This window comes from Neolamprologus brichardi, unplaced genomic scaffold (assembly GCF_056152115.1).
Source record: "Neolamprologus brichardi isolate AB-2024 unplaced genomic scaffold, ASM5615211v1 NODE_ptg000041l+_length_62621_cov_1, whole genome shotgun sequence".
NCBI classification, from domain to species: domain Eukaryota; kingdom Metazoa; phylum Chordata; class Actinopteri; order Cichliformes; family Cichlidae; genus Neolamprologus; species Neolamprologus brichardi.
Window position 1 is genome coordinate 1 of NW_028270042.1, and position 62,621 is coordinate 62,621.

The 62,621-nt window shown below is 42.3% G+C and overlaps 1 protein-coding gene across 1 annotated transcript; it reads left to right on the forward strand.

Moving 5' to 3' along the window:
- Positions 1-17,733: 17,733 nt before the first annotated feature.
- LOC148095925 (sterile alpha motif domain-containing protein 3-like) lies at positions 17,734-26,367 on the forward strand. The gene is made up of 10 exons (XM_087837029.1): positions 17,734-17,805; positions 18,092-18,101; positions 19,328-19,442; positions 19,780-19,968; positions 20,053-20,140; positions 21,059-21,223; positions 21,331-21,540; positions 22,012-22,177; positions 25,743-25,822; positions 25,970-26,367. Exons 1-10 carry the CDS (start codon positions 17,734-17,736, stop codon positions 26,270-26,272), a joined length of 1,398 nt encoding a protein of 465 aa, XP_087693155.1. The 3' UTR covers positions 26,273-26,367.
- Positions 26,368-62,621: the final 36,254 nt, after the last annotated feature.

Sequence of the window (62,621 nt, forward strand, 5' to 3'; positions counted from 1 at the left end):
TCAAATTCTAAAAATTATGATTTTAGACAAATTTCTGGACGAAGACTATATACAAAGCGCAAACAATCTAAAAAAATTTCTATAATTAGACTGAGGAAAATAACTGGCATTAAATGGTAGCCCCATTTTTAGTGTTAATTACTCACCTTTCCATTTTATTGTTGGTGGGTAAACCGAAAATTTTTGTCCACGTAGGCCTCGATGAAAAGTTCAGTGTACTAATGTGTAATGACAGCGTAACCACATATAAACGTTTCCCGTCGCAATGAAAGCTACGCTATCTGTCCGTGCGACGCAACGACTCAATAAATACCGAAAGATCAAAAGTGGGTTGGCTCTATGTCATGTGACTCTTGTCCCACACATCAGTTTGCATTGAATTAACCAATAATACTAATTTAATTCTAATAATGAAGCAAAAACTAAAAAATGTTAAGGCAATGTGCGACCTTGTTATTTCATGTATAAAATATAATCAAAATAGTATTGGCAGAAATATTTCTACGAGTTACAGTCTGAAATTTTTTTTATGAAACTTGTAATCAAAAGGCAAGATATTGTATAGGTAATTTAGAATATTAATGTTAAAGACAATGCGTGTCAGAGAAAAAGACAAAAGCATATTGCTTAAAATATATTGTAAAAGATGTGATTAAAGACTTTCATATAAATTATGAGAATTGAAAATTGTTTTTATACTTCTAAGACTACTATTACTTAGAGTAACTTGAAAATTAATGAACAAGAAGGAAAATATTATTTTCTATTGAACAAGTGAGTTGAATTAGATTTTCAATGTTTTTGCAGTTAACATATTTACTGAGACAATCAAAAATGAGCATGGAACAACATCTGTTACATGCCCTGGTACCCAGCTCTTTGTTTTCTCTTACTCTTGTCTTTCAGGTGTCAAGCCTCATTCAATACTCAATACACTCAATACAAAGGTAATTGGCACGTCTCTATTGGCTGATCTGGGGAACAGTAGACCAATCGCTTGCCTGGGATAATTTCAAAAAACCAGCTCCCAGGCCAGCAGGTTGGCTTCAGACTGTCTTTGAACTTTTGTTAGTAGGTGTCTGTGTATGTGAATAGAGTGTTTGGGTGTGAGGCTGGACAGATAAGATCGGGGTACCCCAAACACATCAACTGAGCTTTAAGTGTTAAAAACACTAGGTTATGCAGATGATGACACTTTTGTATCCTGTGACTGACCTTATGTGTCAAGCAGGTACACAGGCCTTTTGTTTTGCATATTATTTTATTTCCACTTTAGGGAAGCTGTTGGCGTCTTTTTGTTTTAGTAATGTCTTTGATCTGGCTCAGCCGCTCGGTTCTCGTCCCCAGCCTTTTTCTTATGTTAAGCTTACCGTTATCAAGGCATGGTAAATGAACAGTAAACCTTGCCTGATGACTAATCTTCCCTTTTCCCTATCATTGATTTATTTGGGTTGTCATGGAAGAAGTATTAAACAATGCCTTTTATTAGAACATAAGCATTTAAATGCAGTAACTGTATTTGAATTAGTTAAATATGAGTGGGCAACTCTGACCATGACAAGAATGCATTTGATCTAAGAAATTAATAAAAAATTTAGACATATTGTTGTCATTATTTTTACTCTTCAATTTGATGTGTTTTTTCTTTAAGATAGTATCAGAAGTTGCTCCTCCACCATGAAAAAAAAACAACTGCATGTATTATTTTACTACATTCATGATTCTCCACTGTGGTCTTTCTCATTCATCCTGTTTGGAGCTTAATGTTCAACATCCTTTATCTATTAAAATTACAGAAGTAGAAGGAAGTAATCATCAGAGCAGGAATCATGATAAATGATAAATACATTACCAGTACATAAAAACATAACATTTGCATAATTTCTCTGATAACCCTGCATTGGATGGGTTTATTAACGGTGGGCTGAAATTGTACTACAGTCTGCTGATGAGGAACTTCTTTGAGTGTTGAATTAAATGTCCTCCACAATCTGTATATGAATTGTCATTAAAACCATAGAGATTCTTACTTATAAAGGAAAGAAAAGTGTGACAATGCCCATCAACAAATAGTGTATATTCTTTGAAACATTACAAAGATACATGTAATTCTGGGTTCACCTGAATTACAGATTAGACTGGTGGACAAACAGAGATGTTGTGTACAACTGGTGACAGCATCGGTGACAGGGATGCCAAAAGGAAGAACAAATTAACCAGCAAGGCTGGAAGCAGAATTAGGAGGCGTCATAGTCAGCGAGGGTCAGAGATCAATGAACAAATTGCCCACCTTCATGAATAATGCATCACCCTCAAAAGGATTCAAAATTTGGGCCATGAAGAACAGTTCAGGAAACCTATTTTTTTTTTCATCTGTGAAACTGTATAAATGAAATGTAAATTATGTTAAAGGCAAACACAATTGTAAGCCAAAAGAAACAAACAAATTATGCCTTTAAACATCTGTATAGACTTGATACAATATTTATTAACTGAATTTGCTAACATGTCTTACATAGTGAGAGTATTTCTTTTACTGATGATATTTCAATGATATGTATTTTCTATGACTAAATAATGCTCTATCTAACACATGGCAATAACAGCAGATGTGGCAATTTTGTAATTTGTTGTATAAATTTGATATTATTTTAGGCAGTATATATTCTTAGCCTTTGACATACTCTGTTAACACAGCAATCTCAAAAACCATACAGTAACTTTTGCTGTGGATCACAGGGTGCAGAGTGGGGGTCACCCAGAGTCAGAATCCAGTGAGATATCTGCGTCACCTCTTATAGTTTTCCTGTAACCTGAGGTCAAAGATGAGAATATATAGAGTACAGTAAATTGTGTTAAGTTTACTATCAATTTTCTGGAAAACCGTACAGTAATTTCTGCTGTGGATCACAGGGTGCAGAGTGGAGATGGCCTAGATTCAGAATCCAGTGAAATATCTGCGTCACCTCTTACAGTTTTCCTGTAATCTGAGGCCAAAGATGAGGAGATTAAAAGTACAGTAGAGTAAATTGTGCAAAGTTTACTATCACTTTTCTCAAAAACCGTACAGTAATTTTGGCTGTGGATGACAGGGTGAAGAGTGGGGGTCACCCAGAGTTAGAATCCAGTGAGATATCTGCGTCACCTCTTACAGTTTTCCTGTAATCTGAGGTCAAAGATGAGGAGATTAAAAGTACAGTAGAGTAAATTGTGCAAAGTTTACTATCACTTTTCTCAAAAACCGTACAGTAATTTTTGCTGTGGATCACAGGGTGAAGAGTGGAGATGGCCTAGGTTCAGAATCCAGTGAAATATCTGCGTCACCTCTTACAGTTTTCCTGTAATCTGAGGTCAAAGATGTCAATATGTAGAGTACAGTACAGTAAAATGGGAAGATTTTACTATCAATTTTCTCAAAAACCGTACAGTAATTTTTGCTGTGAATCACAGGGTGAAGAGTGGAGATGGCCTAGATTCAGAATCCAGTGAGATATCTGCGTCACCTCTTACAGTTTTCCTGTAATTTGAGGCCAAAGATGAGGACATTAAAAGTACAGTAGAGTAAATTGTGCAAAGTTTACTATCACTTTTCTCAAAAACCGTACAGTAATTTTTGCTGTGGATCACAGGGTGCAGAGTGGAGATGGCCTAGGTTCAGAATCCAGTGAAATATCTGCGTCACCTCTTATAGTTTTCCTGTAATCTGAGCTCAAAGATGTCAATATTTAGAGTACAGTACAGTAAAATGGGAAGATTTTACTATCAATTTTCTGGAAAACCGTACAGTAACTTTTGCTGTGGATCACAGGGTGCAGAGTGGAGATGGCCTAGATTCAGAATCCAGTGAGATATCTGCGTCACCTCTTACAGTTTTCCTGTAATCTGAGGCCAAAGATGAGGAGATTAAAAGTACAGTAGAGTAAATTGTGCAAAGTTTACTATCACTTTTCTCAAAAACCGTACAGTAATTTTTGCTGTGGATCACAGGGTGCAGAGTGGAGATGGCCTAGGTTCAGAATCCAGTGAAATATCTGCGTCACCTCTTATAGTTTTCCTGTAATCTGAGCTCAAAGATGTCAATATTTAGAGTACAGTACAGTAAAATGGGAAGATTTTACTATCAATTTTCTGGAAAACCGTACAGTAACTTTTGCTGTGGATCACAGGGTGCAGAGTGGAATTGGCCTAGGTTCAGAATCCAGTGAAATATCTGCGTCACCTCTTACAGTTTTCCTGTAATCTGAGCTCAAAGATGTCAATATGTAGAGTACAGTACAGTAAAATGGGAAGATTTTACTATCAATTTTCTGGAAAACCGTACAGTAACTTTTGCTGTGGATCACAGGGTGAAGAGTGGGGGTCACCCAGAGTCAGAATCCAGTGAAATATCTGCGTCACCTCTTATAGTTTTCCTGTAATCTGAGCTCAAAAATGTCAATATGTAGAGTACAGTACAGTAAAATGGGAAGATTTTACTATCAATTTTCTCAAAAACCGTACAGTAATTTTTGCTGTGGATGACAGGGTGAAGAGTGGGGGTCACCCAGAGTCAGAATCCAGTGAAATATCTGCGTCACCTCTTATAGTTTTCCTGTAATCTGAGCTCAAAAATGTCAATATGTAGAGTACAGTACAGTAAAATGGGAAGATTTTACTATCAATTTTCTCAAAAACCGTACAGTAATTTTTGCTGTGGATCACAGGGTGAAGAGTGGGGGTCACCCAGAGTTAGAATCCAGTGAGATATCTGCGTCACCTCTTACAGTTTTCCTGTAATCTGAGGTCAAAGATGAGAATATATAGAGTACAGTACAGTAAAATGTGTTAAGTTTACTATCAATTTTCTCAAAAACCGTACAGTAATTTTTGCTGTGGATCACAGGGTGAAGAGTGGGGGTCACCCAGAGTTAGAATCCAGTGAGATATCTGCGTCACCTCTTACAGTTTTCCTGTAATCTGAGGTCAAAGATGAGAATATATAGAGTACAGTACAGTGAAATGTGTTAAGTTTACTATCAATTTTCTGGAAAACCGTACAGTAACTTTTGCTGTGGATCACAGGGTGCAGAGTGGAGATGGCCTAGGTTCAGAATCCAGTGAAATATCTGCGTCACCTCTTACAGTTTTCCTGTAATCTGAGGTCAAAGATGTCAATATGTAGAGTACAGTACAGTAAAATGGGAAGATTTTACTATCAATTTTCTCAAAAACCGTACAGTAATTTTTGCTGTGGATGACAGGGTGAAGAGTGGGGGTCACCCAGAGTCAGAATCCAGTGAGATATCTGCGTCACCTCTTATAGTTTTCCTGTAATCTGAGGTCAAAGATGAGAATATATAGAGTACAGTACAGTAAAATGGGAAGATTTTACTATCAATTTTCTCAAAAACCGTACAGTAATTTTTGCTGTGGATCACAGGGTGAAGAGTGGGGGTCACCCAGAGTCAGAATCCAGTGAAATATCTGCGTCACCTCTTACAGTTTTCCTGTAATTTGAGGCCAAAGATGAGGAGATTAAAAGTACAGTAGAGTAAATTGTGCAAAGTTTACTATCACTTTTCTCAAAAACCGTACAGTAATTTTTGCTGTGGATGACAGGGTGAAGAGTGGGGGTCACCCAGAGTTAGAATCCAATGAAATATCTGCGTCACCTCTTACAGTTTTCCTGTAATCTGAGGTCAAAGATGAGAATATATAGAGTACAGTACAGTAAAATGTGTTAAGTTTACTATCAATTTTCTCAAAAACCGTACAGTAATTTTGGCTGTGGATGACAGGGTGAAGAGTGGGGGTCACCCAGAGTTAGAATCCAGTGAGATATCTGCGTCACCTCTTACAGTTTTCCTGTAATCTGAGGTCAAAGATGAGAATATGTAGAGTACAGTAAAGAAAAATAGGAAGATTTTACTATCAATTTTCTCAAAAACCGTACAGTAATTTTTGCTGTGGATGACAGGGTGCAGAGTGGAAATGGCCTGTATTCAGAATCCAGTGAAATATCTGTGTCACCTCTTATAGTTTTCCTGTAATCTGAGGTCAAAAATGAGGAGATTAAAAGTACAGTAGAGTAAATTGTGTAAATTTTATTGTTAAATTTCTCTGAATCATACAGTAATTTGGGCTGTGGATCACAGGGGGAAAAGTGGAGATAAACCAAAACTGGGAGTGGATTGTGAAGCAAAATAGTCCCAGGACACAAAAGACTGCGTTTCTAAGCCAGTCGGCACCGATACCGTAATATGCGTAATAGTAGCGCAACAACATTTTCGGTGCGGCTGGCGGTGCGGCTAGCTTGACTGTGACTTCGTAAGTGAGGGCTCACTTGACCGCAGTTATAATCTTCAAGTTGTTTAACGATAAACAGATTTTGAATGAAAGCCACGGAACTTCGGTAGCACAAAAAAAGTCTATATTCTTTGTGTCCATATGGATCAGTCATATTACCATTATTTCCCCCTAAGGTTGCCAAAAGCACCAAGTTAATACTTGAAAAAACTGCAGCAATACACCAAAATAGAATCAATATTCTGTTTACTTGGTGACAACGCTGCTTTTAGCCTTCAATCAGAAAGCTTGAGTTGGCTAGTTTAGCATCGGGCTAACGTTTAAAGCTTTCACTTTGGGGAAGTAACTCGCATTACTGCTACTGCTGTGTAATCTTGGTTAAATTCACAGCATATTCCAGAAATTACCCTGCAATAACTAACTGTTAGAATAGCGGCACCGTATTGCATCACACTGAGTGCATTTCAATCATTTATCCCGCGAGTTTGCTAGCTAGCAAAATAATAAAAACGATTTTAAAAATTAGCATGTGTAACGTCCACACTGAAGAAAATGATTTACTAGGACTTACGCAAACTCCTCCACAGTGAAAACGTACAAATCCTTCTTGCAGACTCCTTGTATTTTTCGTTTTCCAGCAAACACTCATTAAAACGGCCTCCAGGCACGTTAGTGCGCTCACCCCCGACTGTTCGGGGAGGGGGTGGGGGGTCACACATTGAAACAGACTGACGTGCAGAGGTACAAGGCAGCCCAGGCAGAGAAATGTTGCTTTTAGACTTTGCCATTTTATTTCTCTATCTGATAAGAAAACTATTCAATCAGATAGTTATTTGTGGTGAATGAAATACAGTTTCAAGACGTTTTAAGCACCAAATCCGAAATAGAAGCACTACAATATATCCAAGATTTTTCAAGGATTTCAAGCACCCGTACGAAACCTGCATATGCAGTTGATGATTGTTAAAATAAAATAGAACATTTTCATCAATTTCTTGTTTGCTTCGGAATCTACGACATGGCTATATACAGAAAAGCTCGACATGTTATGCAAAAGAAAAAAAAATACACGAACAAAAATTCTCGTAATTGTCATTTTCGTAATTTCAAAATTCTCCAAAACTAACATTTTCTTTGATTGACTCATATTAAATTGCCTACGGTCAAATTTAGTGTGAACAATATTACACAAACAAACATGTGTGTGCGCGCCTGCGCATACATTAGAATCACTTTGATCCCTTGTGACGCGGTAGCTTTGCTTCGATCCTTCATGACGTGGTAGCTTTGCTTTGATCCCAAAACCCATAATACGAGCGCTCACCCATTATACTTTATGGCATAACGGACGTTGACCTGACACCAACCCAAACCCTTTCCAGATGTTTTCAGAGTATTTTACAAAAGAAACCAAAACAAGTTCAGTTTTGTTTCTAACCAATTCACAGAGCAAACAGACAGATCGTGGCTATTAAAGTCAACAAGAGCGACCCTGAAATTCTGCAACAGGCAAAACTGACCAAAGAACAATTTCAATACGAGACAGATTATCAATCCAAGGAAACTGGATATATAAAACCTAAGCGTTTCAATGACCTCGAACAACTACTGAAGGTTAGGCGAGCACCTGAAAATGGTCAACCATTATTTGTTAGTCTAATCAAACAGATGTTGGCCATGTTTCTGAGGTCGGTTTTCTCCTTTTTTATGTTGTTCTTTCAGTTTTTCTCCTGAGATGAGGTATGAAGTGTCTGTGGTGCAGCTGATCTGGTCTGTCTCGAGACAGTCCAGGCTGCACTCACCTGCAACAGGTGGAGACTCACCAGAACATTCAGACCTCACAAATTGTGTCTTTCTCAACTCTTCTATAAAGGGTTTCTCTCAGGAGGGGAAGGCAGTGAGGCCTGGAGGAGGTCCACCCCATCACGAGGGCTGGCTAGACTTTCTCAGCCTGTGTGAGTGTATGTGTCTGCACGACCGTGTTTATTGTTTTATATATTTCAAAAAGACGCATGTCCTCACATCTGCAGTTTCTTTGGTGGATCTGGTCTCGTCTGTCTTGAGACAGTCCAGGTTGCATCCACCTGTAACAGGTGGAGACTCACCAGTGCGTTATGAACTCTGAATGTGTGTGCAGTGTGCGCAAAAGTTTCCATGTTCGGATTTCTTTGGGGGAGTTTATCTCTGGATGTGTGTAAATGTATGTGCATTCATATGTGCCTGCATGGAGATCTGAGGTTGGCTGGTAGGATGGACCTCTGCGCATAATCACATGTGTGTGCAAGCATTTCCGTGTTTGGATTTCTTTGGGGCGGTCCATTAATGTAAAGAGCGGTGAGGCGGCCCGCTCCCGGTTTTTCCTGCTTTCTTTCCCGCACCTGGAGGGCGTCACAACCTCCTCATGAGGGCTGGCTAGTTTTTGGGAGTGTGTGTGTGTCTGTACAACTGTGCTTATTGTTTTGTGTATTCCAAACTAACAGGATTATGACATCACATATATTTAGAATCTTACCACCAATTTGATCCTTTGATCCTTGAATCCATAAATAGGGGTGAGAAGCGATGACTTTTAGTCCATTAATCACAGCATTTATGTTCGCAGAACTGAAACGTTCGCCAGAGAAGTATTTTGAAACATCTGGATCCTTTTCGGAGTAACTGTTTGCAGATTCCAACATGTCTCAGAGAAAACAACCCTACAGATTTTTAAGGTAAGTTTTCTTTCTTTTTTCTTTTTTTCTGTTGTTCACTAAAAGAAAACGGACTCACACAGGCTCACCTCTACATGGCTGCCGTCTCCTCTAACCCTGCATGTTTCTAAGGCAAGTTTTCTAATTGTTTATGTTGTTCTTTTAGTTTTTGTCCTGAGATGAGGTTTGAAGTGTTTGTGGTGCACCTGGTCTGGTCTGTCTTGAGACAGTCCAGGCAGCACCCACCTGTAACAGGTGGAGACTCACCAGGACATTCAGATCTCACAAGTTTTGTGTTTCTCAACTCTTCTGTTGAGGGTTTCTCTGAGAAGAGGAGTGCAGTGAGGCCTGGTGGAGGTCCACCGATATAAAGGGTGGCCATGTGTGTGTATCTGTTAATGTCTGGATGTGTGCAGACTTATGTGCCTTAGTTTGTGTATGCGTGGAGATCTGAGGTTGGCTGGTAGGGTGGACCTCTGCACATAATGACAACTGTGTGCAAACATTTCCGTTATTGGATTTCTAGGAATTTGGTTTCTTTGGGGGACAACTGCTTAGTGCGTGTCAGAGTATGTCAACTGCTCAGCGCGTGTGAGAGTATGTCAACTGCTCAGTGCGTTTGAGAGTATGTCAACTGCTCAATGCATGTCAGAGTATGACAACTGCTTAATGCGTGTCAGAGTATGTCAACTGCTCAGCGCGTGTGAGAGTATGTCAACTGCTCAGCGCGTGTGAGAGTATGTCAACTGCTCAATGCGTGTCAGAGTATGTCAAATGCTCAGCGCGTGTGAGAGTATGACAACTTCTCAGTGCATGTGAGAGTATGACAACTGCTCAGTGCATGTGAGAGTATGACAACTGCTTAATGCGTGTCAGAGTTTGTCAACTGCTCAGTGCGTTTGAGAGTATGTCAACTGCTCAGTGCGTTTGAGAGTATGTCAACTGCTCAATGCGTGTCAGAGTATGTCAACTGCTCAGCGCGTGTGAGAGTATGACAACTGCTCAGTGCGTGTCAGAGTATGACAACTGCTCAGTGCGTTTGAGAGTATGACAACTGCTCAGTGCGTTTGAGAGTATGTCAACTGCTCAGTGCGTGTCAGAGTATGACAACTACTCAGTGCGTTTGAGAGTATGACAACTGCTCAGTGCGTTTGAGAGTATGACAACTGCTCAGTGCGTGTGAGAGTATGACAACTGCTTAGTGCGTGTCAGAGTATGTCAACTGCTCAGCGCGTGTGAGAGTATGACAACTGCTTAGTGCGTGTCAGAGTATGACAACTGCTCAGTGCATGTGAGAGTATGACAATTGCTTAATGTGTGTCAGAGTATGTCAACTGCTCAGTGCGTGTGAGAGTATGACAATTGCTTAATGCGTGTCAGAGTATGTCAACTGCTCAGTGCATGTGAGAGTATGACAACTGCTCAGTGCGTGTCAGAGTATGTCAACTGCTCAGTGCATGTGAGAGTATGACAACTGCTTAGTGCGTGTCAGAGTATGTCAACTGCTCAGCGCGTGTGAGAGTATGACAACTGCTTAGTGCGTGTCAGAGTATGACAACTGCTCAGTGCATGTGAGAGTATGACAATTGCTTAATGCGTGTCAGAGTATGTCAACTGCTCAGTGCGTGTGAGAGTATGACAATTGCTTAATGCGTGTCAGAGTATGACAACTGTTCAGTGCGTGTCAGAGTATGTCAACTGCTCAGTGCATGTGAGAGTATGACAACTGCTTAATGCGTGTCAGAGTATGACAACTGTTCAGTGCGTGTCCGAGTATGTCAACTGCTCAGTGCATGTGAGAGTATGTCAACTGCTCAGTGCATGTGAGAGTATGACAACTGTTCAGTGCATGTGAGAGTATGTCAACTGCTCAGTGCATGTGAGAGTATGTCAACTGCTCAGTGCATGTGAGAGTATGACAACTGTTCAGTGCGTGTCCGAGTATGTCAACTGCTTAGTGCTTGTGAGAGTATGTAAACTTGTCGCGGGGTCCTCTCCGAAACTTCTCCCGAACAAATGCAGGCGTAGTCAGGAAGCATTCAGTGTGGATAGTTTATTCTGCCGGCCTCCCAGGTGCACAAAAGATTTTTTACAAAAAAAATAGAAAACTGACTTAAGTCAACACAAAACAAACATCTATATAAAAAACACAGTCTGCATGTTACCCTCTCTGTAACATCTCACCGAAAAAACCCAGGTAGGCCCTGACAGCCTTCTTTTATACCCCATGGCCCCTCCCACTAGGCATAATCGTCATCTCTTTATTATTTCTTCTCCTCAGCTTATTTCCAGCTGTATTCCTACAATACATATATAAGTAAATACAGACATTTATGGCCAATTCCAGGCAGCCTACAGTGTTTCACAATAACCAAAAAAACAAACAAAAATAATGCAGTTCACGTGACCTTTCAAGCGCGCCCGAACCCACTATTTGAACCCCGGAACACCATACCATCGGCTTGCATAACCACTCGTACAATCGGCGATCACAGCGAGTCTACGCGACCGACTTTATTAAAGGTAAGTGGGAAAAATATGTTGGCCACCCTCTGCGCCGCTCAAAATATACCTCTCACCCCTTTTTGTTTATCTGCCCGGTCGACGAAAAGACACGCAGCCACCGTAATTGTAGAAACTAATGGTGGTGGTGCGTGTATGCGCCCAGATCAGCTGTCTGTGGCCCGGGACGGTGTAACTCCGTTACATCATCCCCTTCCACCTGAAGGTTGGCGTTGTGCGGCAACCTGGAGAGATAATCTGCCACTACAGTGAGCTTGCCTGGTCTTTGACGGATGGTGAATCTGAACGGCTGCAGTGAAAGGTACCAGCATGTCAGTCGGCTGTTATGGTCCTTCATGGAATTGATCCAGGTGAGCGCTCGGTGATCAGTTTCCAACTCAAACTCCCTTCCAAGTAAATAATTCCTGAGTTTCTCCAGTGCCCACTTAATGGCCAAGGCCTCCTTCTCCACAGTTGAGTAGTTGGTCTCTCGTGGCAGCAGCTTTTGGCTTAGGTATAGGACCGGAAGCTCTTCTCCAGGGTCCCCTTGGGCCAGCACTGCTCCCAGGCCGCTTTTGGAGGCATCCACCTGGACCAGAAATTTCTTCCTGAAGTCTGGGCTCCTGAGAACTGGGGTCGTACACAGGCAGGTTTTCAGCCTTTTGAAAGCTTGTTCACATTCCGCTGTCCATGTGACAGGATTCCGTTGGTCCTTGCTGGTCATAGCAGTAAGAGGGGCCGCAATAGTTGCAAACTGGGGCACAAATCTTTGGTACCAGCCAACCAGCCCCAGGAAGGGGCTGGTGCGAGGCCGAGGGCAGTTCTGGATAAAATCCACTTTATCCATCTGCGGGCGCACCACACCTCTGCCCACTTGGTAGCCAAGGTAGCGGGTCTCCTGCCGTGCCCACTCACATTTAGAGGGGTTGAGGGTCAACCCTGCCTTATGGATTCTTCCCAGGACTTCGGACAGGTGCTGCTGATGCTCTTCCCAGGTGTTGCTGAAGATCACTACATCATCCAGGTAGGCGGCACTATAGGGGTCACACCCCTGTAGTAATTTGTCCATCAGCCTTTGGAAGGTGGCCGGAGCCCCATGTAGCCCAAATGGCATCACCGTGAACTGGAACAGGCCGGCAGGTGTCCTGAAGGCGTTGTACGGTCGAGAAGACTCCTCCAGTGGCACTTGCCAGTAACCTTTGCACAGATCCAGGGTGGTGATGTACCTGGCCGCTCCAATCTTCTCCAGCAAACCCTCGATTCGAGGCATGGGGTAGGCATCAAACTCTGAAATGGAATTAAGCTTCCGGAAATCAATGCAGATGCGTAGGGAGCCATCTTTCTTGAAGATGATGACCACCGGGCTACACCACTCTGAGCAGGACGGCTCTATCACCCCAAGACCAGCATCTTCTCCTGTCGCAATTTATCCACTAAGTGTTGTGGAACCTGGTATGGACGTTGGGATGTCCATCCTTTAGGCATATCACATGTTCGACAAGGGTGGTCCTGCCGGGGTTAACTGAACACAGAGATGGAGTCTACCGAAGGATTTGGAGTAGCTCAGCAGCCTGCTGTGGGGTAAGATGAGTCAGCACCGGAGACATTGGATCGGCTCCCTGCTCGGGTTCTGTCTTCCCTTCTCTTGGCACTTCTCTTGCCATCAGAGCTTTCGCAGGGGCCTGGTGGGCACGCTCTTCCCATTCTTTCAGGAGATTCACATGGTAAGTCTGCTTCGGTTTCCTCTTTTCAGGAAGATGAATCTCATAGGTCACTGGCCCCATTCTGCGAAGAACCTTGTATGGCCCTTGCCATTTCGCCAGAAGTTTACTGTTGGCTGAGGGGAGAAGTAACAACACCTTTTGACCAGATTGAAATTCACGTTGCCGGGCCTATTGGTCATACCAGGTCTTCTGGCTTCGTTGAGCGTCTCGCAGGTTGACCTCGGCCTCTTCATGGTATCTCCCCAACCGATCTCTCATTTCCAGCACAAATTGCACCACTCCTTTATCATTTGGAGCAGAAGCAGGAGACTCCCGACCCTTCCGGAGGAGATCCAACGGCCCCTGCACATCCCAACCATAGAGTAGCTCGAATGGTGAGAAACCAGTGGAAGCCTGGGGAACTTCTCTGTACGCAAACAGCAGGAAGGGTAGCCACTGGTCCCAGTCTTTCCCAGTGTCTGACACAAACTTCTGCAGCATCCTCTTCAGAGTTTGGTTGAACCTCTCCACCAACCCATCTGTCTGTGGATGGTAGGGTGACGTCCTGATGGCAGAGATGCCTAGCTGGTTGTGGAAGAGCTGCATCAACCTAGAGGTAAAGTTAGTCCCTTGGTCGGTCAAAATCTCATCTGGTATCCCCACCCGGGAGAACAGCTGTACCAGTGCACGCAGAGCATTGGGTGCCGTGAGCGCACGCAGAGGGAAAGCTTCTGGGAAACGAGTCGCATAATCACACACCACCAAAATGTACTGATGACCCCGACTATTTTTTACCAGACGACCCACAATGTCCATAGCTATCTTACGGAAGGGGGTGGAGATGACCGGAAGTGGCTGTAGCAGGGCCCTGTCAGACTTGCGAGCTGGACAGGTTTTCTGGCAGGTAGGGCATGTACGGCAATATTTTTGTATGTCTGTGTACATTGACGGCCAAAAGAAACGTGAGCTAACTCGCATATAGGTTTTTTGGCGACCCAGATGACCTGCCCAGGGGAGGGTATGTGCTAGGTGCATAATGAGGGGTCTACAACTAGAAGGTATCACAAGCTGTTGGTGGTCACCGTCAACAGCATACAACACATTTTTGTCAACAATGAACTTCTCTTTCCCTCCCCATTTTCCAGTTTCCCCTTCAGTCACATTAGCAAACAAAACTTTCAACGTTTCATCCTCCCTTTGCAACAAAGGGATATTTTCTGGTACATCGCATTTCATGCTCTTTGTGTCCGGCCCCTTTGACCATAGCTGCTTCTCAAAGCGGCGTTGGCAGCGGGATTTTCTTGGCCCATTAGTGCCACCCTCACACAGACTACTGTCAAAGTCTGGCAAGGGTTGGCATCCAGCCTTCGCCTGGGCTCTAGTGACCACTGGGCCAGACACATTTAATTTAGCATTCCCCTTATCCCCCACATCAGTCTCTGTCCACTGTTCTTCTTTTTCTTGCAGCAAGTCTATGAGTACAGGCAAGTCCATCCCCAGAATAACCTCTACAGGCAAGTTCTTTACCACCCCAACTGACAACAGGTAGGGCTGTTCATTAATAGTCACTGTTACCTCCACTTTTGGGTATGGATGTTTATCACCATGCGCACATAAAACTTCTTCCTGTCTGCTATAGTCCACACTGTTCACTGGTACCAAACTATGCTTAATTAAAGACATAAAACTACCAGTGTCCAGCAAAGCAGTAGCCTGCTGACCATTGACCTTTACTTTTTTATAGCGTTGCACATCCACTGGCTGGACCCTTGTGGGCTCCATCTCCAGCCGGGGTGCATAGCAGGCACCAGTGACTTTAGCCTTCCGGATAGGGCATACCGAGGCTTTATGACCTGGCTGCTGGCAATAATAACAAAGACAGTCCTTACCCGCTGCTCGTAAGTTTGATGCCTTGGGGTTTTCTGGTGGCTTTGGGTTGCTCTCCCTCTTCAGAAGACCCGATGATGGGAGTGGTGGTCGCTGTGGCGTCCCAGATGAGCATGCAGGTGGTGCTCCTTTACGCGCATTGAAGTACTGTGACACCAGCTTAGCAGCAGTCAGTCCATCTGCTGGCTCATGCTCCCTCACCCTGGTCCTCACCTCCCCTGGAAGTACCCGGATTAACTGCTCCAAGATGATAGCTTCTCCCATCTCTTCTTTAATATGCTGCTCTGGTCGGATCCAGCGCCGATAGAGGCCCTTCAGGCGATAATAGGTCTCAGTGGGGCTCTCACCAGGTGGAACTGTATTGGACCTTAACTTCTGCCGATACGTCTCAGAGGAAATGTCAAATTTGGTTAGCAACGCAGCTTTTAAATCTTCATAACGATTGGCTCTTTCTTCATCCATTGCAGTGTAGGCCTCCAACGCCTTCCCCGATAGCAGTGGAACCAGATGACCGGCTCATTCACTCTCTGGCCATTTCCAGGTTTTGGCAACTCGCTCAAAACTCCACAAATAGTTCTCAATGTCTTCCCCCATCTGAAAGGGTGGAATTTTCGGCCCAGCAGATCGCATCCACTTTGAGACTGACTGGATGAGGCTGTTGGTCACTGCTTTTGACTGAAGAGAGGGAACCTCCTCTGGGGGATCCCGGTATCCTCTTTGGTGTGCAGGTGTAGGCAGTACCATTCTGGGGCTGCTTGCTGTTGCGGTGCTTGGCGTGGCCGTTGCTGCTGTGGTGCTTGCTCCGGCTGGTGCTTGGGCTGGGCTTTCCTGACCAGCAAAATCTGAATGCAGCTGAGCGTTGGGAGGGGAAACAGTCCTCAGCCCCCTGAGTTCTGCCAACAAAACCTCCTCTCTCCTTTGCTGTCCCGCCAGGAAGTCCCTCATCATCGCATTTCAGCTCTCCGTTTGGGTCACGTGCTGAGGTTGAAGCTGTAGGCAATGCTGGACCAATCCTGCCAGAAACCTCCTCCTCCTCCTCTGCTGAAGAAGACGACGCCGGTACTGTGTCCCATGCCAGGTCCTCTGCTGTCTTCTCCACTGGAAGCTCATGCTGCTGGGACCGCAGCCCTGTGCGCTTAACTGGGAGGCGCGTTTTCCTCTTCCGACTAGCCATCCCACTCCTGACACCATATGTCGCGGGGTCCTCTCTGAAACTTCTCCCGAACAAATGCAGGCATAGTCAGGAAGCATTCAGTGTGGATAGTTTATTCTGCCGGCCTCCCAGGTGCACAAAAGATTATTTACAAAGAAAATAGAAAACTAACTTAAGTCAACACAAAACAAACATCTATATACAAAACACAGTCTGCATGTTACCCTCTCTGTAACATCTCACCGAAAAACAGCCTTCTTTTTTACCCCATGGCCCCTCCCACTAGGCATAATCGTCATCTCTTTATTATTTCTTTTACCAAACACTCTTTTCTCCTCAGCTTATTTCCAGCTGTATTCCTACAATACATATATATGTAAATACAGACATTTATGGCCAATTCCAGGCAGCCTACAGTGTTTCACAATAACAAAAAAAACCAAACAAAAATAATGCAGTTCTCGTGACCTTTCAAGCGTGCCCGAACCCACTATTTGAACCCCGGAACACCATACCATCGGCTTGCATAACCACTCGTACAATCGGTGATCACAGCGAGTCTACGCGACCGACTTTATTAAAGGTAAGTGGGAAAAATATGTTGGCCACCCTCTGCGCCGCTCAAAATATACCTCTCACCCCTTTTTGTTTATCTGCCTGGTCGACGAAAAGACACGCAGCCACCGTAATTGTAGAAACTAATGGTGGTGGTGTGTGTATGCGCCCAAATCAGCTGTCTGTGGCCCGGGACGGTGTAACTCCGTCACTTACGCTTAGTGTGTGTGAGAGTATGACAACTGCTTAGTGCGTGTCAGAGTATGACAACTGCTTACTGCGTTTGAGAGTTTGACAACTGCTTAGTGCGTGTGAGAGGCAAAGAAGCCCCCCAGCCAGGCTGAGAGGACCCCCAGAGCCCCAGCAGCCACGGTCGATTACAGCGCCGGTGCAGAGAGCGCCCGCCGAGGAAACACTGGAGATATGACACAATAGGATATATACAGGGTAAAAAGATAAAATAAATAAGAAGGGATACAATATAAATGTAAATAGAGTAAGAAGATAAAAAATGAATAAGAATAAAATCGATAAATATTAGGTAAAACCTAAATTAATAAATAGAATAACAGGATAGAATAAATAAGCATAAAATAAATAAACGTCAAGTAAAAGCTAAATTAAAAAGTTGGATCTTGAGCCTGTTCTTAAAAACATGTACGTTCTCTGCGGCCCTGAGCTCCTCCGGCAGGCTGTTCCACAGATGAGGACCACACCACTGAAACGCTGCCTCTCCGTGAGTATGTGTCCTGACTTTGGGAACAGTCAAAAGGCCATGGACTGGCAGCCTGTCCAGGGTCTACCCCGCCTAAAAAAACAGCTGGGATAGGCTCCTGCACCCCTCCGATCCTTATGATGATAAAGTGGCTTGGAAAATGATTGAACAAAAAATAAATAAATAAGTTTTTGATGTCACAGAATAACAATGTAATGGCATTTTGTTTTGTTTTAACAGATCATGGCTCAGCAGTGGACTGTTGGAGAAGTATCTCTTTGGCTTGGGGAAAATGAATTGGCAGATTATCAACAGGTAAATGGACTGGTTCTTATATAGCGCTTTTCTACTCTGTCCGAGCACTCAAAGCGCTTTATACAGCTAATTCATTCACCCAATCACACAAGCACTTCTAAGCTTTAGTGCTAAGTATCTAACATTCATACACATTCACACTCCGATGGATGCATCGGAGAGCAACATGGGGTTAGTATCTTGCCCAAGGATATTTGGCATGCAGACTTGAGCAGCCTGGGATTGAGCCACCGACCTTCTGGTTAGTGGCTGATCCGCTCTGCCACCTGAGCTACAGCCACCCCAGGTCTTTGTAGGTGAGCATTTCTATGGATGTGCCATATCAGTGTCCACGGTGCTCCACAAGAAAACCAACATATGAAAAACTGCTGAAACATCAACAGATATACCATGAAAGTAAATGAGGATTCTTCATTGTCTGCAGACTAGAAGACTGTCCCAGAAAGTTTTTGTCTGTGAAATCTTTGAAAAATCACATAAGGAAGAAACATAAATATCAGAAACAAGGATTAGAGTCTGCCCCAGACTGTGACCCTGTCATCCAGGAAACTGTTGAATTTCCCCAATCATCTGAACGAGCTCTGAGTGAACTTATAGAGAACTTTACATGGGCCAGTTACACCATACACTGGTGTGTTTATACCCAAGCTGCATTTTCTGCTACATTATCCTCGGCTCATCCTTGATTATGGGTCACTCCGCTCTCATTGGTGCATGAGGTTTGAAGCCAGACATCAATTTTTCAAGACAGTAGCAAGAATCACCAATAACTATATTAATATTTGTCAGACTTTGGCAAAGAGGAATCAGCTTCGTCAATGCTGGGAGTGGCAGCCTGAATGGATCATCAGGAGCGATCATACACAAGCAGCAGTTAATAACTTATCACTTCAAGAACTTCCAGTGAACTTGCAGATTTGTTTGCAGAACTTGGAGACAGCCGTTACTGTGGATGAGAAACTCTGGACGAGTAAATGCATCATTTTAAACTCTGTAAAATATGCAGTTGGAGATTTCTTCATTTTGGAACTTGTGCATGCAGAGCAAATTCCACTGTTTGTAAAAAAAATAGTCCTGATTGTGTATATCAGGGCAAAATGGTTTCTTGTTGGAAGACTTTTTACAACACTGGAGTTTATAAGACACCTTCAATCATACCACATCAGAGAGACTGATGATCTGTTGATATTCAAGCCTGGGGATGAGGTAGACTTTCATGCTTTGGACACATACAGATGTGATGGTCAAGACTTCATTACACTGATCCACCGACCTTTTAAGGCAGTTCATACCAAAGTTAGGTAAGATACATCCTAAACCATGACTTTTTAGTTAGGAATTGTCAACCACTGTTAAAATGATTTTAACCACTTTTTGGCTATTCCACATGTCTGTCATCATCTACAGTCACTAATGAACGCATAGCTGTCTTTTTAGTAATGTTTTATGATATTTTTATTCTTTATCTTCGAACATGCTCATTTCTGTTTTGATCGTGTCTTATTGTTTTTCTGTGACACAGACAATGAAATCGATGGATCGACTCTTCTGCAGATGACTGAAAGAATGAGTGAGCGTCTTTTTCCAAAAGTGAAAGACCAAGTGAAATTTTTGTCTGCTGTAGAGAAGCTGAAAGAGTGAGTCTTAAGTTGACTGGACATGATTCACTGAATTGTACATTCATACAATTCAGTGTTTCCCCTCCCCTAGGTTTACGGTGTTGGAGGGTGGGGGGCAAGGGGTTGACGCAAGCCCTGTACTGTTTCTCCAGCGTTGATGTGCATCACACACCCATTTACTTTCAAAATTGAAATGTCACAGCCACTCTTACTCTCTGTTATGATTCTGTTTCTGTAGTTCAGCAGCTGTTATTGTACGTTTTAAATATGCGGATATTCCTGATGCAGGATACAAGGACACGCATATTCATGTCTTGTAACAAACTCTAAACATACTTCTTACTTCTTCTTGCAGTGGAAGGCAACACAAAGAAAAGCATACTGTGTCAGCACTCCAACCTATGTTTAACTGCAAAGTGCAGTTTTGTCCAGCTGTGCTCACTGCGTTGACCAATAAAGATGCAGCACTAAAGTCACCCACCAAGAGCAGACTCAAAAACATGCTTATTCAAGCACTGTTTGACCACTTGAGTAATGAGACAATGTAAGTCTATATATAATTAAGATTTGATTCTTTTAAAATACAGTATGTACATCAGAATTTAAGTTCATCATTCAAAATTTGCAGGTATCCCTCTCATGTGCAGTATGTAGAGCTTCTGAGGACTGTCCTTCTGAGTTTTCCTTTCTTGAAGGAGAGTTATGGCTCTGGATATGTAAGTATTCCTGAAAAGCAAACATTGATAAAATTGTCCAACAAATTGTCTTTGAATTGCCTAATTATTGGCTAACGAGTGTAACATGCTAACATTTTCATTGTTACATATTCAGAGGTTATCTGTTCCCTTGTGGCCACTACAATACAAGTATTAGTATTGTGATTTTTGAGGCAGATCTCGTCCAGTATGGTCAAACAATAAATAAAATATCAATTGCTCTTTTAAATTAATTAATGTTTCATTTCTCTGTGAATTCTCAAGTGAATGGTGTGAAATTCAGCATTATATTAGCTCTGTTTGCCTTTGTATCAGGATAGTGTAGTTTTTGTATTTAAAAAATTAAATTTGAAAATAGGGCAGGGATAGCTCAGTAGGTAGTGTGGTTGCCCCATGATCGGAAGGTCAGGGGTTTGAATCAACTGAACGGCTACCCTGAGGTACCCTTGAGCAAGGTACTGTCCCTACACACTGCTCCCCGGGCGCCTGATTAGTGGCTGCCCACTGCTTCACTGAGTGAATGGGTTAAATGCAAAGAGAGAAATTTCCCTGTGGGGATCAATAAAGTATACATTATTATTTTTATTATTAAAAGGTAGAGGTATTAACATATAGACTGAAAGATTATGATGAGTATGCTTGTAGGACATAATGCCATTGATACTTTATCTAATCTTTATCTACCTTTTATAGTGTATGTAGCCAATCTAAGGTGCTCCAAACCTTTATATCATGTGTTCGATCAACTCCTAAGAGTTAAAGAAGAGATCTGTAAATAGGAACTAATTAGGTTATGACATGATTACAGCAAACCTACCAGCTTTATGTCACTCAAAGTTTTCTGGTAAATGTCTTGTATAAAGGGAGGACCTAGTTGCACCTATTTATGAATAATTAGTTACATTTTATCGTTTGTAGGATGTTCTGCATGAGTCTCTCAGGAACAAGTTTAAAAAGGAAAGAAGACCACTAGTAGACGTAGAGGAAATTGAAAAAATGAGACAGAAATACTCAGTTCCAAATTCAGGAAGAAAAAGATCATCAGATATCCAGCCCTGTATCCTTTTGAAAAAACCAAGGCAAGTTAAATATGCTCAATGTTTGTTTGCCATTTTAAATTGTACATAAAAGTTAAAAGTATTGTTTTGGGTTTTTTTCTCTCAATATTTGCTAAACTTTTTAATAACCAGGATATCAATCCTCTTGACGATGGGGAGGATGAAAGTAGCACCGACCAACATGTATCAGTGATTAAGCAAGAGTGCCAAAAAACTAGGCCAAATGTGGATGTCATTCGAACGCACCTCAGGAAAATACAGAAGTACAGAACACACTACGTTCTTCAGCATACTACTGAAGAGGTTCTACGAGAATTCCCATGTCTCACTATCCCTGTTGTGGTGAGTGTTTTATCAAAAACTGCAGCAAAAAACAACAATAACAATAGTGCACGGCAAAAACACGAATATGTACTGATGTGCTGCACATTTATATAGACTTCTAATAATCACGTACCTACAGGACAGGCAAAGTGACTGAATCAGCAGATTTATTTCATGAGTAATAAAAGTACACTAACAGAACACTAACAGAAATTGCAACATTGACTATGTCTTTCTCTTTGGTTTTATTTTCATGCTACAGGATAATTTTGGACCAATCTGATGCCAATGATAGTTTTTTGGGAAGAATAGTCTAAACATCTCTTTTGCACAGCAATGTGTACTTGAGAATTAAAGTAAACAAATGCAAAATTATAATTTGTTCTCTAATGATAATTGATGTGTGAAATAATGATTGTTCTGGTTTGCTATATAATGGTATATATTATGGTACAAAGCTAATATGTATATGTTTATCCTTTATTTTAGCTTCTTGAAGAGGCTTCCATGTTACTTAAAACTGATGTGGACAAAAAAGTAATCCGAGGATTCAGTAAGTTGGCAGCGAAGCTTGTGTCAATAGCCCCAAACAGCAACCTTAAAAGCCTCTGCTTAAAATCTGTTGATGAGAGCCAGACAGACACTGAAAGAAAAGGTGAGGGCACTTGGCAATAATGGGCAAAAACATTTTTAACTCCTATCTCAGATACCACTTTTTAAGGTTTCACATACAGCACATTAGTAAACACAGTGTCCCTTACAATATCCACGGACGGACGGAAGGACGGACGGACTGAGTGGCTGGCTGGCTGGCTGGCGGAAACGACAACATAACATCAATGACACGACAAAGAACTGGTGAAACCGAGGAACTTAAATACACAGGTTGAATGATGACAATGATTGGAAACAGGTGAGTACAGGGCTGAACATAATCTGACTAATGACACAAGCTGACACGGTGAACAAACAGGAAGTGAAACAGGCAGTGGCAAAATAAACTGAACATGAACAAAACTGAAAGCACTGGGTCGATGACCCAGGAACCCTGACAGTACCCCCCCCCCCCAAAGGCCGGCACCCGACGGCCAAAAGAAAGAAAAACCAGAACAGGGCGGGTGGAGGGGGCCCAGGACGGAGGGACGGAGTCCAAAACAGAAACAGTTCAGGTGGGCGGCCACGTGGCCGGCGGCCGAGACGAGACGGTTCAGGAAGACGGCGGCGGCCGCTGAGCTGGTCCGGTGGGCGGCCGCGAGGAAGGCGGCGGCGGCCGCGAGGAAGGCGGCGGCGGCCGCTGAGCAGGTCCGGTGGGCGGCCGCGAGGAAGGCGGCGGCGGCCGCTGAGCAGGTCCGGTGGGCGGCCGCGCCGGCGATGACGTCCAGAACGTGGCTGGGGCGACGGCGCGGCAGCCGCAGGACCAGGCAAAGCAGAGGCTGACGCCGAGGCTGAGGCTGGCCCAGGCGAAGTGGAAGCTGAGGCTGGACCAGGGGAAGCAGAAGCTGAAGCTGAGGCTGAGTCTGGACCAGGCGAAGCAGAAGCTAAAGCTGAGGCTGGCCCAGGCGAAGCAGAAGCTGAGGCTGAGTCTGAGGCTGGCCCAGGCGAAGCAGAAGCTGAGGCTGAGTCTGAGTCTGGACCAGGCGACGGCACGAGAGCCGGGGGTGACAGAGCCACAGCTTTAGGGCCAGCGGGCGCGGAAGCCCCTGGCTGGAGACAGGCAGGGCCAGCGGGCGCGGAAGCCCCTGGCTGGAGAGCGGCCGGGCCAGCGGGCGCGGAGGCCCCTGGCTGGAGAGCAGGAGGGCTCACAGCTGGCTCTGGGTGCTGTGGCTGCAGGTCCGGGAACTGAACAGGGTGGTGGATGAGTGACTGAACTGATTGGACTGACTGGACGGGAGGCGACTGGACTGACTGGACGGGAGGCGACTGGAGAACAGGACACTGAGCTACAGGGGACGACTGGACTGACTGGACTACAGACTGGACAGACTGGAGGACGGGAGGAGACTGGAGGACAGGGAACTGGAGGACAGGAGGAGACTGGACTACAGGGGACAGGAGGACAGGAGGAGACTGGACGACAGGGGACAGGAGGGAAGGCTGAACAGCAGGTGAGGGAACTGACTGGAGTGAAAGCTGAACAGCAGGTGAGGGAACTGACTGGAGTGAAAGCTGAACAGCAGGTGAGGGAACTGACTGGAGTGGGGAAGCTAAGGGATGAACAGAGGTTGGCGATGCTAATGGCTGAGCTAACGACAGAGTTACCGAGGGGGATAAAACTGCAGCCTGGGCTAATAAGGCTGGTGCCTGAGCAGAGGACACCTCAGCTAGCCTAACCAGTGATAGTGCCAGGGCGTGGAAAGCTGAGTGAGGAGGTGGAGGAAGTGGTGAAGTAGCAGGTGGACTGGTTAGCTCTTTCAAGCCTCTAGGGAGGTCAGGCTGGGTTGAGGCTGCCCTCAGCCTGGGCGCTGGGACAGGCACGGGAGGTGGCTGGACACCAGTTACCCCCCACCCGGGAAACAAGAGCGGATGTGGAGGTAGACTGCGTCGCAGCTGCCTTCTTCCTAGGAGCTGGCACAGGTGTGGGTGTAGGCTGGGCCCTAGCCATCTGAGGTGGTGAAACGGCTGAAGGGGAAGGCCGAATCTGGGCCGCCGTGCTGGTGGGAAATGGCTGAGTAATGGGTGTGAAAATAGTGACTGGGTGTGTGATACAGGCAGGTTTATCTGGGATTGTTCTGGTCCTTCTGCCACCACCATTTATAGTCTTTGGAGGAGCAGAGCAGAAAAACTCTTCCCAGTCTACAGAATCCTCCAGGAGGGAAACATCCCATGAATCAGAGATGAGTCTATTAGTTAATCTGGGTGAAGAGTCAAATGAGGAGGGTGGAAAACAGTTACCGGAACTCACCACCGGGAGTTGCTGAAAATAGTCCGTGTTATGGCGGCGTGTGCCCCGCTTTCTCCGGGAAGAGGAAGCGGGCGGGGTACACAGCCGAGCCTCTGGCGCGGGAGCCTCTGTTGAGCCGAGGTGGGAGGCATAGCCGCTGTGCCGTGGCGAAGTGGAGGATCCGGCAAATGAGGCAGGTGACGTGTGAGCGAGGAGCGGATCCGCGAGAGGGGGAGCCGCCGAAGCGCGGCGCGAAACGCCCACTCTCCGCGGCAGATGCTCCGGTGCATGGGAGGTAGCAGGTGGGTGAACGCGGCGTCTCCGAGGCCCGCCCAGAGCCAAGCGAGTGCCCTCGAAGACGTGCTCTCGCTCCGCGAAGAGCCGCTGTCTCTCCTTGAGCTTTTCCGCCCACAAGGAGAGCGCTGCCTCCTGCCGCTCAAAAAGGTCCGAGTCCGCTGGGTTCCAGTCGTGTCTTCGTGGCACGGGTCGTGTCATTCTGTCAGGCGTGGTGTGGAGGCGAGGAAGAAGGAACCCAAACGCAGGACTCACAGGTAGGTGAAGACTGGTGTTTATTGTGATGGCGTGAGCAAACAGAACAGAGGTAGGAAATGGCTGGCTGGCTGGACGACTGACTGAATGAATGAATGAATGAAGGAAGGACGGACGGACGGACGGACGGACTGAGTGGCTGGCTGGCTGGCTGGCGGAAACGACAACATAACATCAATGACACGACAAAGAACTGGTGAAACCGAGGAACTTAAATACACAGGTTGAATGATGACAATGATTGGAAACAGGTGAGTACAGGGCTGAACATAATCTGACTAATGACACAAGCTGACACGGGGAACAAACAGGAAGTGAAACAGGCAGTGGCAAAATAAACTGAACATGAACAAAACTGAAAGCACTGGGTCGATGACCCAGGAACCCTGACAGACATTTCTCCTTTCTCGTCTCTGCACTGATGTACTTTAAGATTTAACTGATACACCCTCGATGCTATATATATCTCTATGAGGATTTTCAGTCATTCACACAATGTTTATCCCAAAAAATGTTCAGTGGCAGCTAGACTTGCTCTGCAAGTTCTTTAGGACTCAAATTATTTAAAGCTAGCAACTTACAGAACTGAACAACATTTTGGGGGTTTTGTATAAATGCTTAACATTTACACTGAATTACACTGAAAAGTTAATTAGGTATACATTTACTGCACTAATGCTTATGTTCTGCAAGACATTCAACTCCTGATGAAGGTACTCATATGGCCTTTACTGCTTTGTATTAACAAAATTGGCCAGAAAATATTTACATATTTCTCTTTATTTTCCAGGTCAGATAGTAAACACAGCTGTTCTTCTCCTGCCATCTATTTTCAAAGAAAATGCCGCTCATCTCTCCGTCATAAATAAGGTAAATTTAGATTTTTTTTGGTATGGTGAGGGGGGGTCTAAAACTAATCCAGTATTTTACAGGAGTTTCATACTTTCATTGGGACACCTGTTGTTTATGCTTATTTAAACTATACTCCTCATTTCAAGAATTTAATTTCTGTTTCAGGATCCACACAGCCCAATACCTACAATCGTACTCAGCAGCAGTGACAGCAAGCCCTTGAGTGATTCAACTGAGGGCAATGTCCAGATGGATGGACAAAAAATGATTCTGGACAGTGGGGAAATTGACATTTCATTGGCGATGGGTATTGTCTTCTCCCTGTACCATAACTACAATGTTGCCTATCCAAGTGAACTAAAAAAGACATTTTGCTTTTTGGAGGCATTTGTTCTCAACTTGGGAACTCTGACTACACCTGTACCAGTAGCTGTGCAAAGAGTGGCAAATGCATTAAATATCTCCTAGATTGCCAGCATAGTGCAGGTGAGAGACTGAAATTGTCCCAATGTGGACTAACAAAGGACCATGAGTCCCACATTAAACTTAACTTACATAACTTAAGGCTGCAGTTCATTGATAATTTAAATAAAAAGATTGTTCTTGAAATAGTTTTACTGAAAATGCAAACATGCTGATGAAAATGTGTTGTTTAATTGTCTGTTATGAAAGTATTGCTATTTCTAATGTAATGATTGTTGTTTTATCTATAGTATAATATTTATATGTATTTATTTATAGTATAGTAAAGATATTCAATTATTACTGTTTAAATGACTTATATGCTATTATTAGTAGTGGTGTTGTGCTTAGCGTTAAAATGCCTTTTTGTCTTTTTCTGTAATACAAAGTGCCAATAAACCATTAATATATGTCTATGTGCTTGTATTTATTTTACCCTACTCTAGTTAATTCAATTTAAGATGCATTTTATTTTGAAAGATTTAAAATGGTTCTTTAAAGAACCACTCAGAAAATAGTTCTTCAAAGAACCATTAAAAAAAAAGGTTTTTTGAAAAACCTTTAAAGGTTCTTTAAAGGGGATTTTTTCAAGTTTTTGTAATGCGACAGGTTAAAGAATTAACATTCAGCTTACCCTCTGAAATGTCAGTGTGCATCTCAGATGTGTTGTTGTCATCAAGGATGATGTGACGTACCAGCCAATCCATCACCGCACCCAGCTGCAAAACTGTGACTCAATCTGCTGTGGTGGCATTAAAGTCCTGCCAGTTTACAGCGGCTGATTTGGTCCCTAAAATCCAGAGAGTAATTATTCATGGTAAGGAATTCATGTGGACACTAAGTGTGTGGGCAGGCAAGGACATTTAAACAGTGAGGCTGATGACCTACCATTTCTTCGTGTGACTGCTTCTGGTCTAAAAGGGACTCCAATACCAAAATCGATGAATTTGACACATAGAAATGCTGGATGATCAGGCGATGTGTCAAACACAATGTTTTCTGGCTTATTGTCTCGATGGTAGACACCCTTGGATTGCATTTCAGTGGCTGCATGTACCAGCTGTCTCATTATGACCAGACAGACAAATGAAAAATACGTTCAAATAATCAGATTTACATTGTCCATTAAAGTTTGCCATATATGTTATCTTGCCACTCGCTGACCTTAACCTCCCTCTCGTGCACAAAGGTTCTTCTGTTTGCCAGGTAGACTTCCAAGTCTATGTTTTTTTGGCCTTTCAAAGACCATGATGAGTTCGTCTTCCAAGTCATACCAGTCGTTTTAAGCGGGCGTCACATTGCTGCTCGTAGCCTCTGGTCCTGCCCCCACTATTATTAGCAATGCCACCTCCTTGGGAATCTCGGTCATTTTACCATTAAGAAGCTTGAGAAACAGAACATCGAGGTCAGTGTTCAAACATTAGGCTGTTTGAGGAACACGTTGGGGGAAAACAACAGAAAAAGACAAACATTTCTTACCACTGGTAAGTAGCTGACTAAAAACTGAGCAACATGCTTAATCACCACCTGCATTACAGAGAAAATGTGTTTTAGAAAAAGAGAACAGGAGGAACTAGAAGAATTGTAAAGTGCACACATAAGAAGCCATACTGGGAAATTGTCTTCTCTGCGTTTTCCAAAGAAGACAGTCCCAAAGCCTCCTTCACCCAGCTTATCCTTCTCTTCGTATTTTTCTTCAAAGTCCTCTACAGAGAGACAAAACAAATTGAATTTAACAGGTAAAGGAGACTTTACTCACCTAGATATTTACGCACACCCACAGCACGTGGTGTGGTAAAGGTCGGCCAAGATTTTGACCACATGTCAGAAACTGGATCAAAATTGGACTAAACTCACTTGAACTCTGACTTTGTCTGCACTTAGAACTATCACAAGACATTAAAACAAAACATCGGGCATTGATGACATCACAGGAATCTAACATTCCAATCTATGCAAACTGTCTCCATGGCTACATAATATCAAATTAAATCATAGCAAAGGAGTAAAAAGCAGGATCAGTCTTAGGGTGTATGTTACATGTTTGCCAGTTTGGATGAGTGAGTGCAATACTTCATCGGCCTGTGTTGTAGCAACCTGTTGAACCTGCTGAGAAACTTTTCTTTGTCCACTCTGCCCCAAACTTCACATGCTCCATAAAAGTCGAGGCCCAGAGACCTCTGCATAGTTATTAGCATTAGGTTATCAGTATCATCTGATATATATGACATTTACAGTACAGTACTCACACATGACATAGGAGGAATAAATATGAACTTTTTGACATAAATTTGATCATATGAAATTGGATTTTTTTTAAATATGAAACTTTTTCCTTCCGTCATACTTCAGAAATATAATATATTAAGTTTTGAACATTTTAAAACATTTAGGTTTGCTCGTTGCATTTATAAGATCCTACATGGACGTGCTCCACAATCATTGGTCAGTCATGTTATCAGTGGAAAACAAACCTGATCCTCTACTAGAGGCGATTGTGCAATACCTTTTAGACATAACACTCAGCAAACAGTTATTATCAGTTAAAGTCAGTGAGATTTGGAGTGATACATGACACATGACGGAATAAGACACGCAGACTTAGCATGACGAACCGACGAGGAACACGTACACTGTGAATACATACAGAGGGAAAAAAGGACTAGAGATGAGACATGGACGTAACTAAACACAAACAGAACATGATGGCTGGACGGGAAAACACACGTGACAGAAGGAATGGGTCACAAGGGCAAAACATGTAAACGAGAGGAGGAGACGGGAGAAAAAGACATTACTGAAATACATGAAGGGCCAGGGCTGGGGCAGCCAACCAGTCACAGACAAACAGCCACATTTTTTACTGTGTCACCGCAAAGAGCCACATCATACACCTGGGCACACATGAACATCACCCATCCCTTCCTCTGTCCTGCGTTCAGTTTAGGGTATCAAGCTCAGGACCCTAACCCCATCAGGCCGGGGTCTTTGTGTGGAGTCTGCATGTTCTCTCCAGCTTCCTCCCACAGTCTAAAGACATGCAGTCAGTGGGGATTGGTGTGAATGGTTGTCTGTGTGTTAGCCCTGCCACGGGCTGGCGACCTGTCCAGGGTTGACCCCGCCTCTCGCACTATGACAGCTGTGATAGGCTCCAGCCCCCCACGACCCTGATAAGTGGAAGAAGGTGGACGGACTTTGATGACCTCACTGGACGCCAGGCAACTTCTGAATGGATTGTTAACACTGGGCCACTCTACATGCCTGTTTCCAGTTATCGTGTTTACAGACACAGTGACACCAACGCTACCAAACACAGAAGCTGCTTGGCAGAAGTTTTGTCACATTATTGTAACTGAGAAACGTCACAGCATTGCTCACAATGTGAGGGCGGGGCTGCAATAACCCTGCTGTGCTTTCTAATGTTTCATATTAAGACTAATCTGTGTTGACCTTTCTCTGATTATTGTTTCATAATGAAGAAAGGTCAGATATTACCAAACACATATGAAAAACTCATCTAAACAACATGTAGTGTAAAAATAAATGTCTTGGAGACAGCAGCTAATCAGATATTTCAATTGTCGGGTTTGGATTCAGCACATTAAAATAATAAGAAACAGCACTTTATATGTGAAACAGTCGACTTCTGAAAAGTCCAGCAGAGTAAGACAAGCAGGTGAACAGCAGCAGTATATCATGAAGCCTTTTATGGGCATGTTGGATGACAACAGCCATTTTTATGTTTCCTGTTCTTGTATAATTTACCAAGAAACAGTTGCACAAATGAACCAGAGAAACCCACACAGTGTTTTGAAATTGAGCTGCAAACATGTTTTCTTTTATTAGCACGTCAAGCTTCACCCTGAAGACGAGCACGAGCTGCGTCTGCTCACAGAGACTCGGAGATGTGATTGAAAGCAGCTGAAGGATGGTTTTGGTTTATTTTTTTACAAATGAGATGTTTTTCTAATTCCCCATGTAACTTTGCACTGTCCACCGCTGTAACAAAACAAATTTCCCACGTGTGGGACTAATAAAGGTTTTCTTATCTTATGTAATTTGACATATTTTGTTGTTTTGTGTGTGTGTTTGTCTGTGTGAAGTTTTGATGTGTATCTGAAAAACACAATTTTGAAAACACTGGAAAACCTCAAGACATTTTTTCCTTGACTTTCTATGCAAACAAAAATTCCCACCAAGGCTTTTCAGTGTGAAATTTAGTGTGTATAGAAAATACCTGTGCCAGGTTGTCACCATCTAGTGGTGAACATGGCCTTACCACTACACTGTGCACAGTGACACAAAACTCATTTAACAACACAAACTATTTAAAAATGCATTTTAAAATGACGTAGGCAGATCAAGGCAATGTTACAGTTTCAGTAAGAACTGAAGTTTATTGTAATCCTTCAATTATGCAGGGCGTCACACTAACACAGTTGTTTATGTTCAGTATAGCTCTGTTATTATCAATTGGATTCAAAACGCGACCAGTTTGATGTCTTAAACTAAACTGGCATTAAAGTTTCAATGAACTAAAGTGGTCCCCCTGAGTCAGCACCAGTGGCGGTCCTAGCCTGTTTGGCACCCCGGGCGAACACTCCCTCTGGCGCCCTCCACACACACACACACACACACACACACACGCACACACAAACACACACACACACACACACACAAAACATATTAAGGATTGTACATTAACATAAAGCTGTTGTACACACACACACACACACACACAAACTTGACCAACACTGGTGGGTCCTGTGTCACATACCCCGAGTCCTAAAGTGTAAATTTATTTTCTTACTCTTCTTATATTTATTGTCTGTTTACTTGCACTGCTGTAACTGGAGCCTCGTCATCTCGTCTCTCTATATACTGGACTGTATGTAGTGGGGATGACAATAAAGTTTACTTTGACTTCAGCAGCGAGCAGGCGCACCGAGGGCTCTCGCGCTCACTTTTCGCATACAGAATTTCGAAAAAACATCGGTGCAAATTATAAGTCTGTATCATGATGTCTGGTGTTTTCGTGTTTGTTTGTTTTGTTTTTATTTTGTTTTATTTTGCGAGTTGGTTATTAGATGCTGCTCCAGCCACATGAGAATCCCCCGCCGCCCCGCCCTCTCCTCCCTGTGCTGCAAGCAGCAGGCGCACCTCGCAAGCGGAGGGCGCCCTTACTCCCAGCAAATGGGCGATAGAAAACCGATCGGTGCCTGTGACATTCCCACTATGTCACAGGCTGGCCGTGATGCCGCCCCCCACCACGATGCCGCCCGTTGCATTAATTAACATCCATTTAACGCTGCGACCCAGGGGTAGACAGGGGTAGAGTTTCCAGGAACAGAGTTCGTACTATATGCGGTAAGCTGCGCAGCAAAACAGGGTTCCTGCTGCGATGAGGCATTGCTTTCCATGCTTTTAGGTGGGAGCTTGGGTGGTAAACACAGTGGGTTGTGGGGATTAATCCAGCTCCGACAAGTCTCAGGCGGATCTTACCACTAGCAGCCCAGGAATAAAGCCCCCGAAGACGACGGAGCAGGACAAGAAAGCCGGCTCTCTTCCCCCGCTTCCTCCGACGAGGCCTCTGAAGCAAAATTGAGCTGACCGGCAAGAGTGCAGGTGAACCGGGTGCTGCGTCACGCTCAAGCGGCGGTGGGAAAACAACGTCGTATCGTTGACTCTGAAAGTTATCCATAGCAGATTTGATCGCCAGTAACGCATGGCGATCATAAATCCGAAGGGAGATGACACCGGACAAAACTAGCAAGAACACTTGCATAACATATAAAGTAAACAAACACATGGACGGAGGCAGCGGCACAGCCAAACACAGGCGCCATCTTGCTTCTCCAATACGTGGCACTGTCAATGTCAATGTGTTGAGTTTTGCCTCCCCTTGTCTTGTCATGTCTGATGAGTCCCAGCTGTGCTCTCCTCCTGTTTCACATTCCCTAATCACCTCAGTATGTATTTAAGCCCTGTGTTTTTCCCTGCTAGTTGTTGCGTCCTCCACGTTTGCTGTGTGCATATTCTTCGTCGTCTACCTTCAGGTCAATGGCAAAGTCATATGCATCTCCAGTCTAGTTAGTTTAAGTTGTTGTTTATGTATTGCCAAGTGAGTCTCACCACCAAATTAAGCTGCCGTTTAAGTTAATGTTTTGTCTCCGAGTCCTGCACTTGGGTCCAGCCACTGACAGCCACACAGCTCATCGTGACAGAAGGACGCAACCATAACATGGACCCAGCGGACTCACCTCACCGAGAAAGAGAGGTGGACCTTGCTCGCATCCTCGGACTGATGACTCGCATTAGCCACGCCTCAGATTTGCAGACATTCTCAGTCGGGCTGAATGCAATACAAGCCATATTCGACGGAAATCCTCACCTGCGCCAGCTCTCTATAGCTTCGGAGTTCAGCCGTTCGCTGACCCAGGCTAAGGAGGCAGCCAAAACCCGGGAGCTGGCCCAATTCACCCTCATCTCCTCGTCCACTCCGCCTCAGTCACAGCGAGCAAGCCCTCTCACACCGCCGCAGCGGACGGAGATTTCTTCAGCTCCGCTGCAGCAGCTGCAGTCGCAGCATCAGACTCTTTCCTCCCTCACGTCTGGTCCCGACCACCCCTCACCTGCCTCATGCCTGGCAGGAATGTGGTCGGAGGATGAGGGCCTGGTCACCGTTGCTCCAACACCTTCCGTTTCCTCTGCTGCTCCCGTTTCCAAAAGAAAGCAGCGTTCTCGTCGTCACCGTCCCTCACCGAGTCCAGTTCATGCTTTGAACAGCTGGACGTGGTGAGTGAAAAGATCAATTTTCAAACGGCTTCTTCCACGCGGGGAACTTTAAGCTCAGAGGCAGTGAATCCAGAGTCAGTTAACTTTTTGACTGTTAACTCTGAGTCTGTAAGGATAGAAACTGATGATCCCAAGATGGCTGACTCTGAGGTTGCTTTTTGGGACTCTGAGCATTCTAATGATCCATTTTTTGTTTCCTCCAATTTTGAGAAAATTCAGGAGTCAAATGACCTTATTTCACCAGAGTTGAATGAAGTTTTGTGTTCTGTAAATAAGAGTGTAGTTTCTGGATGTAACTCTGAAAAAACTGGAGTTTCTGTTTTCACTTCTGTGCCAAGTTATGTTGATCCTGAGCCACGTGTTTTTGGATCAGTTAATAGTACAAGGAAGGCTTCGGTAGTGCTAATTAATAGTGAGCTTTCAGATGTAGATTACATGTGTGAATATGTAATGGAATTTTCTGACTTGGACAATCATAATCTCACTCAGGACATTAAAAATGCTGTTTAAAAGACTATTTGCTGCTCTGCTCAAAAGACAATGTCTCCTACTGCTAAACTAAACAGGGACAGTTCAATTTCCCAGCCAAATTCCATCTATGCTGTTCAGGCAACACCTCATGAGACTGTTGTTGTTGTTGCTTCACCCATGTGTTACGCGGCTCACCAGCCAGTTCATTCTGAGGCTGCCTGTGATAAACCTCATGTTTCCATAACCTCTCCTGACTTAAATTTCACAAGCCCAGAGTATGCTCATTCAAAGACTGTTTGTGTTGCTCATTGAGAACTCTTCAAGACTGTGCGTTCTGTGATTGTCCAGGTTAAGAGCAACAAGGTGTCACCTGCTGTTAACAAGCTGGCAAAAATACTTGGCTTGAACACTGCAGAGTTGGTTGCTCAAGTTAGAGTTTCGGTTCCACGATCATGTCTGTATAACTCTGTGCGCCATGCTTTTCAGCCAGTAGCCCTGGAAACTTTGTGTGCAACTTCCCAGGCTGCGTTTTGTAAGACTGTGTTTAATGTTGCTTCGCACCCAGTTTATTCAGACACGGCTTGTATGATTTCTCCAGCACCTGTGACTGCCCCTGAACTCACCTTTCCTAAGACTGCTAATGTCAACCTGGATGACTTAAGAGTAGCAGTTTTACCAAGGTCAGCCTGCACTAAGTCTCGGTTTTCTAGAACCATGTCTGGTACCATAAACCTGGTTTTCCCCGTGACTGTTACAGCTCCTCTGCTCTGCTCTCCGCCTCCAGTTCCAGTTCCCAGGGCAGCTCGGGCCCAGCTTTCCCTTGCATCCATACCAGCTCATTGGGTGGGGGTGGCTGAGGTCCAGCTGATCTGTCCTTCATTTCCCAGGCAAACCATGGCTCTGTTCATCCCTGCACCCGTACCTGTTCCTTGGGTGGGGATGGCGCCGGTCGCCGGTCGTTGCCTGTGCCTGTTCTGGTTCCCCGTGTGAGGGCAACTGAGACCCTGCTCACTCCTGCACCCGTTTCAGTTCCTCGGGTGGGAGCAGCGGCGGTCCAGTTAGCTCCTGCACCCACACCGGCCCCCAGGGTAAAGGCAGCCAGAACACAGCTCTTCCCTGGACCTGTATCTGTTGTTCAGGTGGGGATGGCTGGTTTTCGGCCAGACCCAGTACCCATCCCTGTTCCCAGGAGAAGAGATGCTGAGAGTCGGTTACCAGCTCTGTTGCAAGCTCCAACCATCACTACCACCAGCACAACCATCATCACAACCACCACTACAACTTCTGTTTCAGTCAACTGCCCAGCCGGTAACTCAGCAATTAGTGCAAGCACCAATTCAGCTACCTATGCAGCCAGGGGTCCCACTTGCCTCTGGCCCTGCATCTGCTCCAGCTGGAGGGCCCGAGGAGCCTGTCCAGCCTCAAGTCACATTGGCTGGGGGTTCAGGAGAACCCAGCCAGCTTCCTGCTATGTCGGCTGGAGGGCCCGAGGAGCCCGTCCAGCACCACGCCTCGTCAGCTGGGGGTTCGGGAGAACCTAGCCAGCATCAAGTCTTGTCTGCTGACGGTCCAGGGAGGTCCGTTCAGCCACCGCCTGCAGCATCACCGCCTGCAGCATCACCGCCTGCAGCATCACCGCCTGCAGCATCACCGCCTGCAGCATCACCGCCTGCAGCATCCGCATCACTCAGTAACAGCACCTTTTTAATATTATTGACTATATTTTATAGTCACATTTACATGAAATGTCAAACAATCACAGAGTAACACTGAACTAAACAATCAATGGAATTTGAGTTGTTCTTCTTTGTTCTTTATATTTGATTTATTGCAAGCAGCGGGAGTAAAAGCTAAAGAAAAAATACGAAAGATATGAACGAATCTCTGCTCTTACAGTTTTTATTGTGCCATAATGTCTCCTTTGAAACTGTCCTCTTGCTCGTCTTTTGGATGCTCACCTCTTCTTCACCTTTCCTGTTCCTTTCACCAAACTGCTGCACTCTTGTTCTCTGCTCTCGCCTCCTGTTCTGGTTATAATTAGAATGCAGTCAGCATGTGCCAAACAAACTCCCCCCAAATCTATCATGTTTGATATGATGACATGATGATGATTTTAACATCTTATTTATGCACTTATTTAATGCACTGAGCAAGTTCATGCCATAAGAGCTAAATAGCCATCAAAGAAAATCCTGAATGCCTAATACAGGACAGGCCAACATTATCACGTGTTGACAATATGTGATTAGAAAATGAATTAAGAATAATTGAAAGTGCTGTCACATTGGGGAATCGATCCGGGCCCTCCAGCTCCCGAACTGGAAATACTAAACACTAAACTCTTAAACATCCCAGGGAGGTGAGGCAATGTCCATGGCAGGCACACACACCGTCCTCTTCTACTCAGTCTGCGACTCACTCAGTCCAATCCAGAATGGTTCTGCGTGATCTCTGTCAAACAAACCCTGCATAAAATCCATAAAGTGTCTCTCCATCTCAGGGCGTTTGTTTAATGTGCGGCGCAGCGACTCTAAGCGACTTAGTGCTTGGTGTCTGTTGTTTGGGAGGCGGGTCGTCGGTGTACGGAAAGGAAGTGGAGCTGTCCAGCTATTTGCATCGTCTTGGTAAAAGTCTCTTTCCATTATTTCCAGAAAGACTTGGTCCTCAAGGGAAGGGGCTAGCTCTTCGTCCTTTTCACTTTGCTGGAATATGTGTGTCCCTATTTGACATGAACTGCGAGTGTCCCAGGATTTGTTGTGTGACTGCTCTTTGACATGAAAGCTGTTCTGACAGGGTGTTAGGAGACTTTGACGCCCGTTCTCTAGAACACTCGTTCTGTATGTGCCTATGATGGCTGGCTTATGGGCTCCTCCTAAGAATACATCACCTACAATAACCCACCCAAGTGCAAGTCTCTGGGCAAATGGAGCTTTGACTGGTCCATTCACTCGTTCATACACTTTGTGCACTTGTATTATGTCTCGGCCTAACAGCAACATAATCTTGGCCTCAGGGTCTAGGGGCTGCATATGATCTGCTAGGTGTTTGAGGTGCGGATGGGCTAGAGCAATCTCTTGCATTGGGATTTCATTCTTGTTGTCTGGGAGTGAGTCACACTCGAGCAAAGAAGGCGGAGGAGAGCTGAACTGGCCATCAACGGACTGAGGTTCTCAGCTAAGCGGCCATTTGTGACTTCGCTAATGACCTATTGCTCTGGTCATCTATGATAGCGTAAACCTTGACTTTTTTGTCTGGATGCCCCTTTGGATAAATGTAGGCTTGACATATTTTTGAGCAGGAACACCCCCCACATAAGTCCCCACAAACTTGAGTGCATGCTGAGCTAGTCTCCAAGTCTAGGCTACTCTCACCACCATGCTCCTCCCTGTCCTGGTCTGGGGCAATGTTTTGAGCTTTTGTGTTTTGTGTCCATGGAGCTGGACCTGCATGCAGCGCTGCAACGTGTTTGTTGCTGTTGCACTCTAGGCAAGTAATCTCTTCCTTACAGTCTTTAGCTTGGTGAGCTGAGGAATCGCAGCACCTAAAACAGATGCTGTGTTCTCTGAGGTATGCCTTACGCTCATCTAGTGTCTTTTCACTGAAACCTCTACACTTACTTAACGGGTGCGATTTCTTGTGGATGGGACACAGTTTGTTTGTGAACTCACTTGTGCTGCCTAAGCTTGGTTTGTGAGTTTTGTTTACCTCTGTTTTGTGGATGGCAACAGGCGGTCTTGACTTGACAAATCTGGTATAGTGGTTGTCGTGAGTTATTGGATAGGATGTGGGACCTGATACAGTAGACTTAAAACCAGGGTCATTTCTCATTTTCGCTTCATCTTGTATAAAGCGACAGAAGAATGAGAATGGAGGGAAATATACATAATGTCTCTGCTTGTATTTAGTCCCCTCTGACATCCACCTGTGTTGAAGATTTGTTGGCAACTTATCAACTATTGGGGCAATGCCATGTGATGTGTCCAAATACACTAGCCCAGGTAAAGAGCCGTCTGGTTTGGCTGAATCAATTTCAGAAAGTAGGTTGCCAAGTTCTCTGAGATTCTGTGGGTCTTTGTTTGACACTCTAGGAAAGCGTTCAAGTCTGTCAAGGAGCGACTTCTCAATAGCCTCTAGAGTGCCATAACATTCTTGTAGCCGTGTCCAAACTCGACGTAGGCCCTCTGCTGGATTGTTGAGATGGACAGAGCGTATACGTTTGGCATGCTTAGACGACTCTTCTCCCAGCCACCGGGTGAGCAAATCTAACTGTTCGCTATATATGTGATGCAATAATACAGATTACTATTAGGAGAAGAATGAAACATTTCATAGTGCAGTTGTTGGGTGTTAATAGGTATTAACAGGTATTGCACACTGATATATGTAAAGACCCCAGTTTGTGCATATGTGGTGTACATTCACTGCTGTTGTGCAGTGTACAGGCTGACAGCAGCTGGAGGGAAAGGCCTCCAAAATCTCCCCTTTGCACACTGTGGGTGCAGCAGCCTATCACTGGAGGGAAAACAGTGTGTTAGTGTTGTCAGGGTGGCCTGTATGGGGTGGGAGCTGTTAACTCAGAAACTAGTCTTACTTGTTATCATCTATCGTCCACCTGGGCCTTACACAGAGTTTCTGTCTGATTTCTCAGACTTTATATCTAATTTAGTTGTGAGCTCAGATAAAATAATTATTGTGGGTGATTTTAACATCCATGTAGATGCTAAAAATGACAGCCTCAACATGGCATTTAACCTGTTATTAGACTCAATTGGTTTCTCTTAAACTGTAAAAAAATCCACCCACCACTTTAATCACACTCTAGATCTTGTTTTAACATATGGCATAGAAACTGAACATTTAACAGTGTTTCCTGAAAACCCTCTCCTGTCTGATCATTTCCTGATAACATTTACATTTACAATAATTGATTACACAGCAGTGGAGAGTAGACTTTATCAAAGTAGATGTCTTTCTGAAAGCGCTGTAACTAAGTTTAAGAATATAATCCACCCACTGTTATCATCGTCAATGCCCTGTACCAACACAGAGCAGAGTAGCTATCTGAACGCTACCCCAACAGAGGTCGATTATCTGGTTAATAATTTCACCTCCTCACTACGTACGACTCTGGATACTGTAGCTCCAGTGAAAACTAAGGTCTCTAATCAGAAGTACCTGACTCCGTGGTATAATTCTCAAACACGTACCCTAAAGCAGATGACTCGTAATCTGGAGAGGAAATGGCGTGTCACAAATTTAGAGGATCATCATTTAGCCTGGAGAAATAGTTTGTTGCTTTATAAGAAAGCCCTCCGCAAAGCCAGAACATCTTACTATTCGTCACTGATTGAAGAAAATAAGAACAACCCCAGGTTTCTCTTCAGCACTGTAGCCAGGCTGACAAAAAGTCAGAGCTCTTTTGAGCCAACCATCCCTTTAACGTTAACTAGTAATGACTTCATGAACTTCTTCACAAATAAAATTTTTATCATTAGAGAAAAAATGACCAATAATCATCCCACAGATGTAATATTATCTACAGCTACTCTTAGTACCATTGATGTTAAGTTAGACTCTTTTTCTCCAATTGATCTTTCTGAGTTAACTTCAATAATTACTTCCTCCGAACCATCAACGTGTCTTTTAGACCCCATTCCTACAAAACTGCTCAAAGAAGTCCTGCCATTGATTAATTCTTCGATCTTATATATGATCAACCTATCTCTAATAATCGGCTATGTACCACAGGCCTTCAAGGTGGCTGCAGTTAAACCTTTACTCAAAAAGCCATCTCTAGACCCAGCAGTCTTAGCTAATTATAGGCCAATCTCCAACCTTCCTTTCATATCAAAAATCCTTGAAAGAGTAGTTGTCAAACAGCTAACAGACCATCTGCAGAGGAATGGCTTATTTGAAGAGTTTCAGTCAGGTTTCAGAGCTCATCACAGCACAGAAACAGCTTTAGTAAAGGTTACAAATGATCTTCTTATGGCCTCTGACAGTGGACTCATCTCTGTGCTTGTCCTAGTAGACCTTAGTGCAGCATTCGATACTGTTGACCATAATATCCTTTTAGAGCGATTAGAACATGCTGTGGGTATTACAGGTACTGCACTGCAGTGGTTTGTATCATATCTATCTAATAGACTCCAATTTGTGCATGTAAATGGAGAGTCCTCTTCACACACTGAGGTTAATTATGGAGTTCCACAGGGTTCAGTGCTAGGACCAATTCTGTTTACATTATACATGCTTCCCTTAGGCAGCATCATTGGAAGACATAGCATACATTTTCACTGCTATGCAGATGACACCCAGCTCTATCTGTCCATAAAGCCAGATAACAAACACAAATTAGTTAAACTGCAGGAATGTCTTAAAGACATAAAGACCTGGATGGCCGCTAACTTTCTGCTTATCAATTCAGATAAAACTGAGGTTATTGTACTCGGCGCTGAAAAGCTTAGAAATATGGTATCTAACCAGATTCTTACTCTGGATGGCATTACCTTGGCCTCCAGTAACACTGTGAGGAACCTTGGAGTCATTTTTGACCAGGATATGTCCTTCAACGCAGATATATAACAAATATGTAAGACTGCGTTCTTCCATTTGCGCAACATCTCTAAAATTAGAAATATCCTGTCTCAGAGTGACGCTGAAAAACTAGTTCATGCATTTATTACTTCCAGGCTGGACTACTGCAATTCATTATTATCAGGATGTCCAAAAAACTCACTGAAAAGCCTTCAGCTAATCCAAAATGCTGCAGCAAGAGTACTGACAGGGACTAGAAAGAGAGAGCATATTTCTCCTGTTTTGGCTTCCCTTCATTGGCTTCCTGTTAAATCCAGAATTGAATTCAAAATCCTGCTCCTCACATACAAGGTCTTAAATAATCAGGCCCCATCTTATCTTAATGACCTTGTAGTACCATATCACCCTATTAGAGCACTTCGCTCTCGCTCTGCAGGCCTACTTGTTGTTCCTAGAGTATTTAAAAGTAGAATGGGAGGGAGAGCCTTCAGTTTTCAGGCCCCTCTTCTGTGGAACCAGCTTCCAGTTTGGATTCGGGAGACAGACACTATCTCTACTTTTAAGATTAGGCTTAAAACTTTCCTTTTTGCTAAAGCATATAGTTAGGGCTGGACCAGGTGACCCTGAATCCTCCCTTAGTTATGCTGCAATAGATGTAGGCTGCCGGGGGATTCCCATGATGCATTGAGTTTTTCCTTTTTCCTTTCCAGTCACCTTTCTCGCTCACTATGTATTAATAGACTTCTCTGCATTGAATCATATATGTTATTAACCTCTGTCTCTCTTCCACAGCATGTCTTTTATCCTGTCTTCCTTCTCTCACCCCAACCGGTGGCAGCAGATGGCCCCGCCCCTCCCTGAGCCTGGTTCTGCCGGAGGTTTCTTCCTGTTAAAAGGGAGTTTTTCCTTCCCACTGTCGCCAAAGTGCTTGCTCATAGGGGGTCATATGATTGTTGGGTTTTTCTCTGTATCTATGAAGCGCCTTGAGGCAACTTTTGTTGTGATTTGGCGCTATATAAATAAAATTGAAATTGATAAATAAATTGAAACACAAGCACTTATTTGAATTCTGAATATAGTAAGTGCTCATTATTGCTGTATTGTTGATGTCTTCTACAGCCAACAATCACTGTAAAATTTCAGTGATACATTAAATTATGCATTATGCACTGAGCAGTTGACATACTCTGACACGCATTAAGCAGTTATAATACTCTGAATCGCAGAAAAACAGAAAAAAGAAAGAAAACTTATCTTAAAAATCTGTAGGGTTGTTTTCTCTGAGACATGTTGGAATCTGTAAGCAGTTACTCCGAAAAGGATCCAGATGTTTCAAAATACTTCTCTGGCGAACGTTTCAATTCTGTGAACATAAATGCTGTGATTAATGGACTAAAAGTCATCGCTTCTCACCCCTATTTATGGATTCAAGGATCAAAGGATCAAATTGGTGGTAAAATTCTAAATATATGTGATGTCATAATCCTGTTAAATAGCCCAAATTTCAGACCTCATGTGAGTGCAAAAACCACAAGAACAACATAAAAAAGGAGAAAACGTACCTTAGAAACATGCCGGGATGCAGGAGACGGCAGCACTGCAGAGATGAGGACACGAATCAGTTTGGAATACACAAAACAATAAGCACAGTTGTACAGACACATACACACACTCCCAAAAACTAGCCAGCCCTCATGAGGAGGTGGCGACGCCCTCCAGGTGCGGGAAAGAAAGCAGGATAAATCAGGAGCGGGCTGCCTCACCGCTCTTTACAGTAGTGGACCGCCCCAAAGAAATCCAAACACATTAAAGTACATTTAGTTGTTTTGAGAGGTGTACTCAACACAGGACAGTGGCTGCAGGTGCTAATTGTTTTGAGTTCAAAGTAATTAAGGTTGCTGTTGCAAAGTTTGATAATAGAATCTGAAGCTGGTAATGTTCAGGGCTGCAGTACACGTGTAAAGATGAGTCTGCTTGTATGACATCATATGTGCCTTTGTGTAACTCAGTGGCAAATAAATTGGGTACCATAGCTCCATATGCCATTAGTTACTTTACAAGTGTAAGGAAAAGCAGAAGGACTTGTTTTTGGTTAAGACCAGTTAAAATGATGAATGTCTTTCATTCAGTTTCCTTGCTTGGTTTAGACACTAACTGGGCGAGCGAGGAGGACGACCACGTGGTGGCCAGAGGAGAATATGACTTTACAGCTGCTTCTCAGGAGGAGCTTTCTATGCAAGCTGGAGAGATGCTCAACCTCGCTCCTAAAGGTGATGAGCTTTTTACTGGCTGCGGGACATTTGATTCTGAGTGCTTTGACCCAAAACCTTCTATTTTTGTTTTCCTTATCTTAGAAATAACAGATGAGGGCTCTTCTTTTATGTGAGCGTGCCCCATGTTTACAACTATCTCCCTCGTGTTTAGAGCTACAGCCCCGTGTGCGTGGCTGGCTCCTGGCCAGCGTGGACGGTGAGACCACCGGCTCGTCCCAGCAAACTACGTTAAGATCCTCAGCAAGAGAAGAGACCGCCGGGCCACAGATGTGGAGAGGCTCGCTCAGGCCCAGCAGGCGAACACGCAGGCACCCCAAACAACCTCAGCTGCACAAATCTGTGTCTCTCCTGCAGCCCATAAACGTACAGCATCTACCCGCATCATGTACAGTACATGAATGACCCATCTCGTCAGATTCATTAGGCTCAGCTGTGTCCCCCTCCTGTGTTTCCTCGTTTCCCTCTGTGTGTATTTATAGTAGTGATGGCCAAACAAAGCTTTCTGAAGCTTGTGTTGAAAAACGATTCATTACTGGAAGCTTTTTAACACAGTCCTCTGTGGTGACATCTGCTGGTCAAAAATATGAAGAGCAGCTTGAATCTACAGAAAAACTGAACTGCTTCATTATGATTGCCCACTCTGCAGAGTGGAATTCACAATTCACAATTCACAATTGGACGTCACTGATCACGTGACTGTGGCCAAACGAATCGAGCATCGACAGAGTGCTTCTGAAGCGGTGTGTTGGTGTTTTTGACACGCGCCGGAGCGTCAGCTTCAAGCGGGCCATCACTAATTTATAGCATTCGTCCTCTTGTGTGCGTTACTGGTCCGTCTGTGTTCCTCCATGCTGTTTTTCCTGCTTGTCATCCTTCGTGTTTTAACTCCATTCCCTCGTGTCCAGGTTTCTTATCTGGTTCTCAGCTTTCCCAGTTTAGGTTTTCCTAGTTTTGTTTCTCGCCTCCCTCGCCTTTGTTTGTATGTCACTCTCCATAAATAAAGCTCACTCACATCAGCAGTGCCTGCATCTTGGGTCCTCCATTCATAACTCAACACGCAAACCCTGACATTTATTGTGTAGTTACTAGAGATGGACCGATCCGATATTACGTATCGGTATCGGTCCGATACTGACCCAAATTACTGGATCGGATATCGGCGAGAAATAAAAAATGTAATCCGATCCATTAAATATCAAAGAGAAGCGAGTCTGGCATTGATATTTGACATCACAACAGAGAGACTGGATGTGATGTCAGACCCCTCTAAATCGTGTAATTTACAGATATTTAATTCCAATGATTTGACTGCATCATTGTGTCTTTGAGTTATGACCCAAACTCTCTTTCAACTTTGTGAATAAATTCACGTCCCCCTGTGACCTCATAATTACACCACAGTTCAGATGGGATGAATGAGTCATGAGGTCACACCAACAGTGACAACATCAGCAGTGACATCACTAAAGTTGCCAGGTGAGTCAATAAATAGAACTCGTGACGTGGAGCAGGTATCGCCGTTTTGGACAATGCCACGACACAGGTATAGACGCAAACGCTCTTCTCGCCCCGTTCGCAGACGCAGGAGAGCCCACAAGGCCTCGGGTGTCCGCAGACGTGGGAGAAGATACCGTCGCAGACATTAGACAATCTCAATAAACATGTAGGATGAACATCAAAATGTGGTCCAATCAAGTTTTTTTTAGATAATATATGTTGTTGTTGTTTTCTGTTTGTTATCAATGTTGTGAAAAAAGTTAAGCTTAGTAAGCCATCAAGCACTGATTACTCGTAGAAGAGCACCAATAGGAGACAGAACTAATTGATCCTTCAAAACCGTTCAACTTAGAAAAACCATTCAAACACCGTTAGATTCCTCTTCTTTTGGACATGACTGCTTCTATTTTTCTCATTTTTAGCATTTATATTTTTAATTTTATTCAACTTTATTCAACAAAAATTTCCCATGTATTTGAATGGGAGAATCTTCAAATTTTCATTAAACTTACTCATTTTTCAAATCTAACTACTTCCACATACATTGACGTAGAGTCACCATTCAAACTTTAAAACGAAGACAAGCCATTCAACTATTAAACTTGTATTTATCTTTTCAATATCTATTATACTTTTTCTTCAGTTCCAGTTTAAGTTTCATCCTTTTTTTCAGCAATTTCAGAGTTTATAATGGGTGTGTATGGGACGGAATGTTGGCGCTAGAGTGAGACAGCTCAACTGCTAGAGTGAGAGGAGGGTTGGGATTAATCTTAAAATCTTTTCTTAAAACTGCTGTTGTGTCCACAATGTTCTCTCTACTGCCATCATTTTACCCTCAAAACGTAGCCATCGCTGTCCTCTTTCATCCAATGTGTTTATTATTGTAATAGGTGTTATGGTTCTTTCATAAATGTCACCAATGCACAGCCTCCTCCCTCCAGCTCTTCCATAGACTCTAATGTTAAAAAGGCTCAGAAAGTTCGTTTGAAAATCTGAAGTACAGGCTGTCTTTACACTGTCACCACGTCCATATAATAAACTCCACAGGCATGAAAACTGAGAATTTGGTAGACTAGACATTGCTGCCGCTCACGGTGAAAGGATTTTGTCAATACGACTTGTACTTTTCATTTGTTTCGGGCTGACGTTTCTCTTCATTTTAAGCAGCAAAAGTGAGGCGCATGTCTGTGTCGCGTGTATGGAGCCATTGGGTGCAGTCACTATAGCAACCAGGCTCATACCTGCCTGCTTAACGAGCTCTGTCTCACTCTGCCAAGATTCATCTTAAACACTTCTCTTTCAACTGCTGCTGTGTCTACAGTGTTTGCTCTACAGCCATCATTTTACCCTCAAAATGTCGCCATCGTTGTTCTCTTTCCAACACTGTGTCTTTCAAAGCTCAGACATTTAAAATTTTTAAACTATGTGGATCCAAGTGGAGGGATCACATTTTAGTCATTCAGTGATTCAAAGAATAGGAACTTTTAATATTCATTCAGATGTTTTCTTACTCTAAATTGTGTTTTCTCATTTCTTAGGTTTTTCTGATTTACATTTAAAACATTTTCAGCTATTTTCCAACTTCTTCTGTGTAAATGTCAGCTTTTAGCAGTTCAGCACTTTGGTTTTCAGGTTAAAAACTCTATATTTTCCAGGTCATTCAACATTTTTAGCTTAATATTCAGTAATTAATTCATTTCAGTGCATACATTCAGATTCAAGCATTCACACTGCAGTTTCTTCAGGAAATGCACTTTCTAGTATATGTTGTTGTTGTTTTGTGTGTGTTTGTTGTCAATGTTGTGAAAAACGTTAAGCTTAGTAAGCCATCAAGCACTGATTACTCGTAGAAGAGCACCAATAGGAGACAGAACTAATTAGAAGGTGTTATTATTCAGTCTGTACATCGAATAGAAGGCACTAACCACAAGGTGATCTTCAATGCATCTCTGTGTGAATGTGAACGGGGCGAGAAGTGATGACTTCATGATCTTCTTCACAAATAAAATTTTTATCATTAGAGAAAAAATTACCAATAATCATCCCACAGATGTAATATTATCTACAGCTACTTGTAGTTCCATTGATGTTAAGTTAGACTCTTTTTTTCCAATCGATCTTTCTGAGTTAACGTCAATAATTACTTCCTCCAAACCATCAACGTGTCTTTTAGACCCCATTCCTACAAAACTGCTCAAAGAAGTTCTGCCATTGATTAATTCTTCGATCTTATATATGATCAACCTATCTCTAATAATCGGCTATGTACCACAGGCCTTCAAGGTGGCTGCAGTTAAACCTTTACTCAAAAAGCCATCTCTAGACCCAGCAGTCTTAGCTAATTATAGGCCAATCTCCAACCTTCCTTTCATATCAAAAATCCTTGAAAGAGTAGTTGTCAAACAGCTAACAGATCATCTGCAGAGGAATGGTTTATTTGAAGAGTTTCAGTCAGGTTTCAGAGCTCATCACAGCACAGAAACAGCTTTAGTGAAGGTTACAAATGATCTTCTTATGGCCTCTGACAGTGGACTCATCTCTGTGCTTGTCCTTCTTGACCTTAGTGCAGCATTCGATACTGTTGACCATAATATTCTATTAGAGCGATTAGAACATGCTGTAGGTATTACAGGTATTGCACTGCAGTGGTTTGTATCATATCTATCTAATAGACTCCAATTTGTGCATGTAAATGGAGAGTCCTCTTCACACACTGAGGTTAATTATGGAGTTCCACAGGGTTCAGTGCTAGGACCAATTCTGTTTACATTATACATGCTTCCCCTAGGCAGCATCATTAGAAGACATAGCATACATTTTCACTGCTATGCAGATGACACCCAGCTCTATCTGTCCATGAAGCCAGATAACACACACCAATTAGTTAAACTGCAGGAATGTCTTAAAGACATAAAAACTTGGATGGCCACTAACTTTCTGCTTCTCAACTCAGATAAAACTGAGGTCATTGTACTCGGCGCTGAAAAGCTTAGAAATTTGGTATCTAACCAGATTCTTACTCTGGATGGCATTACCTTGGCCTCCAGTAACACTGTGAGGAACCTTGGAGTCATTTTTGACCAGGATATGTCCTTCAACGCACATATTAAACAAATATGTAAGACTGCGTTCTTCCATTTGCGCAACATCTCTAAAATTAGAAATATCCTGTCTCAGAGTGACGCTGAAAAACTAGTTCATGCATTTATTACTTCCAGGCTGGACTACTGCAATTCATTATTATCAGGATGTCCAAAAAACTCACTGAAAAGCCTTCAGTTAATCCAAAATGCTGCAGCAAGAGTACTGACAGGGACTAGAAAGAGAGAGCATATTTCTCCTGTTTTGGCTTCCCTTCATTGGCTTCCTGTTAAATCCAGAATTGAATTCAAAATCCTGCTCCTCACATACAAGGTCTTAAATAATCAGGCCCCATCTTATCTTAATGACCTTGTAGTACCATATCACCCTATTAGAGCACTTCGCTCTCGCTCTGCAGGCCTACTTGTTGTTCCTAGAGTATTTAAAAGTAGAATGGGAGGGAGAGCCTTCAGTTTTCAGGCCCCTCTTCTGTGGAACCAGCTTCCAGTTTGGATTCGGGAGACAGACACTATCTCTACTTTTAAGATTAGGCTTAAAACGTTCCTTTTTGCTAAAGCATATAGTTAGGGCTGGACCAGGTGACCCTGAATCCTCCCTTAGTTATGCTGCAATAGATGTAGGCTGCCGGGGGATTCCCATGATGCATTGAGTTTTTCCTTTCCAGTCACCTTTCTCACTCACTATGTATTAACAGACCTCTCTGTATTGAATCGTATCTGTTATTAATCTCTGACTCTCTTCCACAGCATGTCTTTTATCCTGTCTTCCTTCTCTCACCCCAACCGGTCGCAGCAGATGGCCGCCCCTCCCTGAGCCTGGTTCTGCCGGAGGTTTCTTCCTGTTAAAAGGGAGTTTTTCCTTCCCACTGTCGCCAAAGTGCTTGCTCATAGGGGGTCATATGATTGTTGGGCTTTTCTCTGTATCTATGAAGCGCCTTGAGGCGACATTTGTTGTGATTTGGCGCTATATAAATAAAATTGAATTGAATTGAATAGAAGACCCCCACTGACTGCATGTCTTTAGACTGTGTGAGGAAGCTGGAGAGAACATGCAGACTCCACACAAAGACCCCGGCCTGATGGGGTTAGGGTCCTGAGTTTGATACCCTAAACTGGACGCAGGACAGAGGAAGGGATGGGTGATGTTCATGTGTGCCCAGGTGTATGATGTGGCTCTTTGCGGTGATACAGTAAAAAAATGTGGCTGTTTGTCTGTGACTGGTTGGCTGCCCCAGCCCTGGCCCTTCATGTATTTCAGTAATGTCTTTTTCTCCCGTCTCCTCCTCTCGTTTACATGTTTTGCCCTTGTGACCCATTCCTTCTGTCACGTGTGTTTTCCCCCCAGCCATCATGTTCTGTTTGTGCTTAGTTATGTCCATGTCTCATCTCTAGTCCTCTTTTCCCTCTGTATGTATTTACAGTGTACGTGTTCCTCGTCGGTTCGTCATGCTAAGTCTGCGTGTCTTATTCCGTCATGTGTCATGTATCACTCCAAATCTCACTGACTTTAACTGATAATAACTGTTTGCTGAGTGTTATGTCTAAAAGGTATTGCACAATCGCCTCTAGTAGAGGATCAGGTTTGTTTTCCACTGATAATGGATTTTAACATGACTGACCAATGATTGTGGAGCACGTCCATGTAGGATCTTATAAATACAACGAGCAAACTTAAATGTTTTAAAATGTTCAAAACTTAATATATTATATTTCTGAAGTATGACGGAAGGAAAAAGTTTCATATTTTTAAAAAAATCCAATTTCATATGATCAAATTTATGTCAAAAAGTTCATATTTATTCCTCCTATGTCATGTGTGAGTACTGTACTGTAAATGTCATATATATCAGATGATACTGATAACCTAATGCTAATAACTATGCAGAGGTCTCTAGGCCTCGACTTTTATGGAGCATGTGAAGTTTGGGGCAGAGTGGACAAAGAAAAGTTTCTCAGCAGGTTCAACAGGTTGCTACAACACAGGCCGATGAAGTATTGCACTCACTCATCCAAACTGGCAAACATGTAACATACACCCTAAGACTGATCCTGCTTTTTACTCCTTTGCTATGATTTAATTTGATATTATGTAGCCATGGAGACAGTTTGCATAGATTAGAATGTTAGATTCCTGTGATGTCATCAATGCCCGATGTTTTGTTTTAATGTCTTGTGATAGTTCTAAGTGCAGACAAAGTCAGAGTTCAAGTGAGTTTAGTCCAATTTTGATCCAGTTTCTGACATGTGGTCAAAATCTTGGCCGACCTTTACCACACCACGTGCTGTGGGTGTGCGTAAATATCTAGGTGAGTAAAGTCCTTTACCTGTTAAATTCAATTTGTTTTGTCTCTTAGTAGAGGACTTTGAAGAAAAATACGAAGAGCAGGATAAGCTGGGTGAAGGAGGCTTTGAAAGAGCCACATCATACACCTGGGCACACATGAACATCACCCATCCCTTCCTCTGTCCTGCGTTCAGTTTGGGGTATCAAGCTCAGGACCCTAACCCCATCAGGCCGGGGTCTTTGTGTGGAGTCTGCATGTTCTCTCCAGCTTCCTCCCACAGTGTAAAAACATGCAGTTAGTGGGGGTCTTCTCGCCCCGTTCACATTCACACAGAGATGCATTGAAGATCACCTTGTGGTTAGTGCCTTCTATTCGATGTACAGACTGAATAATAACACCTTCTAATTAGTTCTGTCTCCTATTGGTGCTCTTCTACGAGTAATCAGTGCTTGATGGCTTACTAAGCTTAACTTTAACATTGATAACAAACACACACAAAACAACAACAACATATATTATCTAAAAAAACTTGATTGGACCACATTTTGATGTTCATCCTACATGTTTATTGAGATTGTCTAATGTCAACTAACACAGCCAATCCCTCAACATATTATTCACATTGTCTTCATATTAAATCATTTTTTGCTTTTTAAAGAACTTATTTTACCATTGCACTCAACAACAAACAAATCCTCTCTAACAAAAAAAGTTCAAGGGCCAAATTGCATTATATTTCTTCACATCAATATACAAGTAGGGGTGATGTGGGACGCAGCGAGTTTGAGACCCCTGGTCTAAAACAAGTAACTGCTGATTTCTTTTACAAATCTTCTTGTTAACATAACCTTCTCCTTCATTACGTTACACTTATTATGAACAGTGCTGTTCTGTAATATAGTCACAATTATTTATGGGATCTATAAAAATGATGTAAACACATTTTCTTATTGTCAGAGACTCGATGACCATGATTGAAAGTAAAACGAGGAAATGACATACTCTGAGGCTACCTTCCTAGCACTGCACAGGTTTCATACGTTTGTTGAAAGGGGCTTATGAGTGAGAGCAGAGAGGGGACAAGCAGACCGGTGGCCTTTGGTTGAGATGTCAAGAAAGTTCCATCCTTGGCTTTAAACTGTCATCTAATTAAAAACATTGTGGCTAATATCACATTATGGTAAATTTGCCAGCAGTTTGTTGTCTCCGGCTAACATTGCGCCTTGTGAAACCAGTTTTATGACCTCTGTCAGTTTTCTCTTTGAGACATTTTCATGAGAACAGTATGGAGCTTTCCATCGTTCACCATTCTTGATCCTTCTTTCCTCTGTGGTCTCCATTCCTGCAAAGTGGTATTGGATGTGATCTGATTTGTTAAACACCATTTATCTCTTTCTCTCTGTCACACACACACACACACACACACACACACACACACACACACACACACACACACACACACACACACACACAAAAGAGAGGGAGAGATTCATAACCTCACAGTTTTTAAGCGTGCTGCTGAGGGATTCAAACAAGAGAATTACAAAGCAGCTAAGCTGACGGTCTCTTTACAATCATAAGACTAACCTACATTCAAAAGACTATTCAAGAAAATATAGCTTTAATTTATGCATTTGCTTAAGTTGGTTTTTTTTGTTTTTTGTTTTGTCCATGGTGTTGAGAAAATTGTGTATAGCACAGTTTTGGGGGTTTTTTGAAAGAAGAGTTTTCACAAAGAATATAAGGCCAAAATACCACGTTTTTTGCCACGTAACATTCCCACAGATAAGAATCTGTGTGTGTGTGTGTGTGTGTGTGTGTGTGTGTGTGCGTGAGTATGCAAATTAGTTTAAGAGACAAAGAGAAAGAAAGTGGAAGACACACAGACTTGAAGGTGAAACTGTAGGTGTGAAACTCAGCAGGCACTAGTATATTGAAATTGAGGTGAATTGTTCGGAGACTCTAAAATAAATCTGAGTCTCAGCTGCATCAAAAAACGCTGAAACATGTCAAAAGAGAAAGAAGGGCATTATAGTTTGAAACCACTCAGCAAGTAAAAAAAGACAATCAAAGATTGCATTAAAACACAGTTTGGTTCATAATAAATCCTATCAGGTATACAACAGTATCAGTAAACAATATATCAGCTTTCACGTTAAGATAACTACAAAAATCATAAAATCCTATTACAGTTTATGTTATATAATTTATTACGTAAGTCTGAAATTTACCACTAACACTCATGACTTAATCATAACATAATTAATCTAACTTTCACTGACTTACACTAAAGTAAGTGCTAATTTTTCAGGTTAAGGTCCTTTTCTCAGTAGTCATGAAAATATCATTATAGAGTTAAGTCATTATTTTTTAACCCAAGTTAAATGCTATAAGTGAGGAATTTAACTGATGAATGACATATGGGAAACCATAGTTTGCTATCACAGACAAATATGACTTATATATGTTCTGTATTAAGGATATTTTAAAAACTTAGGGGGTCATATGATTGTTGGGTTTTTCTCTGAATTTTTTTTTTATTGTAAGGTCTGTTGTTTTGATTTGGTGGTGTATAAATTCTTGTGGTTTTCATTTTGCCTTAGTGCTCCTATTTGGGAAAGTCTTTATTTTGAATAGTTCAGGGAATCATTAATTTATGTGTTAATAAGATGCCTCTGATTAAAACCGCACGAAACCTTCAACAGCTACTGGAGACAAAACATGACAACAAAATACAATGGGGTGCTACAACAGTCGTTAGCGATCCATTAGTTTCATGATTGAATCTTGTTGATTTAAATGTGGGTGGGACTGCAAAAGGAGTATTCAGTTCATATAAAAGGAGACTCATGTCTAGGTAACCCTCATGGATTTGGAAACACAGACAACACAAGATATTCCAAAAGATCTTCCGGACTCACTGGTAAGGAAGAGCATTCATTACAAGTCTGTATTGTTGGTCCAACTCATGCAAGAACTTGTCTCTTGAATTCAGTAAGTGCATCTGCTTGGACCAGTTGTACACAACAACTGCTACAAATTCTACCTGACCCTTCAAGTTATGTCTATCAAATTGAGTTCTATGTTTCATATCAAGATCACTTTGAATGGAGACACTGATGGTGGTTGAATTCCAAAGTGCACCCACTCAAAGTGACCTTGCATGTGAGTTTACAACAATTAGACACTTTGAAGCAAACTTTAGTTAACATGGTTCACTTACAGAACATCTCAAGTAGAGACCCCTCAAATGGAAACACTTGTGGTTTTCCTTTTGCCTTAGTGCTCCTATTTGGGGAAGTCTTTATTTTGAATAGTTCAGGGAATCATTAATTTATGTGTTAATAAGATGCCTCTGATTAAAACCGCACGAAACCTTCAACAGCTACTGGAGACAAAAGATGACTTCAAAATACAATGGGGTGCTACAACAGTCGTTAGCGATCCATTAGTTTCATGATTGAATCCCGTTAATTTAAATGTGGGTGGGACCACAAGAGGAGTCTTGAGTTCATATAAAAGGAGACTCATGTCCAGGTATCCCTCATGGATTTGGAAACACAGACAATACAGGATATTCCAAAAGAACTTCGGGACTCACTGGTAAGGAAGAGCATTAATTACAAGTCTGTATTATTGGTCCAACTCATGCAAGAACTTGTCTCTTGAATTCTGTAAGTGCATCTGCTTGGACCAGTTGTACACAACAACTGCTAGTAATTCTACCTGACCCTTCAAGTTATGTCTATCAAATTGAGTTCTATGTTTCATATCAAGATCACTTTTAATGGAGACACTGATGGTGGTTGTATTCCTAAGTGCACCCACTCAAAGTGACCTTACATGTGAGTTTACAGCAATTAGACACTTTGAAGCAAACTTTAGTTAACATGGTTCACTTACAGAACATCTCAAGTAGAGACCCCTCAAATGGAAACACTTGTGGTTTTCCTTTTGCCTTAGTGCTCCTATTTGGGGAAGTCTTTATTTTGAATAGCTCAGGGAATCATTAATTTATGTGTTAATAAGATGCCTCTGATTAAAACCGCACGAAACCTTCAACAGCTACTGGAGACAAAAGATGACATCAAAATACAATGGGGTGCTACAACAGTCGTTAGCGATCCATTAGTTTCATGATTGAATCCCGTTAATTTAAATGTGGGTGGGACCACAAGAGGAGTCTTGAGTTCATATAAAAGGAGACTCATGTCCAGGTATCCCTCATGGATTTGGAAACACAGACAATACAGGATATTCCAAAAGAGCTTTGGGACTCACTGGTAAGGAAGAGCATTCATTACAAGTCTGTATTATTGGTTCAACTCATGCAAGAACTTGTCTCTTGAATTCTGTAAGTGCATCTGCTTGGACCAGTTGTACACAACAACTGCTAGTAATTCTACCTGACCGTTCAAGTTATGTCTATCAAATTGAGTTCTATGTTTCATATCAAGATCACTTTGAATGGAGACACTGATGGTGGTTGTATTCCAAAGTGCACCCACTCAAAGTGACCTTGCATATGAGTTTACAGCAATTAGACACTTTGAAGCAAATTTTACATTATATGTTTCACTTAAAGAACATCTCAAATAGACACACTCATCGACTGCTACAAATTCTACCTGACCCTCCATGTTAGGTCTTTCAAATTGAGTTCTATGTTTCATATCAAGATCACTTTGAATGGAGACACTGATGGTGGTTGTATTCCTAAGTGCACCCACTCAAAGTGACCTTGAATGTGAGTTTACAGCAATTAGACACTTTGAAGCAAACTTTAGTTAACATGGTTCACTTACAGAACATCTCAAGTAGAGACCCCTCAAATGGAAACACTTGTGGTTTTCCTTTTGCCTTAGTGCTCCTATTTGGGGAAGTGTTTATTTTGAGTAGTTCAGGGAATCATTAATTTATGTGTTAATAAGATGCCTCTGATTAAAACCGCACGAAACCTTCAACAGCTACTGGAGACAAAAGATGACAACAAAATACAATGGGCCGCTACAACAGTTGTTAGCCATCGATTAGTTTCATGATTGAATCTCGTTAATTTAAATGTGGGTGGGACTGCAAGAGGAGTATTGAGTTCATATAAAAGGAGACTCATGTCTAGGTAACCCTCATGGATTTGGAAACACAGACAACACAGGATATTCCAAAAGATCTTCTGGACTCACTGGTAAGGAAGAGCGTTCATTACAAGTCTGTATTATTGGTTCAACTCATGCAAGAACTTGTCTCTTGAATTCAGTAAGTGCATCTGCTTGGACCAGTCGTACACAACAACTGCTAAAAATTCTACCTGATTACATCTAAAAAATTGAGTTCTATGTTTCATATCAAGATCACTTTGAATGGAGACACAGATGGTGGTTGTATTCCTAAGTGCACCCACTCAAAGTGACCTTGCATATGAGTTTACAACAATTAGACACTTTGAAGCAAACGTTAGTTAACATGGTTCACTTACAGAACATTTCAAGTAGAGACCCTTCAAATGGAAAAACTTGTGGTTTTCCTCTTTACTTAGTGCTCCAATTTTGGGAATTCTCTATTTTGAATAGTTCGGGAAATCGTTGATTTATGTGTTAATAAGATGCCTCTGTTTGAAATCGCACAAATCCTTCAACAGCTACTGGAGACAAAAGAGGAAACCAAAATACAATGGGCCGCTACTACAGTCGTTAGCCAACCATTGGTTTCATGACTGAATGTCATTGACTTAAATGTGGGTGGGACTGCAAGAGGAGTCTTGAGTTCATATAAAAGGAGACTCATGTTCAAGCATCTCTCATGGATTTGGAAACACAGACAACACAGGATATTCCAAAAGAGCTTCGGGACTCACTGGTAAGGAAGAGCATTCATTACAAGTCTGTATTATTGGTCCAACTCATGCAAGAACTTCTCTCTTGAATTCAGTAAGTGCATCTGCTTGGACCAGTTGTACACAACAACTGCTACAAATTCTACCTGATCCTTCAAGTTATGTCTATCAAATTGAGTTCTATGTTTCATATCAAGATCAGTTTGAATGGAGACACTGATGGTGGTTGTATTCCTAAGTGCACCCATTCAAAGTTACCTTGAATGTGAGTTTACAGCAATTAGACACTTTGAAGCAAATTTTACATTATATGTTTCACTTAAAGAACATCTCAAATAGACACACTCATCGACTGCTACAAATTCTACCTGACCCTCCATGTTAGGTCTTTCAAATTGAGTTCTATGTTTCATATCAAGATCAGTTTGAATGGAGACACTGATGGTGGTTGTATTCCTAAGTGCACCCACTCAAAGTGACCTTGAATGTGAGTTTACAGCAATTAGACACTTTGAAGCAAACTTTAGTTAACATGGTTCACTTACAGAACATCTCAAGTAGAGACCCCTCAAATGGAAACACTTGTGGTTTTCCTTTTGCCTTAGTGCTCCTATTTGGGGAAGTGTTTATTTTGAGTAGTTCAGGGAATCATTAATTTATGTGTTAATAAGATGCCTCTGATTAAAACCGCACGAAACCTTCAACAGCTACTGGAGACAAAAGATGACAACAAAATACAATGGGCCGCTACAACAGTTGTTAGCCATCGATTAGTTTCATGATTGAATCTCGTTAATTTAAATGTGGGTGGGACTGCAAGAGGAGTATTGAGTTCATATAAAAGGAGACTCATGTCTAGGTAACCCTCATGGATTTGGAAACACAGACAACACAGGATATTCCAAAAGATCTTCTGGACTCACTGGTAAGGAAGAGCGTTCATTACAAGTCTGTATTATTGGTTCAACTCATGCAAGAACTTGTCTCTTGAATTCAGTAAGTGCATCTGCTTGGACCAGTCGTACACAACAACTGCTAAAAATTCTACCTGATTACATCTAAAAAATTGAGTTCTATGTTTCATATCAAGATCACTTTGAATGGAGACACAGATGGTGGTTGTATTCCTAAGTGCACCCACTCAAAGTGACCTTGCATATGAGTTTACAACAATTAGACACTTTGAAGCAAACGTTAGTTAACATGGTTCACTTACAGAACATTTCAAGTAGAGACCCTTCAAATGGAAAAACTTGTGGTTTTCCTCTTTACTTAGTGCTCCAATTTTGGGAATTCTCTATTTTGAATAGTTCGGGAAATCGTTGATTTATGTGTTAATAAGATGCCTCTGTTTGAAATCGCACAAATCCTTCAACAGCTACTGGAGACAAAAGAGGAAACCAAAATACAATGGGCCGCTACTACTGTCGTTAGCCAACCATTGGTTTCATGACTGAATGTCATTGACTTAAATGTGGGTGGGACTGCAAGAGGAGTCTTGAGTTCATATAAAAGGAGACTCATGTTCAAGCATCTCTCATGGATTTGGAAACACAGACAACACAGGATATTCCAAAAGAGCTTCGGGACTCACTGGTAAGGAAGAGCATTCATTACAAGTCTGTATTATTGGTCCAACTCATGCAAGAACTTCTCTCTTGAATTCAGTAAGTGCATCTGCTTGGACCAGTTGTACACAACAACTGCTACAAATTCTACCTGATCCTTCAAGTTATGTCTATCAAATTGAGTTCTATGTTTCATATCAAGATCAGTTTGAATGGAGACACTGATGGTGGTTGTATTCCTAAGTGCACCCATTCAAAGTTACCTTGAATGTGAGTTTACAGCAATTAGACACTTTGAAGCAAACTTTAGTTAACATGGTTCACTTACAGAACATCTCAAGTAGAGACCCCTCAAATGGAAACACTTGTGGTTTTCCTTTTGCCTTAGTGCTCCTATTTGGGGAAGTCTTTATTTTGAATAGTTCAGGGAATCATTAATTTATGTGTTAATAAGATGCCTCTGATTAAAACCGCACGAAACCTTCAACAGCGACTGGAGACAAAAGACGACAACAAAATACAATGGGGTGCTACTACAGTCGTTAGCCATCCATTAGTTTCATGACTGAATGTCAATAATTTAAATGTGGGTTGGACTGCAAGAGGAGTATTGAGTTCATATAAAAGGAGACTCATGTCTAGGTAACCCTCATGGATTTGGAAACACAGACAACATAGGATATTCCAAAAGATCTTCTGGACTCACTGGTAAGGAAGAGATTTCATTACAAGTCTGTATTATTGGTCCAACTCATGCAAGAACTTGTCTCTTGAATTCAGTAAGTGCATCTGCTTGGACCAGTTGTACACAACAACTGCTACAAATTCTACCTGATTACATTTAAAAAATTGAGTTCTATGTTTCATATCAAGATCACTTTGAATGGAGACACTGATGGTGGTTGTATTCCTAAGTGCACCCATTCAAAGTTACCTTGAATGTGAGTTTACAGCAATTAGACACTTTGAAGCAAACTTTAGTTAACATGGTTCACTTACAGAACATCTCAAGTAGAGACCCCTCAAATGGAAACACTTGTGGTTTTCCTTTTGCCTTAGTGCTCCTATTTGGGGAAGTCTTTATTTTGAATAGTTCAGGGAATCATTAATTTATGTGTTAATAAGATGCCTCTGATTAAAACCGCACGAAACCTTCAACAGCGACTGGAGACAAAAGACGACAACAAAATACAATGGGGTGCTACTACAGTCGTTAGCCATCCATTAGTTTCATGACTGAATGTCAATAATTTAAATGTGGGTGGGACTGCAAGAGGAGTATTGAGTTCATATAAAAGGAGACTCATGTCTAGGTAACCCTCATGGATTTGGAAACACAGACAACATAGGATATTCCAAAAGATCTTCTGGACTCACTGGTAAGGAAGAGATTTCATTACAAGTCTGTATTATTGGTCCAACTCATGCAAGAACTTGTCTCTTGAATTCAGTAAGTGCATCTGCTTGGACCAGTTGTACACAACAACTGCTACAAATTCTACCTGATTACATTTAAAAAATTGAGTTCTATGTTTCATATCAAGATCACTTTGAATGGAGACACTGATGGTGGTTGTATTCCTAAGTGCACCCACTCAAAGTGACCTTGCATATGAGTTTACAACAATTAGACACTTTGAAGCAAACATTAGTTAACATGGTTCACTTACAGAACATTTCAAGTAGAGACCCTTCAAATGGAAAAACTTGTGGTTTTCCTCTTTACTTAGTGCTCCAATTTTGGGAATTCTCTATTTTGAATAGTTCGGGGAATCGTTGATTTATGTGTTAATAAGATGCCTCTGATTGAAATCGCACAAATCCTTCAACAGCTACTGGAGACAAAAGAGGAAACCAAAATACAATGGGCCGCTACTACAGTCGTTAGCCAACCATTGGTTTCATGACTGAATGTCATTGACTTAAATGTGGGTGGGACTGCAAGAGGAGTCTTGAGTTCATATAAAAGGAGACTCATGTTCAAGCATCTCTCATGGATTTGGAAACACAGACAACACAGGATATTCCAAAAGAGCTTCGGGACTCACTGGTAAGGAAGAGCATTCATTATAAGTCTGTATTTTTGGTCCAACTCATGCAAGAACTTGTCTCTTGAATTCAGTAAGTGCATCTGCTTGGACCAGTTGTACACAACAACTGCTACAAATTCTACCTGATCCTTCAAGTTATGTCTATCAAATTGAGTTCTATGTTTCATATCAAGATTACTTTGAATGGAGACACTGATGGTGGTTGTATTCCTAAGTGCACCCACTCAAAGTGACCTTGCATACAAGTTTACAACAATTAGACACTTTGAAGCAAATTTTACATTATATGTTTCACTTAAAGAACATCTCAAATAGACACACTCATTGACTGCTACAAATTCTACCTGACCCTCCATGTTAGGTCTTTCGAATTGAGTTCTATGTTTCATATCAAGATCACTTTGAATGGAGACACTGATGGTGGTTGTATTCCTAAGTGCACCCATACAAAGTTACCTTGAATGTGAGTTTACAGCAATTAGACACTTTGAAGCAAACTTTAGTTAACATGGTTCACTTACAGAACATCTCAAGTAGAGACCCCTCAAATGGAAACACTTGTGGTTTTCCTTTTGCCTTAGTGCTCCTATTTGGGGAAGTCTTTATTTTAAATAGTTCAGGGAATCGTTAATTTATGTGTTAATAAGATGGCTCTGATTGAAGCCGCACAAAACCTTCAACAGCTACTGGAGACAAAAGAGGAAACCAAAATACAATGGGCCGCTACTACAGTCGTTAGCCAACCATTGGTTTCATGACTGAATGTCATTGACTTAAATGTGGGTGGGACTGCAAGAGGAGTCTTGAGTTCATATAAAAGGAGACTCATGTTCAAGCATCTCTCATGGATTTGGAAACACAGACAACACAGGATATTCCAAAAGAGCTTCGGGACTCACTGGTAAGGAAGAGCATTCATTATAAGTCTGTATTTTTGGTCCAACTCATGCAAGAACTTGTCTCTTGAATTCAGTAAGTGCATCTGCTTGGACCAGTTGTACACAACAACTGCTACAAATTCTACCTGATCCTTCAAGTTATGTCTATCAAATTGAGTTCTATGTTTCATATCAAGATTACTTTGAATGGAGACACTGATGGTGGTTGTATTCCTAAGTGCACCCACTCAAAGTGACCTTGCATACAAGTTTACAACAATTAGACACTTTGAAGCAAATTTTACATTATATGTTTCACTTAAAGAACATCTCAAATAGACACACTCATTGACTGCTACAAATTCTACCTGACCCTCCATGTTAGGTCTTTCGAATTGAGTTCTATGTTTCATATCAAGATCACTTTGAATGGAGACACTGATGGTGGTTGTATTCCTAAGTGCACCCATACAAAGTTACCTTGAATGTGAGTTTACAGCAATTAGACACTTTGAAGCAAACTTTAGTTAACATGGTTCACTTACAGAACATCTCAAGTAGAGACCCCTCAAATGGAAACACTTGTGGTTTTCCTTTTGCCTTAGTGCTCCTATTTGGGGAAGTCTTTATTTTAAATAGTTCAGGGAATCGTTAATTTATGTGTTAATAAGATGGCTCTGATTGAAGCCGCACAAAACCTTCAACAGCTACTGGAGACAAAAGAGGAAACCAAAATACAATGGGCCGCTACTACAGTCGTTAGCCAACCATTTGTTTCATGACTGAATGTCATTGACTTAAATGTGGGTGGGACTGAAAGAGGAGTCTTGAGTTCATATAAAAGGAGACTCATGTTCAAGCATCTCTCATGGATTTGGAAACACAGACAACACAGGATATTCCAAAAGAGCTTCGGGACTCACTGGTAAGGAAGAGCATTCATTACAAGTCTGTATTATTGGTCCAACTCATGCAAGAACTTGTCTCTTGAATTCAGTAAGTGCATCTGCTTGGACCAGTTGTACACAACAACTGCTACAAATTCTACCTGACCCTTCAAGTTATGTCTATCAAATTGAGTTCTATGTTTCATATCAAGATCACTTTGAATGGAGACACTGATGGTGGTTTTATTCCTAAGTGCACCCACTCAAAGTGACCTTGCATATGAGTTTACAACAATTAGACACTTTGAAGCAAACGTTAGTTAACATGGTTCACTTACAGAACATTTCAATTAGAGACCCTTCAAATGGAAACACTTGTGGTTTTCCTCTTTACTTAGTGCTCCAATTTTGGGAATTCTTTATTTTGAATAGTTCGGGGAATCGTTGATTTATGTGTTAATAAGATGCCTCTGATTGAAATCGCACAAATCCTTCAACAGCTACTGGAGACAAAAGAGGAAACCAAAATACAATGGGCCGCTACTACAGTCGTTAGCCAACCATTGGTTTCATGACTGAATGTCATTGACTTAAATGTGGGTGGGACTGTAAGAGGAGTCTTGAGTTCATATAAAAGGAGACTCATGTTCAAGCATCTCTCATGGATTTGGAAACACAGACAACAGAGGATATTCCAAAAGAGCTTCGGGACTCACTGGTAAGGAAGAGCATTCATTATAAGTCTGTATTATTGGTCCAACTCATGCAAGAACTTGTCTCTTGAATTCAGTAAGTGCATCTGCTTGGACCAGTTGTACACAACAATTGCTACAAATTCTACCTGATCCATCAAGTTATGTCTATCAAATTGAGTTCTATGTTTCATATCAAGATCACTTTGAATGGAGACACTGATGGTGGTTTTATTCCTAAGTGCACCCACTCAAAGTGACCTTGCATACAAGTTTACAACAATTAGACACTTTGAAGCAAATTTTACATTATATGTTTCACTTAAAGAACATCTCAAATAGACACACTCATCGACTGCTACAAATTCTACCTGACCCTCCATGTTAAGTCTTTCGAATTGAGTTCTATGTTTCATATCAAGATCAGTTTGAATGGAGACACTGATGGTGGTTGTATTCCTAAGTGCACCCATTCAAAGTTACCTTGAATGTGAGTTTACAGCAATTAGACACTTTGAAGCAAACTTTAGTTAACATGGTTCACTTACAGAACATCTCAAGTAGAGACCCCTCAAATGGAAACACTTGTGGTTTTCCTTTTGCCTTAGTGCTCCTATTTGGGGAAGTCTTTATTTTGAATAGTTCAGGGAATCATTAATTTATGTGTTAATAAGATACCTCTGATTAAAACCGCACGAAACCTTCAACAGCGACTGGAGACAAAAGACGACAACAAAATACAATGGGGTGCTACAACAGTCGTTAGCCATCCATTAGTTTCATGACTGAATGTCAATAATTTAAATGTGGGTGGGACTGCAAGAGGAGTATTGAGTTCATATAAAAGGAGACTCATGTCTAGGTAACCCTCATGGATTTGGAAACACAGACAACATAGGATATTCCAAAAGATCTTCTGGACTCACTGGTAAGGAAGAGATTTCATTACAAGTCTGTATTATTGGTCCAACTCATGCAAGAACTTCTCTCTTGAATTCAGTAAGTGCATCTGCTTGGACCAGTTGTACACAACAACTGCTACAAATTCTACCTGATTACATTTAAAAAATTGAGTTCTATGTTTCATATCAAGATCACTTTGAATGGAGACACTGATGGTGGTTGTATTCCTAAGTGCACCCACTCAAAGTGACCTTCCATATGAGTTTTCAACAATTAGACACTTTGGAGCAAACTTTAGATTATATGTTTCACTTAAAGAACATCTCAAATAGACACGCTCATCGACTGCTACAAATTCTACCTGACCCTCCATGTTAGGTCTATCAAATTGAGTTCTATGTTTCATATCAAGATCACTTTGAATGGAGACACTGATGTGTTTTTATTTCTAAGTGCACCCACTCAAAGTGACCTTGCATATGAGTTTACAACAATTAGACACTTTGAAGCAAACGTTAGATAACACGGTTCACTTACAGAACATCTAAAATAGAGACCCCTAAAATTGAAACACTTGTGGTTTT

What these genes read in the sequence shown, in the direction of transcription:
- LOC148095925 (XM_087837029.1), top strand. Translation starts at nt 17,734, where the DNA reads ATGGCTCAGCAGTGGACTGTTGGAGAAGTATCTCTTTGGCTTGGGGAA. An exon ending in CACTTGAGTAATGAGACAAT is followed by an intron (nt 19,969 to 20,052) that starts GTAAGTCTATAT and finishes CAAAATTTGCAG; the next exon opens with GTATCCCTCTCATGTGCAGT. An exon ending in ATCTCTCCGTCATAAATAAG is followed by an intron (nt 25,823 to 25,969) that starts GTAAATTTAGAT and finishes TTTCTGTTTCAG; the next exon opens with GATCCACACAGCCCAATACC.